Genomic DNA, 72,089 nt, shown 5'->3' with positions numbered 1-72,089 from the left:
ATGTCGCGAAACTATAAACCGCAATCGCCTTGGGCTACAATCTGACCTTTACCAAGTCAGAAACGTGATGGTACGCATTCCTCCTTCTTACATGAGGCATCAAAACGTTTCACCAGGCAACGCCGGCCAACTGCTGTTAGTGTATGAGAAATCGGTTGGTAACGTTCCTCATGTCAGCACGTTGTAGGTGTCGCCACCGGCGCCAATCTAGTGTGAATGCTCTGTAAAGCTAATCATTTGCATATCACAGCATCTTCATCCTCTCGGTTAAATTTCGAGTCTGTAGCACGTTATCTTCGTGGTGCAACAATTTTAATGGCCAGTAGTGTAAATTTGAAGCCATATTGACTGTTACTCGATTGTGACTGTCGCAAGTTATTGATTTCAAGTGAATGAATAACTTTATAGAATCACGTAAACAGCAAACTAACATACAAGGAGGCTTTTCTCCTGTTTGATTAACCTTCCCTTTCTCTACAGGGCAACCGCAGCATATGCCGAGGGTCTACAAAAAGCTTTACTATCTATACCTTTTTATTTAATTGTCTTGGTCGCAAAGTTTTTAGGAAGAGGCATATCGGTTTCGACTATGCAATATCCGTCTTCAGAATCTACAGTAAAAGTAAAAGGAGAAAGCATTGTGTCTACTACACTGAAAGATTAAGAAACAAAACAGAATTTATGATAAAAATACGACACGCCTCTCATTCTGCAACAAGTTATAAACAAGTAAAACTAACTTCAATCAAAGTTGCCGTGCATGCTTCAACCAGTATTCACGGTGGATCTTAACTAACGTTTAAAAGAACCCGAAGCAACGTGGATTGTCCTTTAATATAACAGACAAGGGGCTGCAAATATCGGGAAATGCACCAACAGTGGATGACGATAGTTGAACATGTGACGTCAACAGACGTAACCAAGCAACAGTTGTTCTCATTTTTAATTTCCTTCCTTTTGTCCCATCTTTCCTGTTTGCACTCTTTATGTAGTAAAAAAACGGTTATATACTAGTAACGAGGCATTTCGCAATCTTATGTTCATTTACTTCACAATAAACCAGCGGTGACCGCGAGTAGGGTGAATAAAACAATGAATATTACATCGTTGTAAATACCTATTTGCCTTTTTTTTTGTCACCAGTCTTCTGACCGTTTTGATGCGGCCCGCCATGAATTCCTGTCCTGTCCTAACGTGTTCATCTCAGAGTAGGACTTGCAACATACTTCCTCAATTATTTGCTGAATGTATTTCAATCTCTGTCTTCCTCTACAGTTTTTGTCCTCTGCAGCTCCCTCTAGTATCATGGAAATCATTCACTCATGTCTTAACAGATGTCCTATCATCCTGTCCCTTCTCCTTATCAGTGTTTTCCACATATTCCTTTCCACTCCGATTCTGCGCAGAACCTCATTTCTTAACTTACCAGTCCATCTAATTTTCAACATTCCTTTCCCACAGTCCATGTTTCACTACCATACAATGCTGTACTCCAGATGTACGTTCTCAAAAATTTCTTCCTCAAATTAGGTTGATATTTGATATTAGTAGACTTCTCTTGGCCAGGAATGCCCTTTTTGCCAGGGCTAGTCGGCTTTTGATGCCCTCCTTGCCTCCATCCGTCATTGGTTATTTTACTGCCCGTGTAGCAGAATTCCTTAACTTCATCTCCTTCGTGACCATCATTCCTGATGTTAAGTTTCTCACTGTTCTCATTTCTGCTACTGATTATTACTTTCGTCTTTCTTCGATTGACTCATTAGACTGTTCATTCCGTTCAGCAGATTATGAAATTCTCCTTCACTTTCACTCAGGATAGCAATGTCATCAGCGAATCGTATCATTGATATCCTTTCACCTTGAATTTTATTTCCACTCTTGAACCTTTCTTTTATTTCCATCACTGCTTCTTCGATGTACAGATTGAACAGTAGAGGCGAAAGGCTACATCCTTGTCTTACATCCTTTTTAAGACGAGCACTTCGATCTTGGTCGTCCACTCTTATTATTCCCTCCTGGCTATTGTACATATTGTATATGACCCGTCTCTCCCTACAGCTTATACCAATTTTTCTCAGAATTTCGAACATCTTGCACCATTTTACATTGTCGAAGGCTTTTTCCAGGTCGACAAATCCTATGAACGTGTCTTGATTTTTCTTTAGTCTTGCTTCCATTATTAACCGCAACCTCAGAACTGCTTCTCTCGTCCCTTTACCTTTCCTACGGCCAAACTGATTTGTCATCTACTGCATCCTCAATTTAATTTTCCATTCTTCTGTATATTAATCTTGTAAACAACTTGGTTGTATGAGCTGTTAAGCTGATTGTGCAATAATTCTCGCACTTGTCAGCTCTTGCCTTCTTCGGAGTTGTGTGAATAATGCTTTTACGAAAGTCAGGTGGTATGTCGCCTGAGTAATACATTCTATACACCAACGTGAATAGTCGTTTTGCTGCCGCTTCCTCAAACGGTTTTAGAAATTCTGATGGAATGTTATCTATTCCTGCTACCTTATTTGATCTTAAGTCCTACAAAGCTCTTTCAAATTCTGATTCTAATACCGGGTTCCCTATCTCTTCTAAATCGACTCCTGTTTCTTCTTCTATCACACCATACAAATCTTCCCCCTCATAGAGGCTTTCAATGTATTGTTTCCACCTATCCGCTCTCTCGTCTGCATTTAGCAGTGGAATTCCCGTTGCAGTTTTAATGTTATCACCCTTGCTTTTAACGTCACCGAAGTTTGCTTTGACTCTCCTGTATGCTGAGTCTGTCCTTCCGACAATCATTTCTTTTTCGATGTCTTCACATTTTGCATGCATCCATTTCGTCTTAGCTTCCCTGTACTTTATTTCATTCCTCAGAGATTTGTATTTCTTCAGTCCTGAGTTCCCCCGGAACTTTTTTGTAGTTCATTTTATCGATCAACAGAATTTGTTCATTTGTTACCCATAGTTTCTTCGTAGTTATGTTCTTTGTACCTATGTTATCCTTCCCAACTTCTGTGATGTCTATTCCTCTTCAACTGTACTGTACCTCCGCATCCTACTTCTTCGCGTACTGATTCTTCCTGACTAACGTCTTAAACTTCAGCCTACTCTTCATCACCACTATATTGTAATCTGAGTCTATATCTGCTCCTGGGTACGCCTTACAATCGAGTATCTAATTTCGGAATCTCTGTCTGACCATGATGTTATCTAACAGAAATCTTCCCATATCACCCGGCTTTTTCCATGTATACCTCCTGTTGTGGATCTTGAACAGAACATTCGCTATTACTAGCTGAAACTTGCTACGGAACTTAGTCTCTCTTCTCTCTCATTCCTTTTCCCAAGCCCATATTCTCCTGTAAACTTTTCTTCTACTCCTTCCCCTACAACTACATTCCAGTCTCCCATGACTACTAGATTTTCATATCCCTTTACATACAGTGTTATCCTTTCAGTATCCTCATACACTTTCTCTGTCTCTTCATTTTCAGCTTGCGACGTCGGCATGTATACCTGAATTACCTCGGTCGGTGTTGGTTTGCTGTCAATTCTGATAAGAACAACACTGTCACCGAACTGTTCACCGTAACACACTCTCTGCCCTACCTTCCTGTTCATAACGAATCCTACGCCCGTTATACCATTTTGTGGTGCTCTTGATGTTACCCTATACTCATCTGACCAGGAATACATGTCTTCTTTCCACTTCACTTCACTGACCCCTACTATATCTAGATGGAGCAATTCCATTTCCCTTTTCAGATTTTCTAGTTTCCCTACCACCTTCAAGCTTCTGACGTTCCTCGCCCAGACTCGTAGAACGCTATCCTTCCTTTGATTATTCAATCTTTTTCTCGCGGTAACCTTCCCCTTGGCAGTCCCCTCCCGGAGATCCGAATGGGGGACTATCCCGGATCTTTTGCCATCGGAGAGATCATCATGACACTTCTTCAATTGCAGGCCACATGCCATGTGGATACACGTTACGTGTCTTTAATGCAGTGGTTTCCATTGCCTTCTGCATCCTCATGCCGTTGATCATTGCTGATTCTTCCGCATTTCGGGGCAGTTTCCCTCTCCAAGGAGAAGAGAGTGCCCTGAACCCCTGTCCGCTCCTCCATCCCCTTTGACAAGTCCGTTGGCAGAATGAGGGGTGACATTTTAGTTGGAAATCTTCGGCCGCCAATGCTGATTATCAGTGAAAATTTAAGCAGTGGTGGTATCGGAACCCGGGACCGAAGACGTTTTGATTATGAATACCCCTAGCCAACAAGTGCCTATCGCAATGAAAAAAATACTGCCTGCCAGACACAAGATTCCTACCTCAGCCTCGCGCACAAAAGTCGAGCACGTAGGCCCGCAGCCATACCGATGTGAATAGTTGACGTAAGTCTGGGTGACAGATCGTTGGGCTTCAACTGTTGCACGTGCGGCGACGTGTATCATCTGCTGACGTTACATGTTCAGCATTTCTCATCCACTTTTGGCTTACTTACCGTCATTTGCGGACCCATGTGTCTTATATAAAATTACTTGTCTCAGCGTTATATACGTTGCTTCTGCGGTTTTTAACCGTTAACAAGAATGGGCCTGCATATAGGATGCAAATGCTAGCCTAGAGGGTGTTGATGCATTCATAAGGTACAGATAATTGTAAAAGATAATAAAATAAATTTCGTTCAGAAGCACAATTCTTAAAAAGTATTCTCAGTTCTACGTAAACAAGTAAAAAAAAAGACCATATATTAGTTGTCTGACAGTTTAAAGCTGTTCAGAATTTAGTAAATTGTTCAAAAAATAATTTTTTTGCATAAATCATGCTAAAATCGCATTCCTTTTAATGATTTTGAAATTAATACACTCCTGGAAATGGAAAAATGAACACATTGACACCGGTGTGTCAGACCCACCATACTTACTCCGGACACTGCGAGAGGGCTGTACAAGCAATGATCACACGCACGGCACAGCGGACACACCAGGAACCGCGGTGTTGGCCGTCGAATGGCGCTAGCTGCGCAGCATTTGTGCACCGCCGCCGTCAGTGTCAGCCAGTTTGCCGTGGCATACGGAGCTCCATCGCAGTCTTTAACACTGGTAACATGCCGCGACAGCGTGGACGTGAACCGTATGTGCAGTTGACGGACTTTGAGCGAGGGCGTATAGTGGGCATGCGGGAGGCCGGGTGGACGTACCGCCGAATTGCTCAACACGTGGGGCATGAGGTCTCCACAGTACATCGATGTTGTCGCCAGTGGTCGGCGGAAGGTGCACGTGCCCGTCGACCTGGGACCGGACCGCAGCGACGCACGGATGCACGCCAAGACCGTAGGATCCTACGCAGTGCCGTAGGGGACCGCACCGCCACTTCCCAGCAAATTAGGGACACTGTTGCTCCTGGGGTATCGGCGAGGACCATTCGCAACCGTCTCCATGAAGCTGGGCTACGGTCCCGCACACCGTTAGGCCGTCTTCCGCTCACGCCCCAACATCGTGCAGCCCGCCTCCAGTGGTGTCGCGACAGGCGTGAATGGAGGGACGAATGGAGACGTGTCGTCTTCAGCGATGAGAGTCGCTTCTGCCTTGGTGCCAATGATGGTCGTATGCGTGTTTGACGCCGTGCAGGTGAGCGCCACAATCAGGACTGCATACGACCGAGGCACACAGGGCCAACACCCGGCATCATGGTGTGGGGAGCGATCTCCTACACTGGCCGTACACCACTGGTGATCGTCGAGGGGACACTGAATAGTGCACGGTACATCCAAACCGTCATCGAACCCATCGTTCTACCATTCCTAGACCGGCAAGGGAACTTGCTGTTCCAACAGGACAATGCACGTCCGCATGTATCCCGTGCCACCCAACGTGCTCTAGAAGGTGTAAGTCAACTACCCTGGCCAGCAAGATCTCCGGATCTGTCCCCCATTGAGCATGTTTGGGACTGGATGAAGCGTCGTCTCACGCGGTCTGCACGTCCAGCACGAACGCTGGTCCAACTGAGGCGCCAGGTGGAAATGGCATGGCAAGCCGTTCCACAGGACTACATCCAGCATCTCTACGACCGTCTCCATGGGAGAATAGCAGCCTGCATTGCTGCGAAAGGTGGATATACACTGTACTAGTGCCGACATTGTGCATGCTCTGTTGCCTGTGTCTATGTGCCTGTGGTTCTGTCAGTGTGATCATGTGATGTATCTGACCCCAGGAATGTGTCAATAAAGTTTCCCCTTCCTGGGACAATGAATTCACGGTGTTCTTATTTCAATTTCCAGGAGTGTATTTATTTTTAGGAAACGCTACGAACTTTGAGATTACGTACATTTATGTGTTTCACATATTACAACTTGTACTGTGGATAGAAAAATAAGAAATAAAAATGAAAACTGAAAGCAAATCGGGATTGAAGTGACAGAAAAGTTTAGATTACACAACATTATTTTCTGTCACTTCATGCCCCATCTGCTTTCAATTTTCGTTTTTATGTTTATGGCTTGTAGCTGGCAGCAGGATGAGAGGTATATCGTGTTTACATTATAATTTTTAGATGCTGAAGATGGCTATTGCATAGCCGAAACCGGTGATCTTGTTCAGAAAACTTTGTGATCAAGACAAGTACATAAAAAATTGTGTAAATCACATGATCGCTCTCCAGATGTTCATTTTATATCAAATTTTGCTTTGTTAATATCTATGTGAGCTTACGTTAAATATTTAGCCCGATGATGAGGTCTAATATAGAAACATGTTAATCAAATAATTTAAGAAACCAAAAAATTTAGGTGTTGTTACCGGTATTTGTTCAAGTTTTCCGAAATACATCATTGCTCTCTCTCCCTGTGTGTGCGGGTGGCTGTTACAACCACAGACGTCTTTCACAGGGTAACATTTGGCTACACAGGGACAAAATTGCATTTAGTCTACATGCTCACAACATGTGCGTTGGCTTCCCTTTTGTTGATAACCTACGCTGGGAGCTTGGACTATGTTTTGTGTTTGGCTTGATTGTTCATAGCAGTACGACGGACTTGCTCTTTATTCCCGGGCTTGCAATATTTCACGGTGTTCGTTCTCAGCGTAACTGCAACCAGACTGAAGTTTATATTGCGTACCAAATCCGCAACCTGTACCGAACTTATAACCAGTGGTTTTGCTCAAATAAAGGAAACAGATTCACCGTTACAGCAGCCAGAAAGTTGAAATAAAATAATTTTACCAAATAATGAAAACAGTAGACGCTGTACTAAAACGCTTTTGTATGTGTTGTTTAGACCTTGCCACAGGAACGCGTTTCGGTTTGACGGACAGCTGCTTTTAGCTAAGATAAACAATATACAGAACTATTTCGTCTGATACGATTATCTTACTCAATGTTCTCCCAGTAGTCTAATCTGTGTCCCGTAACGAATGCATGCTGGTGGAAGTCACGGTGGCCAAGAGCGAAGGGCGTAATGGAGAGATCCGATGAGCTCATTACGTCGGCAGCCGCAGGGCGCATTGAGAGACGGGACTGCCGCGATGCGGCGGAAACCTCGATGCTGCGGGCTCTGCCGCGGCACAGTGGCCGCTGGAGATTGCTGCGGGACCGCCACTGGAGGATGAATGCGTGTCGCGGGCGCGCTTTGAGCCGTGGCAGGTGCTTCGTCGCTGGGCCGGGCGCCGCCTGCGTATAGAGACCCCACCCTCTCTCCCTCTTTCTCTCCCTCCTTCCCTCCCTCTTCCCTCCACTCCCCCCTCTCTCTCTCTGTCTGTCTGGCTGTCTCTCTCTCTCTCTCTCTCTCTCTCTCTCTCTCTCACACACACACACACACATACATACAAACCACAGTCACATGTATGCACGGGAGCGCTCCCATATGGCGGCAGGGAGCCATTTCAGCCATAGAATAGAGACAGATGATGGAGTGACAGACCTACATCTAAATCTACATGGCCACTCTGAAAACCACACTTAAGTGCCTTCATAATAATTATTATTGCACACTCGAAAAGCGCGCAGAAGAAATAGAACACCTATACCTGTGCGAGCTCCGATTTCCTCAATTTTAATAAGATGGTCGTCGTCAACAAAATGTTCTCGCACTTGGAGGAGAAAATTGGTTATTGAAATTTCTTGAGAAAATTCCGCCGCAACGAGAAACTCTTTGTTTTAATGATTTCCACCCCAAATCCTGTATCATGCTGTGACACTTTCTCCTCTGTTTCTCGATGATACAAAAAAATGCTGCCGTTCTTACAACTTTCTCGATGTACTCCGTTAATCCTATCTGGAAGGATCCCACACCGTGTAGCAGTACTCCAAAAGAGGACAGGCAATAATAGCGAAGGCAGTTTCTTTAGTAGATCTGTTCCATCTTCTTTCTGCCAATACAACGCAGTATTTGGTTCGCCCTACCCGCAACATTTTCTATGTGTTTTTTCCAATTTAACTTGTTCGTAATTGTAATTCCTAGATATTTTGTTGAATCTACGGCCTTTAGATTTGATTGATTTTTCCTGTAAGCGAAGTTTAATGGATTCTTTTAGCACTGATGAGGATGACCTCACACTTTTCACTATTTAGGGTCAATTTCCGATTTTCGCAGCATAGAATGGTTCAAATGGCTCTGAGCACTATGGGACTTAACATCTATGGTCATCAGTCCCCTAGAACTTAGAACTACTTAAACCTAACTAACCTGAGGACAGCACACAACACCCAGTCATCACGAGGCAGAAAAAATCCCTGACCCCGCCGGGAATCGAACCCGGGTACCCGGGCGTGGGAAGCGAGAACGCTACCGCACGACCACGAGCTGCGGACTTTCGCAGCATAGAAATATCTTTCCTTAACCATTTTCCAGTTGGTTTTGACTTTCTGATGACTTTACTAGACGATAGACGACAGCATAAACTGCAAACAACCTAAGACGGCTGTTTAGATTGTCTAACTGGGTATAAAGACAAGGCGCAATACGCGCCTATAATACCAGCTTCGGACAACGCCAGAAATCACTTCTGTTTTACTAGATGATTTTTCGTCACGAACTGTGACCTCTCTGTTAGCAAATCAAACTACACTCCTGGAAATGAAAAAGAGAACACATTGACACCGGTGTGTCAGACCCACCATACTTGCTCCGGACACTGCGAGAGGGCTGTACAAGCAATGATCACACGCACGGCACAGCGGACACACCAGGAACCGCGGTGTTGGCCGTCGAATGGCGCTAGCTGCGCAGCATTTGTGCACCGCCGCCGTTAGTGTCAGCCAGTTTGCCGTGGCATACGGAGCTCCATCGCAGTCTTTAACACTGGTAGCATGCCGCGGCAGCGTGGACATGAACCGTATGTGCAGTTGACGGACTTTGAGCGAGGGCGTATAGTGGGCATGCGGGAGGCCGGGTGGACGTACCGCCGAATTGCTCAACACGTGGGGCGTGAGGTCTCCACAGTACACCGATGTTGTCGCTAGTGGTCGGCGGAAGGTGCACGTGCCCGTCGACCTGGGACCGGACCGCAGCGACGCACGGATGCACGCCAAGACCGTAGGATCCTACGCAGTGCCGTAGGGGACCGTACCGCCACTTCCCAGGAAATTAGGGACACTGTTGCTCCTGGGGTATCGGCGAGGACCATTCGCAACCGTCTCCATGAAGCTGGGCTACGGTCCCGCACACCGTTAGGCCGTCTTCCGCTCACGCCCCAACATCGTGCAGCCCGCCTCCAGTGGCGTCGCGACAGGCGTGAATGGAGGGACGAATGGAGACGTGTCGTCTTCAGCGATGAGAGTCGCTTCTGCCTTGGTGCCAATGATGGTCGTATGCATGTTTGGCGCCGTGCAGATGAGCGCCACAATCAGGACTGCATACGACCGAGGCACACAGGGCCAACACCCGGCATCATGGTGTGGGGAGCGATTTCCTACACTGGCCGTACACCACTGGTGATCGTCGAGGGGACACTGAATAGTGCACGGTACATCCAAACCGTCATCGAACCCATCGTTCTACCATTCCTAGACCGGCAAGGGAACTTGCTGTTCCAACAGGACAATGCACGTCCGCATGTATCCCGTGCCACCCAACGTGCTCTAGAAGGTGTAAGTAAACTACCCTGGCCAGCAAGATCTCCGGATCTGTCCTCCATTGAGCGTGTTTGGGACTGGATGAAGCGTCGTCTCACGCGGTCTGCACGTCCAGCACGAACGCTGGTCCAACTGAGGCGCCAGGTGGAAATGGCATGGCAAGCCGTTCCACAGGACAACATCCAGCATCTCTACGATCGTCTCCATGGGAGAATAGCAGCCTGCATTGCTGCGAAAGGTGGATATACACTGTACTAGTGCCGACATTGTGCATGCTCTGTTGCCTGTGTCTATGTGCCTGTGGTTCTGTCAGTGTGATCATGTGATGTATCTGACCCCAGGAATGTGTCAATAAAGTTTCCCCTTCCTGGGACAATGAATTCACGGTGTTCTTATTTCAATTTCCAGGAGTGTATATTCACTACTCTCTGTCAACTCAGTTCGTTGTGTGAGTGTGTACATCTGCGCTTCGTAAGAAATATTGCAAGATGAAGATGTTTCTCGATTGTACTTTGGACAATAATTTTTTAAATTACTGTCTAAGATGTAGGCACTTACGTTATTACAGACTCAATTGACAATGAGCAATGCCTGAAATGGTAGTGTAAAAAATAAATTTTTTTATTCGTAGTCTGGTAGATAAACGTTTTTCTTCATATTTGAAGACTGTCATTTAACTTTAAGGTGTAGCCATAAGTGTAAAATGGGATTCAGCTTCCTTATTTTATCCTAATGGTAACAGAATCCAAACAAATTTATGAAAAAGGCAAGCAATCAGTAATTGAGTCGTGAATGGAACCTACTTTTCTATAATAATTAATGACACGTTGGTGCAGCGTATTAACATGAGAAACGCATTACTTTTCGTACCAGTTTGGGAACTGACCACTCAGTTCATTTCGTTTCAAACTTCTAATTAATAAGCATTCTACAACTATTACAGAAACGTTTTAGAGCACTGGCTTCTTTTTCAAGAACAACATCGTTCTACAGTATTATTTGATGCACTAAAGGGATTCGGTTATCAAGTCAGTTTTGTAGCTGGTTTTTATTGTTCACTATGTGTTCCTAAAATTATCTTCAGTTTAAAGTAACGTAATGTACTTAATTCATATGCATCGCTCTACATCAATACAATGGGAAATCAAAGCCTCAGGGATGAATACAGATAAACTGTCCTTATTTACAAACATTTTTAAAATCTTTACTGTCACACATCATAAATCTGCTTTACTGAACATGTAATTGAGCTTCTTTGTACCATTACACGTGAGACTTCAGTGTGATATTTATTTCTTTTGATTTTATTTTATTCATTTTTGAATTCTTCCACATTGAATCTGGATGACGGTCAATGGTAGCAACGCAATAGCAGTCAAATAGTATACAAAGATAAAACAGTGAGAAAAGTATATTGCTGACTGATATTAATCTACATCTACATCTACCCAACGGTGTGTGGCGGAGGGCACTTTACGTGCCACTGTCATTATCGCCCTTTCCTATTCCAGTCGCGTATGGTTCGCGGGAAGAATGACTGCCGGAAAGCCTACGCGCGCGCTCGAATCTCTCTAATTTCACATTCGTGATCTGCTCGGGAGGTATAAGTAGGGGGAAGCAATATATTCGACACCTCATCCAGAAACGCACCCTCTGGAAACCTGGACAGCAAGCTACACCGCGATGCAGAGCGCCTCTCTTGCAGAGTCTGCCACTTGAGTTTGCTAAATATCTCCGTAACGCTTCCACGCTCACCAAATAACCCTGCGACGAAACGCGCCGCTCTTCTTTGGATCTTCTCTATCTCCTCTGTCAACCCGACCTGGTACGGATCCCACACTGAGGAGCAATACTCAAGTACAGGTCGAACGAGTGTTTTGTATGCCACCTCCTTTGTTGATGGACTACTTTTTCTAAGGACTCTCCCAATGAATCTCAACCTGGCACCCGCATTACCAACAGTTAATTTTATATGATCATTCCACTTCAAATCTTTCCGCACGCATACTCCCACGTATTTTACAGAAATAACTGCTACCAGTGTTTGTTCCGCTATCATATAATCATACAATAAAGGATCCTTCTTTCTGTGTATTCGCAATACATTACATTTGTCTATGTTAAGGGTCAGTTGCCACTCCCTGCACCAAGTGCCTATCCGCTGCAGATCTTCCTGCATTTCACTGCAATTTTCTAATGCTGCAACTTCTCTGTATACTACAGCATCATCCGCGAAAAGCTGCACAGAAGTTATTTAATAATGTGAAAGTTTTTCTAGCTCAAAAACCTTATAATTCAATTCATATATTAACAGACCTTTAGAGAACTGGACTGCAAAATGAAGTACCGCCTAAACATCTACCGCCTAATCATCTGTATCTACATCTATATCTTCATGCATACTCCTCTAGTTACCGTATTGTGCGTGGCGGAGCTACCCTGTACCACTACAAGTCATTTCACTTCCCATTCCACTCGCAAATAGAGCGAGAGGAAAACCACTATCTATATGATTCCGTATGAGTCCTAATTTCCAGTATTTTATTTTTATGTTCCTTATGCGAAATGTATGTTGGCGGCGCTAGAATCGTTCCGCCGTCAGCTTCAAATGCCGCTTCTGTAAATTTTCTCAGTGGTATTCCTTGAAAATAATGTCACTTTCCCTCCAGGGATTCCTGTTTGAGTTCCCAAAGCATCACCGTATCGTGCGTGTTGTTCGAACCTATGGGTAAAAAATCAAGCATCGGGAACAGGTAGTTGATTTAGAATTTCAGTGTGAAAAAGTTTAGTGGTATCTCGTGGCTTTTGTGAACGTTCGTAACCCTCAATGTCACAATTCTTATATTAGGATCTCCATTACCGAAAGTTATTGACTTGACTTGGTGTAATAGGAGAAGGAATACTACATGTTTCCTTATCGACGTAAATTTATGTACAGAAGTGTGCTGTAATGTTTCGGTTTTTTTATCTTTTTAAAATTTCTATGCATGAAACCTGAAATGTATTCATGTCAAATGAATGCAAGCGGCGCGCATTACATTCTTGTGTAAACAGGAATGATAGGTGAATAAATTGTTATACATCAGCTTAAATGATAATATAAATGATGATGATGATTTTGATGGTGATGTAAACATGCCTTCGGAATTTCACTTACAAACTAAAAAATGGGTGAATATCTTGGTAGGCGGCATTTTTTCTCGCACAACTGAAACCTGATGTTTGATAATGTGCCAACCATTTGTGTGTATTCCCACCGTTCTTGAGATGTGCGACATTTACTGTTTATATGCATATGTGTAACACTGTATCAAGGCAATCGATCCACAGGCAGCAGTTTTACTAGAGAATTTATGTCTACATCGATTACTGGTGATAATAGACACATACTCGTAGGCCGACAGAAAATACTTCCTGGGATTAAAATGTGTTTGACTTCAATTCTCTTTGGCTACAGACTTATACGCTTGTGCTGAACATTTGTCATGTCGTCCTGTGGGGACCAGCGGTAGTCAGTCCATTGATCCTGACACTGAAATCCGATGCGTCCTGATCAGAACCTAAGTCCTCGAAGAGCGTCAAAGTCTGAGATGAATTTTTAGGGGCATATCACAACGCAGCACTAATACACAATATTCACATAGTCAGGAGATTTATAATTTTCAAGAACTCTGGGTATTATTGTTTTGAACGGCACCAATGGATGTATTTTATCAGTAACCAGTAAAATTTGAAAGTGGCTGTAGGCAATGATCTTCCTAATTAGTGTACTTAAGAGCACAAATTCTTTCCGTTTAACATTACTAAACTCCGGAAAAGTGTTGCACAGGCATCTGAGTACTGGCTTAGTGTCTTTATGAAATTCTTAATGAGCCTCTGCTTTGTATGAAGCAACGGCATAATAACTGTCACACTGAACCTACGGTGTGGAAAGCATTCTATCTCTGCTAGACCGCTTCTTCTTCATGTAGCAGTGTTTCGTATATCTGGTGTTCCACTCGCAGAGAAAACAGCGATGTTTGTTTTTCGCTTTGGTTGGCGCCACAGTCGTTTTGTGTATATGATAACATAACAGTCTTTCCGGGCGACTGGTATGATTCAAAACCATTTAAAAATGCTGCAGGCTGAAATCGATTGTGGAATAAATTATCATACTTCACGCAATCGTTTCATGAAAATATTGTCCCTGCGGCAGTGCTTGCTTACTCAGCCTGTATTCACATGAGAATATTACTTTACTTTCAAATCACCACAGATGTCCCAGTAGCATACGCGATAGTCTGTGTTTTCATGAAGTAGTCACATGCGTACCTACGTCTCTTTCAGATGGGCGCAGTATCCAACTGGTATTCACTCTTATCTCGTTCCGTTGGTTTCAGATTGTCTTAGACAGATCAGCAATAATCATGCTTCGAAGCTGTGTTCCCTAGTACACTTGGCGTAAGAAGGTAATGAAGCCACAAAATAATTCGGTGTTTTCAAAAATTATATCGAGGGACTGTTTCACTTTAAGGTGCAGCCGGGTAATTCACGACATTGCGTTAAAATGTAACAAAAACGATGACGTAATTTTTAACAAACAGTATACCATGAAACGTAAAATTTTCAAAACCAGAATCAACATGAAAAACAACGGTGTAGAAAGTATGCGTCATACCAGATATCTATGGCCTGTTAATCTGTATTTTATGTGTTGGCATACGTTATAGTCATCTGCTTTCCTCTCTACGAACTCGGAATTCGGAAGAACTTTGGCTGGAGACTCAAACAGGAAGAACTGATACTTAAAAAATTCTGTGCAGACGATTGTTAAAGTACTGAATGTAGTTCTATTATCTATGCCTGTTTAGGCTCCCTCCAGGTAAAACTCCTGTAATAAATTCATCAAAGTTGGCATTTTCTTAGCACTGCACCTGGTTCATGTTCTTGGATACTTAACTCAGCCATAGCCTTTACTGACGCTATTGGTGCCGTAGTGTATTTCCAGCCAAAAATCAGCTATTAACTCTTTTTTTCGTAACAATATGATACTAATTATTCATCGAATGAGTGAGCTAATACACCATACACTTAATATTACACTCCCTATAGTAGATATTGTGTCAACTGGCTATACACATCTTTTCGATTGCATTAACTACAGGTATAGACTGATATTAAGCCTTAGCTCACGATCACTATCATCACAAACACGTGTAGTAACAATACATGTATTTTCTACCTCAAATACCACGCCCTGCAATTTTCAGGATTTTTTATGTAAGTTGGACATGTCAATATGTTCCATAAATATTTGACATTTCTGTTTGTGATTACCAATGGATTGTCGTGGCTTTAATCATAAATTTAATCCATTTAGCACTATCCGTTCGGAAATACGAGATTAACGTCGGTCGTGTAGTTAAAAAGGCTTTATTAACAGTATAGTCCGCAGCTCGTCATCTTGCGGTACCGTTCTCGATTCCCGCGCACGGGGTCCCACGTTCGTTTCCCGGCGGGGTCAGGGATTTTTCTTGACTCGAGATGACTGTGTGTTGTTGTGTCGTCTTCATCATCATCCATACCCATTACTGTCGAAGGAAGACAATGGCAAACCACCTCCGCTAGGATCTTGCCTATTACGGCGGTGCGGCTCTCCCGCATCGTCCCCTACGCTCCTCGGAGTATGGGACCTCTTCATCATCATCTATTAACAGTATAAGCATTTTGAGCATAGGTTCTTTCTTTTTTATCGTCGACTTTTCTGACCCATGCACAGAAATGTTCCAGACCTTACCTTAGCCTGTTGGTGATGAAAAATTTGTTCAACAGCCGAATTAGTACGGAGATAAAGGTCACCAGATCACACGGAACAAGTGCTGACCTCAGCAGTGGAGGTTTGAGTTTCAACAAAAAGTTGTTTTCGTGGCAGGACCATCTCTTAAAATTAACGTTTTTGGCACCAAACTGACTTTTACACATATTATATAACACCAAGGTTGATTTACTGCGTAAGGTGACGCAGTTCAATTCCTAGTAGAAATTGGCTGAAAAAACCCGTACAGACCAGAATCGGTATGACAGTCATTTAAAATTGCCGTGAGAATTGAGGCAATCATCCCGCCGACGCAGGTTTGAAGATGCCCGTTTAATAAAAAACCGTGTCCTACAGCATGAAGAAATCTGTAACTGCCTGCTGCGCATTCTCGTCCGAGAGTATTTGTCTACCACTAAAGGTCTTCTTTAAAAGGAACAAAGGGGTGATAATCGCATGGGGAGAGATGAGCACTATATGGCGGGTGCACGAGTGTCTTCCGCTTGTCTGTAACGGACGCGGCTGGTCTCCGAGATCGACCGGCGTCTTGTGTTGGCCCGCGACCATCACGAAACTTGACGCAGCATTCCATAACGGTGGTTTTCGACAGTCATGCTGCCCCATACAGATTATTCATTATGCGATGAGCGTCTACCGATGTTTGTCCTTCGGCAGCCAAGAAAAGACTCACACCACGTCGGTTCTGTTTAGTCGCGTTTGCTAATAACATCACCATTGTTTGCGTTTCCGGATTTGCCGCACGCACGTCGTTAACAGAAGAATGCCATACTCATCCCTTGTTTCATGTCGGTGCTTCTATATCGGTATCTGATTCACGCTACGCTGCATGTGCGCTGCAGCAACGCACTCAAACTGAAACGTTCTGATCGCCTTTGATAATTACTTATTCGGCAAGATATTTCAGCAGCTTGTGTAGTGTTGAGTAAGTTAAAAAAAAGAAAAAGACAAAAAATACCGTCCGGCAGTGCAATGCAGAACATATATTCCCAGCTATGACAGCAATTGTTCAAAAGGAAATTTCGAACAACACAGCTTTCAGTTTTTCACTTTATATTCGGCTCGAAACGAACACACGGAGCAATTCAGGTATTGTAAGGAATCACAAGTATTTACCGCACATTCATGCTACGGAATGAGCATAAAACGTCGCTATGAATGTTTTCAGTGTTGAAATCAAATGAAATGGAGGCTCTCTGATAAGAGCAACAGCCAAATGGTGATATAAAACCAGAAGAAGAGCAAAGATTTCGGGTCCCATTGCAGAAAGGAGAATACGCAACATAGAGACATTTGGGCCAGCTGCAACGCAGATATTACACAGGGGACGGAGGCTCGTTATTTGAGGCCTATGCTTCCGAGGAGGCATCTACAGCCTTGTGATTATTGCTGGGGCCGTTCTGTAAGTACTAAAGCCACGGAGGGGAGCTTTTATTGCACCACACTCACACACACACACACACACACACACACACACACACACATAACTACTTTCATCTCAACAAAGAATGAGGGCAAGCCAATCTGATAACTCGTCTGTCTGAATACTACCCATTATATGTTTAAGGATCTGCGTCTTTATCACTCCTCTTTTGTGCCTCAATCTTTCTTATTGCGCATGTACGAATAGGAGCATTATTACCGAGGCTGACGTATATAAATAATCTCCTTTGTTCGTTTATTTGCACGATGTCTCATACACCGATTGTGAAGAACCTTTATGACATTTATTCAAAGAAAAGAAGCTTGCTACGTAAAATGCAATACATTTGCAGCCAATGGGTGCCTTAGCTTCATTGTTCTAGAGACCACCTCTGTAACTGAAAATCAATATCTAAGATATTTTACTCATTGGACGTAAGATATGTTGAAATAGTGTTCTTTCCTCTGCACAGTGTATCTGTTGTGTATTTGTTGTGTGGATAACTTGACAGGTCTTCCGCTGTATAGCGTTGCTGCGGATTATTGTGTTAAGGGCAGTTTAAGGAGAGAAAAATTGTACTTACTTCTCTCGAACCGATAGTAATTCCCCAATCAGATTGACCTCTAACATCTATCATCGTCAAGTCCTCATGTCATGGAAGATTTAGAATTCATCCCATACTTTGGTGATAACGAGCTGTATTCTATTACCACCCTTACAATTCCAGCTCCTCCTCCTAATGGCCATTTGTGGTTTTGATGTTAAAGGTGTAGGCTGAAGAGGTGGGTCTTTGTTACACTTAATATTCCTACGATTCTTATTTAACTTCGTTGTAATTTTAAGACCTGACTGACACAGGCAGCCAAAGAACTTCCGGACTTCACTGCTGCAGAACATGACAATGATATTGATATTGTTATACGCCACTCTTGGTCATACATTTTTTAACCGACTGACGTAATTTCGTATTTTGCGCCAGGACAGTTTGAATTATGAGACTGAATCTTAACTAGAATTGAATTGCTTAAAGGACAGTGAGGGAACTAATGATGCATTACTTGTATCTTGTGTTTTTCAGAATACATGCAAAAATTCGTTCACTCTTGTAACTGGCAGTTGTGTGTTATTGAAGTGAAAATATTTTGCAGTGGTTATTTATTGAAGTTTCGTATTGAACGGTTTCATTTAATTCACTATGGAGAAATAATTAGGAAAAATACCACATACTTACTATTTGGAAACGATAGAGATTAGGGAACTTTTACAGAGCGTGTGCAGCAACGAACTTTAGTTTAGTGCAGTCAGATAAAGAACATTTCAGTCGAAGCCATCATTTTAATTAACCATTGCATTCACTGCGGATCTATTTTAGGCCCATACTGCGTGCGATCTCAGTAGGATCCAACTTCATCGCGCGTCCGAAATCGCGGGTGTGTGAAGATAGATAATGTAAGAATGTTAAATACTCTACTCCAGATGAGCAGACCGCCACATGCGTAGACAGCAAGACAGTCACATAGGCTTAAAATGGTTGACCACCTCAGATTAATCGGAAGAATGATAACAGATTGGGGATCATCCAAACCTAAGTCCACATTGCTGTTGAAGTGTGGCGTATAGTAAAACAACTACTTATGTATTTTAAAATTCTGTCAAGTGACTGAACTTACGTTGATTAGCGTTGCAGTGAGTCCGATCAGAAATACAATACGTGGGGAAAGCTAGACCGCTATTTTTGGATACGAAATATGTTCTGACGACATAACAAGTGAAAGTACGTTATGGTTTAACATGTGACAACGTTTAGGCCATGTAACCGATAGCGTAACAAGTAAAAGTAAGTCGATATATGCCAAGTACCAGCAGTGAAAGCAACAGAGTTTAATGCAGTGTAATTTTTTTTTTAAATTAACAAAACGTAGGTTGACTCTTACGTCGAAGATAACAGCAACTAGACACTTTTCACAATGCTATTTATTTATTTAGATTCATCACATGAAACTTCTTAGTGTGTGAGTGGTGCTTTAGACTATGTGCGTAAATATACATAAAAAGTGCATCATACAATTTTCGCTGCTGCAAGATCATAAGCAGTCTGCTCTGAAACGCAAAGGCGCGAGTTTTTCATCGGCATCACCACCCCAAGGAAATTTCGTCGGTTGGGAAAACAAAAAGCGAAACCTAATGTAAAATGTATCTTAACGTGAACTAGCCATCTGAAGATGAATTAAATAAATAGCATTCTAATAAGTGGCTGGTTGCTGTTGTCTTCTATGTACGAGTCAACTATTTTATACACAGCCACGGGCGAAGAATGTCAGTTTTCGACAAAATAGCAACGACAAAAAGTCCTACTTACATAATTTGTCAGAAATTTAAAGTAGACCCTTCTCCACTTGCAGGTACGTATACTGTCAACAGCAGTGATCCTCATCGCCCAGTCCTCCGCGTTACACTTTCGAGAACGGGTATCACCAATTTCATTAACGAGTCCAGCTCCCCTACCCCTTCTATGTTTGAGCTTATGCAACCACAGTTAAAGAAATTCGCTGTATATCCTCCCGCTTTCGCAGTATATAAGTTGTTCAGAAATTCTCGTTACAAACTTCTAGGCCTTATAGAGGTGAGAGAGTAAATAATATTTGGAACCGTCATTCAACGACGCTACAGACCGTCAAAGTTATAGACGCCGGCGCTTCTACATGTGTGTATACACTGAAGAACCAAAGGAACTAGTACACCTGCCTAATATCGTGTAGGGCCCCAGCGAGCACGCAGAAGTGCCGCAACACGACGTGACATGGACTCATGTCTGAAGTAGTGCTGGAGGGAATAAACACCATGAATCCAGCAGGGCTGTCCATAAATCCGTAAGAGTACGAGGGGGTGGAGATCTCTTCTGAACAGCATGTGGCAAGGCATCTCAATTATGCTCAATAATGTCCATGTCTGGGGAGTTTGGTGGCTGGCGGAATGTTTAAACTCAGAACAGTGTTGCTGGAGCCGTTCTGTAGCAATTCTTATGTGGGGTGTAGCATTCTGCTGCTAGAATTTCCCACGTCCGTCGAAATACACAAGAGACATGAATGGATGCAGGTGATCAGACAGGATGCTTACGTACGTATCACTTGTCAGGAGTCGTATCTAGACGTATCAGGAGGTCACACATCACTCCAACTGCACACGCCCCACACCTTTACAGAATCTCCACCAGCTTGAAAAGTCCTCTGACATGCGGACTAGATGGATTCATGAGGTTGTCTTCATACCCGTACACGTTCATCCGCTCGATACAATTTGAATCGAGACTCGTCAACAGTCAAGTGTCGTTGTTGACGGGCCCAGGAGAGGCATAAAGCTTTGCGTCGTGCAGTTATCAAGGGTACACGAGTGGGCCTTCGGCTCCGAAAGCCCATATCGACGATGTTTCCTTGAATGTTTCGCACGATGACACTTGTTGATGGCCCAGCATTGAAATCTCCAGCAGTTTGTGGAAGGGTTGCACTTCTGTCACGCTGAAAGATTCTCTTCTGTCGTTGGTCCCGTTCTTCTAGGATCTTTTTCCGAGCGCAGCGATGTCGGAGATATGATGTTTTATCGGATTCCTGATATTCACGGTACTCCCCTGAAATGGTCGCACGGGAATATCCCCACTTCATCGCTACCTTGTAGACGCTGTGTCCCATCGCTCGTTCGCCGACTGTATCACCAAGTTGAAACTAGCTTAAATCTTGATAAACTGCCAATGCAGCAGCAGTAACCGATCTAACAACGGCGCCAGTCACTTGTTCTATATAGGCGTTGCCTACCACACCGCCGTATTCCCCCTGCTTACATGTCTGTATTTGAATACGCATGCCTATACCAGTTTCTTTGACGCTTCGGTGTATACAGGTATGGTGGTCCGAAAATGTCTGAAACTCTTATGGGGATGTTGCAGGGCAGATTATACTGAGACATAAATGTAAGAAAATTGCGATACGTTGCGTCGTTTCCAAGATATTTATCACTTAAATTAACCAATCGGGGCATCGCGCGGTCAAATTCAAGCGGCCTGCCAGGGTCGCTGTTGTCCAACGAGTGCCTTGTTTGGTTAGCTGAAACTGGAATTTGCACGCGCGGCTACCTGATTGGGTAATTTCAATGCTAAATAACTCGGAACGGCGCAACGTACCGATTTTTTTTCTTAAAATTGATGTCTCAGTACAACCTTCCCTGTAACATCCCTACAAGTGTTTCAACATTTTCGGACCACACTGTATACAGGGTGATTCCGTGTTATTGTTACAAACTTCCTAGGGTGATGGAGAAAGATAAATGCATCAATCTGCTATAAGTGTCCCTGTACGGAAAACGAACGAGTATAAGCGAAAACCATTCTGATAGCTTTGACAGTGCGCATCTACTGGTACTGTTGTTGCTAAGATTGAAGGTTGACAACTTTCAGAGCTGGTAGTACGGACCAAAACAAAGAAAACAATGTTCAGTAAAAATGGGCTCTAAAGCAAATACCTAAAGAGCTGTGAGCCCTTGCTCATCTTGGCTACTGTGGAACAAATCTCCACTATTGAGGAAGAGCTCATAGGTCTTAGGATATACATTTTACAGCCCATGTTTACTAGATACTTCTTTTTTATATTAAATTAGTTTATGGTAAGATCTTATGGGACCAAACTGCTGAGGTCATCGGTCCCTAAGCTTAACTACTTAATCTAACTTAAACTAACTTACGCTAAGGACAACACACACCCATGCCCGAGGGAGGACTCGTACCACCGACGGGGGCAGCCGCGCGAAACGTGACTAGACGCCTTAGACCCCACGGAGTTTCTTTGTTTTTTTTTTTTAATCTGAAAGTTGCCTCACCTACAATCTTAGCAACAGTAGTACCTGTCCATATATTCCACTGTCGAAGGTATCAGAAAGATTTTCGCTAATAACTTTTGACTAATTAGTTTCCGGTACGGGGACCCTTATCTCTGATTGATACTTTTATCCCTATTCATCATCCTAGGAAGTCTGTAACATCATTACGGGGTTACCCTGTATATACACTCCTGGAAATTGAAATAAGAACACCGTGAATTCATTGTCCCAGGAAGGGGAAACTTTATTGACACATTCCTGGGGTCAGATACATCACATGATCACACTGACAGAACCACAGGCTCATAGACACAGGCAACAGAGCATGCACAATGTCGGCACTAGTACAGTGTATATCCACCTTTCGCAGCAATGCAGACTGCTATTCTCCCATGGAGACGATCGTAGAGATGCTGGATGTAGTCCTGTGGAACGGCTTGCCATTCCATTTCCACCTGGCGCCTCAGTTGGACCAGCGTTCGTGCTGGACGTGCAGACCGCGTGAGACGACGCTTCATCCAGTCCCAAACATGCTCAATGGGGGACAGATCCTGAGATCTTGCTGGCCAGGGTAGTTTACTTACACCTTCTAGAGCACGTTGGGTGGCACGGGATACATGCGGACGTGCATTGTCCTGTTGGAACAGCAAGTTCCCTTGCCGGTCTAGGAATGGTAGAACGATGGGTTCGATGACGGTTTGGATGTACCGTGCACTATTCAGTGTCCCCTCGACGATCACCAGTGGTGTACGGCCAGTGTAGGAGATCGCTCCCCACACCATGATGCCGGGTGTTGGCCCTGTGTGCCTCGGTCGCATGCAGTCCTGATTGTGGCGCTCACCTGCACGGCGCCAAACACGCATACGACCATCATTGGCACCAAGGCAGAAGCGACTCTCATCGCTGAAGACGACACGTCTCCATTCGTCCCTCCATTCACGCCTGTCGCGACACCACTGGAGGCGGGCTGCACGATGTTGGGGCGTGAGCGGAAGACGGCCTAACGGTGTGCGGGACCGTAGCCCAGCTTCATGGAGACGGTTGCGAATGGTTCTCGCCGATACCCCAGGAGCAACAGTGTCTCTAATTTGCTGGGAAGTGGCGGTGCGGTCCCCTACGGCACTGCGTAGGATCCTACGGTCTTGGCGTGCATCCGTGCGTCGCTGCGGTCCGGTCCCAGGTCGACGGGTACGTGCACCTTCCGCCGACCACTGGCGACAACATCGATGTACTGTGGAGACCTCACGCCCCACGTGTTGAGCAATTCGGCGGTACGTCCACCCGGCCTCCCGCATGCCCACTATACGCCCTCGCTCAAAGTCCGTCAACTGCACATACGGTTCACGTCCACGCTGTCGCGGCATGCTACCAGTGTTAAAGACTGCGATGGAGCTCCGTATGCCACGGCAAACCGGCTGACACTGACGGCGGCGGTGCACAAATGCTGCGCAGCTAGCGCCATTCGACGGCCAACACCGCGGTTCCTGGTGTGTCCGCTGTGCCGTGCGTGTGATCATTGCTTGTACAGCCCTCTCGCAGTGTCCGGAGCAAGTATGGTGGGTCTGACACACCGGTGTCAATGTGTTCTTTTTTCCGTTTCCAGGAGTGTACATACATTTACAGGAGCCGGTGCTTATAACTTTGGCGTTCTGTAGCGTCGTTAGATGACGTTTCCGGAAGTGGGTTCGTGTTCGAAATATTATGTTGTCACTCCCCTCTACAAGTCCTAGAAGTCTATAACGGGAATTTCTGAACACCCTTAGCAATGGGGGGTAATTTAAAGAGTCCCCTCTCCCCCAGCCCAACACGGTTCCAGCCTCATCATATAATGTCCGTACATTCTCCAGTATACAGAGATGCCAACGCCTCTGCAGTGGTAACACCGCTTCCCGTCAGATAACCGAAGCTAAGCGCTATCGGGCTGGGCTAGCACTTGGATGGGTACAATCCAGTCTGCCGCGCGCAGTTGTGAGGAAAGCTGAGGAGCTACTTGACTGAGAAGTAGCGGCTCCGGTCTTGTAAACTGACACATGGCTGGGAGTGTGGTGTGCTGACCACATGCCCCTACATATCTACATTCGGTACCGTTGGGCCTTCATGGCTCGATCGGGCGGGGTTTAGTTGTTAATATTTAGAGACATAGTCTATGCCTGGGATCGAACATGCCGATATATTTGTTGATATCGACTGCTTTTTACTATTGTCCAAACAGCGTCTTGCATAAATTTATGATAAACATTGCACTAGCTACAACATAGAACAACAAATTACAATAAAATACATTTATTTTCTTTAATTATGTTTCAAAATTTGCACTACAAAGACTTTTATTCATAGAAACCGTTCGGAATACCTGAGAGTGTACAAATGAATATTGCCAGCCTTACTAATGAGAAGTTTGCGTAGCATTTTGTCAAACGAGTGGTAATACAGTGTACAACAGTAATAAGCGTAACTTACACAGTCGTATGAGATTGCAAAATGTGATGGCAACATGCAAAAAACATGACTGTCATGAAGAGCACTACTTGGTTCAAATGGCTCTGAGCACTATGGGACTTAACATCTATGGTCATCAGTCCCCTAGAACTGAGAACTACTTAAACCTAACTAACCTAAGGACATCACACAACACCCAGTCATCACGAGGCAGAGAGAGCACTACTTGCTTTGATATGCAAATAATTAGTATAGGAAAGATTAAGCAGCTCGTTTCTCCTTCAGTAACCGCATCTGAATGTTGGCTGTTTGCGAGAAGGTTGTCTTATTCCTCATGTAACAAGAACTGACATCTACAAGTGGGTTCATGAGGACCATACTCAACAAAATGCAGAATGTCAACGGCCCCATGCGACTAACGCCTGAGAGTACGGACATACAGTTCGCTTGGCCGCTGTGGGGATCATACCACTTGTCCCATTGCTATGGTTGTTACTGGATACACAACAAAATCATCTCTGGTTGGCATGGTTGACAGCTTGACAGCAGCCGTTACGTTAGTGACGTGTTCAAGTCGCTTGCCATTCCATCACTTCGAAGTCTCCATGACATCTTTCAACAAGATAATGCAACACGGCATGTTATACTTACTGCCCTGACCTGCATCGTTGAAGAGGATGGTCGACTGCTGCTCTGGTCAGAACGCTTTCCATTTTCACACCCATTTGAAACATTTAGTAACTGACTGCCGAAAGACTGTCATCTTGCCACTCGTCAGTCACTATGATTGATGAATTCTGGCACAGAGATGTAGCAGCGTAGAATGGCGTATACGTATCTGTCGTCTAAGGTCAGTTCGGCTCGCGATCCAGGTGGGTTAGGGGTACTACTGCAGCTAGAGGCAGTAGCTCTGTAGACTATATTTCGCAAATCATATACCTCCACATCACATATTGTTTCTGCCATTCGGTATATGCACTGATACGCGGTACTTACTGGAATTAAGGAAAACATGAAAGGGATGACCCACCAATATAACTTTCTTTTCACACAACCTGTTTATTTAACAATATATAAACTGTGTTTTACAGATTATCTAAGCATTCAGCCAAAAAATATACTTTAGCAAAATAAACAGATTTGCAAAATTCTTTTGACCTCAAAACTTAAGTTCAATAAGCTTTTAATTTTTGCAAAAGAAATTGAAGTAATGTAATGCAAAACAGCATGATCAGGTGAAACAGTCTTATTAAATGCCCTTCTGCAACACATGAAAACTATATAAGCACCATTGATGGCAAGAGTGAGTCAATTACTAAAAACAGATGAATTAACTTTTAATTTGAAAGTTTAAGTGTCGAAAGGTTCGGGGTTAAGATGCGCACCTGTGCTTAAAGTTTAAACAGATTAGCAAACAATATGACAATAATAGGGCTTACTTCAAAGCAGCCAGCCTCTTAATTTCAATCGGCAACCAAGGTGCAACTGGACCCCAACCCGTTCTTTCTGACAATTTTATTTTGACTAAAGCCCAGGTGACAGTTGGCTGTTAATATTTTCAAAGTTAAATTTATTGTCAGTTATTAAGACCGCTCTGAAGTAACGTAGAAAAACATTACTTGTGAACATGAGAACTCACTCGGCGGAACCACAAATCCAGCTAAAATACACCAATAATGACCCGGTGTTTCAAACACAGAAAGGAACAGCTTCGTACAACAGGTTGTTCAGATTATAACTAATGACTGAGAAATGCAATTACAATCAAAGAACTGAGCCAGTTGTCAGCTAAATCTAACAACAAGGTCCCTCTTTTGTTTAAAGGCAATCTGTGCCTGCCGTATTTACGACCAAGAGCTTATTAATTAGGACATTTATGATCGGGTACAAACCAGAAAGGAAAGGCAATATAAGAGCGGGACAAATTTTCAAACGGCAACTAGTGTCTTAGTAGAAGATTACTGCCTATGTTTACGACCAAAGAACCAACTGAGTAAAACTCTGAGTGTCGGGCACAAACCAGAAAATAATAAGGATGCCAGGTAGACAATGAAACAAATCACGTCCCCTTTCATTATCATTTCATTTGATTTCCAGTGCACTTTGCATCCTACAGAACAATTCGGGTGATTTCGTTGCTAAATTTCGTACCAGAGAAGACTGAGGCGTGATTCAATCTAGCCGTAGCCTATTTCTTTCTACGATTTGCAAGCATCGTATGGGTGTAATGTTGGTTCTTTTCAGACTTGCAAATGCGTCTATAAAGCCTTTATAAGTTTCCATGTGTTTATATGTAACCCAACTCACGACTATGATTCCATAAAATGTTTATACCTTGTTCTCCTACTCCAAAACTCTGTGGCATGCGTGAGTGAATAAATGTGGGTGTGTTTCCTTTTGTTGTACAGTGGAACAGTCTGCTGCAGAGAATCAGCCGTAGTCTTACAGAATGGCCAACTCTTGTAGTTTGCAGGTAGGGAAAGAGGTTTGTTCCGTTTGTGGGAAAGTTACCTGGTGTTAGGTTGGTGGTGGAAGCCTCATCTCTGGGTTTTCCTGGCCACGAGGATGTGTGGGAGAAGTTTCAGTGGAAGATGGGCACTCTGCTTCCAGCTCTGCAGCCGAGGTCTCTCTGAAGAAGGGTGAGCCGATTTAACCACGTGGCGCGTTGTCTCATAACCAGAGGGGAGCTCTTACCTTTTGGCCTCGCCTTTGTCTTATAGAGATTGATTTGCTAGCTCGCAGCAAGCAATGCAAGGCTTTTGCAGACTTTCAGTTTGATTCCTAATGCAGATTTTGGTCCGTAAGAGGAACGTAGCACAAAGGTATTGCATATGTTGAAGCGATCTCACGTAGGAAGTGCGCCCTCGGTTCGGTGTGAATGTTCTGTGCCTGCGACTGCGTTTGATTACATTACAATCTTTTCCGAATCTTGATAATTTTTGCCTCTTTGTGAATTTCCTTTGTTTCAAGTCCGTCCTTTGGAAAACTTGTACGTGGACTAATATTAGAGTTTTTTGCCCTAGCCATCACCCTTTGTCTATACAAATGGAACCTCCGTAAAATGTTAATTGTTCGCGGCTGTATGGTTTAATGTTGCTTAAATTGGGCCACGGTACGTAGTAATTGTGTCTCTGCGAACCATGTGGGCACACGAGTTAACTGTGAGCCTACTTTCCCGGTGGCCCCCTGCCTATGTCCTAGAGTTTATTAATTGCTCTGATTTTGGAATAGTAAATATATCCTGTCCGAAAAATGGTTCAGATGGTTCTGAGCAGTATGGGACTTAACTTTTGAGATCATCAGTCCCCTAGAACTTAGAACTACTTAAACCTAACTAAGCTAAGGACATCACACACATCCATGTCCGAGGCAGGATTCGAACCTGCGACCGTAGCGGTCACGCTAAATTAATCGATTCTGTTGTGAATCGTATAGCGTTTCACAAGCAATCGTACGTAGTTACCAGGCAACAGCAGTTATATAGATGTCTTATATCAATGTCTTAAGAAATAAATAATTTTGTTTCGTCTTATCTAGTGTACCGTTGTTACTTCTCCTTTACCTTCGCCATTTACCTTGTAGTTTCCTTGTTAGCCCATCCATGGCTTTTCCATGCGCACAGATCCTGTAATTAGTGTTCCCTTTTTATTTAAAACAAATTCTTTAGAATAGATCTTGTTTCCAGGAATGTTGATGCAAGCTGCTCTTACAGTGTTCACACACTTTTTACTTTATTTTAATATATGATTCGTGTGAACAATCCCTGGATCATATTAATAATTGCATCCCAATTTTTATGAGCGACATTACAAAGAATGTTCTTTTATGAGTTTTTTCTGATGACTAAATTAACTAATTTTCCAACTGATTCGAACCTCTTGTTTGTCGTGTGGCTAGAGTTGGTGGCGACCCAATCTTTTACTTTGATTTTAATGTCAGATAGCATTTCCAGTTGCGTGTGGCTCTTTTAGCCATCAGGATAGAGCTCAGGGCTCCACTCATTTCATAAACAACACTTAAGTGCACCTCACTTACACATAGCGACTCTTTACCTGCGCCACTTACAACTAAGTGGTGTCGATGAAAGCCAGGTAGAAGAGGGCAGCCAGGCCGGTAGCAGTAGTCCGACACGAATGTTACCAACCAACCGACGGATGTCGGCCTGCTACTTGTAGTCGACGCTTACCCCGGTGAAGTACGCCGGTATCTCCGCTGTGAGCAGGCCCTCCTTGGGCTGCTCGTGGCTTCGGCTGCCCGGATCTCGTGACCACCTCTTGTCACGACGCTACCGCCAAACCCCAAACTTCGTGTCTCCTCTTTCGGGCCAGCGAACCCCGTATAATATACCGGTAAGCAAAGACATTCTAAGGACACAACCCACGAATACCAACTCTTCCTCATAGACAGTGGCAATGGGGCCGCAAGTGGGACAGTCAATACTAGACCTCAGCCAGTGGCGCAAGACAGAACAGTGGCGCCACAGCTTACGCACAATAAGTCAATTTTCGTTATGTGCTATCATTCGTGGTGTTGCAGCTTTAATGGCTAGCGGTGTAATTTTCTCGTAGAAAAGCAGGAAACCACTGCCGACGTAACCGCATATCACACTAATTATTCTTTGTTAAACTGAGACGTTGGCGTCGATTTCGACAGTCTATGCGACTGAAATGACGTTTGGCCGTCGCAGTCACGTCCTGTAGACTTGTCGGCTGGTGGCTGTCACGTGTCTGCAGTCGTAGGAAGGCATTTCCAATCCTGGAGGCCCGGGTTCCTGGAAGAGCAATGCGCCTCCAGGAGCCTCCAAACTGCCGGCAGATTAGATTAAGGCTGGCTCGCACCGCCGAGTCGATAAGCGCTCTCTCGCCGCACACGCCTTGACTCACTCTGATTGGGCCAGGTCGCTCGCCAGGGGCGAGGCGCACTCGTGCCGCGCCGTCACGAAACGAATGCGGTTTCCTGCTCCGGTGACTCAGCTCGCCGGGCACCTGGCGGCCGATTCATTTGCCATTCCCGGTACATGATTTTTTATCTCTGTCCAGTGGCAATGTGTGTAGTTGAGTCACACGCAACTATCCTATTCATTCCTCAATCTTTTTACCACCTTCATAACCTTGGTTGCGGAAGGACCGGAGTTTGATTCGCGAAACACCTTCAGATTTATTTCCGCTAAGTCCCCTGATGCTAAATGAAGAGCTGCTTGAATAAAGAAACAGCAACACTACCACGTTTCATCTACTGGCAATAACGGCTGGAGGTACTGCCCGGTTTCTCCTCTTTCTTGACATGCAATGTATGAAACAATACCAGATCGTGGTAAAATTAAAACATAAATCTCTCGATGTCCACGGCAACCTGGTCATATGCTCGGGATTATAGATCGCTTCTTGTACTGTCTTCTAGTCAGCAATTCACGAGTCACCACGGGCCTAAGGTCTAATCTTTGAGTGATGTTTACACTTAAAGATAATGAGATATCCTCGTAAAGGTAGCACGTTAGTAAGTTTATTTGCAATAAGTACACCTAATTCACTGTCTAGTCACAGTAACGCGACCACCTGTCAGAAGCCTAAATAAGCATCTTCTGCAGTGCGCATTGCTGCAAGACGTGCTGCAGGAGACTCAGTGAGATTCTGGAATGTACCGACAGGGATGTGGAGCTGCGCCGAATCCAGTGCCGTGGCCATCTGGGCTACGTTTTTCGGTTGAAGATCCATGGAGCGAACAGTCCGATCGAGACGGTCCCACAGATTTAATCAAGGAGTCTTATGGTCCGGGGAGTACGGTGAACTCATTATGGTGCTCTTCGAACCACGCACGTACACTTTGAGCTGTCTGACACGCTGTATTGTCCTTCTGGTAGATCCAATCGTGTCGAGGAAAAGCGTACTGTATGTAATTGTGGACATAGTCCCAAAGAAAAAATACATGCATTGTACCTTCCAGGATGATGAGACCACCCAGGGAATGCCACGAAAACATTCCCCAGGCCATAACGCTCCCTCTTTGATTGCTTGCAGACGTTTCGAACCGATCGCGCCAACGACCATCGGTCCGATGGAGCATAAAACGTGAGGCATCTGCGTAGGGCACCTGTCACCACACAGTGGCGTGCAAATTCCAGCCTCCGTCGCGGATGAAGAGCAGTCAGTATGGGTGCATGAACCCGGCACCTTCTGCAGAAGCTCACATGCAACAACGTACATCGACACTGTTGGTAGCTCCTTGGTTCCTCTGGGCGACCAGCTGCTCAACAGTTGCACGTCTGTTCACCGTACACATCTCAGCAGCCGTCATTCTCTCCTACCAACAATGGCTCATGCTGCACTACAGCTGCCTCGGCGCCAGTTTTGGATAGCGCCATTTTGCCATGTTGGTATAGGACTAATTTAACTGCGGCCGTATTCGAACAGTTTACAAATTTAGCCATCAGGCAAATCACTCCATTTTTACATTGTGACAAGAACTGCGCTGTTTTCGCGTTCCCCCTGTAAGTAGGCTGTTTAGGTTTTTATGTTGGTAACGCCACGTATCGCTCCGTATGAAAATCACTGACTGTGTTGTGTGCAATCTGTGGCTGGTTGGCATTGTTGGAATATTCTCTATTGTAGTGTTGGGCAGTTGGATGTGAACAGTGCGTAGCGTTGTGAAGTTGGAGGTGAGCCGCCAGCAGTGGTGGATGTGGAGAGAGAGATGGCAGAGTTTTGAGAGCGGACGATCTGGACGTGTGCCCATCAGAAAAAGGAAATTCTTAAGACCGGATGTCGTATATATATATATATATATATATATATATATATATATATTTATTTATTTATTTATTTATTTATTTATGCGGTTAGTAGACCTGCAACCGAGCGCCTCCCCAGGTGGCGGATAGGGGAATGCCTCCTAGATATAGGTGGTACCGAGGAAATGAAATACTCGGAGCGGACCAAAACTACTAGTAGCGTCTGTTCCCACAGTGGGCGGCTACAAAAGGCGTCTGCTCCACATGTCAGTGGCGGCCTTAACCAACCTCCTGATCTGGAAAGTCAGGTTGTAGTCGGCAGCATGCCATACATCCAACTACTAAACATCATGATGGTACAACGAGAAAAATCTCATTACCCCGGGCCCCAGTCAATAGACTGGGATCGTCGTGAGCATCGGATTCCGGGGGCTCACGGACATCAAGAGAAGAATCGAAGCTTCTCAAACTCCCTCAAGACCAAACGCGAACACTACATCGGCGCACTCTACGTGAACACACTGATGAAGACAGGAAAGATGAAACAACTGACAGACACTCTCGAAAAATTTCAAATCAAAATATGTGCACTGCAAGAAACACGATTCACAGACGAAGACCATTTCAACACGGAGAATTTCAGATTATACAAAGGAAAACCATCGAGACAACTGAAAAACCTAAGGCTTTTTGGCACAGGATTTGCAGTACACAGGTCCATCACGGACAGCATAATCGACTTTTCGTCACCAAACGAAAGAATCAGCACCATCACAGTGAAATCAGCCAATAAATCCTACACAATAATCAACGCACATGCACCGACTAATGACTACAACAGGAAAAACCCGGACGAAATTGATGACTTCTGGACGACAATGGAAGAAACTATCAGAAAAATTCCTGCACATAGAGTCAAAATAATACTGGAAGACTTCAACGCTAAACTCGGAAAAGAAAAGATATACAGACATATCACAGGAAAACATACTCCACACAAGGATACCAACAAAAACGGAAAACATCTGATAGACTTTTGCAAAAGCCACGACCTTGCCATTATGTCAACAAAATTCAAGAAACCAACACGAAAACTTAGCACATGGAAATTCCCCAGCGGAAAGCAAGAACTACAAATCGACCACGTAATAGTCCAGAAAGACTCACAAAAAGAAATTTTGAACATAGACACCCGTAAAAGCTACTTCGACTCAGACCACCACCTACTACAGACCAGGATTCGTCTTTTGCCCAAGAAAAAGCTCCACAAGAACAAAATTGTTAGACCAGATCCAGAATACGTTACTTTAAACCAGACACAAATATTACACAAAATTAAAATGGAGAAAACGACAGACTGGACACAACTTTCACGAAGAATCCGAGAGGCCATGAAACTAGCACAAGCACTACGCACACGGAAACACCGTTGGTGGAACCACACATGTGACCAAGCTATTGACCAACGAATCAGTGCATGGAAAAAATTTAGTAGCCATAAATCCCAAGAGAATTGGATGAACTTCTTGAAAATACAGAAGCAATCAAGCAAAATCATTTGCGGTGAAAAACGATAGTATGACAAACGGCGACTGACAGAGATCGAATCGGACTTCATGAAGAACAATACAAGAAACTTCTACAGGACGTTCAGAGAAAATATGAGTGGATATCAACCACCCAACTTGTGCTTCAGAAGACCGGATGGAACCCTAGAAACCAATACCAAAACAATTGTGACATTCTGGCAAAGTACTTTGAAAAACTGCTCAACACGGACCCCCCCCCCCCCCCCCCCCCCATGGAAGAAATGATGACAGAAACGAGCACATACAATCCAGATAGTGAACCTCCAACTCTAGAAGAAGTTAAAGAAATAATCAAGTCACGCAAGAATCGTAGACCACCAGGAGAAGATGGCATCATCGCGGAAATCTGGAAGTTACAAGACCCAGAACTCACCAAAGACATCCACAGGATCTTGGAAGACATCTGGAAGACCATGAAAATTCCTGACGACTGGAAAACTGCCCTGATACACCCACTACACAAAAAAGGTGACAAGACTGACCCGAACAACTACAGAGGAATATCCCTACTACCGGTCACATACAAGATCCTCTCTAAAGCTTTACTAAACAGACTAGAATGCTAGACCGACCACTTGATTGGGGAATACCAAGCAGGCTTCCGAAAAGGGCGGTCTTGTGCGAAACAAATTTGGAACCTGAAAATGATTTTACAACACAAACAGAACCTGATCATTACCTTTGTTGACTTCAAAAAGGAGTACGACTCTATCGACCGGAAAACTCTCTTCAAAATTCTAGCAGAATACAAAGTAGACAACAGAACACGGGCTATCATAGAGCAAACTTTAACCAACACGACCTCCAAAGTAAAGTTCTGTGGGGAACTATCAGAGCCCTTTGAAATTCGCACAGGTGTCCGACAAGGCGATGGCCTCTCACCTCTCCTTTTCAATCTGGTGTTAGATAAGGTCATAAAAGAATGGGAAACATCACAACGGGGGATAACCTTAGGAAACCTACAGATTAAATGCCTGGCTTTTGCAGACGATTTGGCGATTGTCACGAAAGGTATAAAGGAAACAAAAGACTATTGAAAAACTGCACGAAATCGCTTCCAAAACTGGACTACAGATCTCTTACGAAAAGACACAGTTTATGAGCACAAAGAAACTCTCATCTCTGAACACAAAGTATGGCACGATTTACAAAACGGCAAACTTCAAATACCTCGGTGAAACACTACAAATGAGTGGACATAACAGAGACTCAAACGAAGAAAGAAAGACTAAACTGGACAAGGCATACAAAGTAGTGTGGAATCATTACAACAAGAAGTCTATCTCACAAAAAGCCAAATTACGCCATTACGACACTGTGGTGTTCCCCGAAGCACTATATGCAGCAGAGACCACACTAATCCTAGGGCATACACGTATCAGACAATTAGAAAAAGTAGAACGGAAAATACTTAGGAAAATATTTGGCGCAACTAACAACAATGGAATATGGATCAAGAAACCTACAGAGGAACTGTACAAACATACGGAGACAATCACGGAAAAGATTAGAAATCGCTGACTACAATTCTATGGACACCTATACAGAATGCCATCACACAGGCTGACCAAACAGATCTTTGGGTAACCACTAGAAACAACAAATGGGTGGCAGAGGTAGAAAACGACCTGAACCAACTCAACATAACAGCAGATACAATAAACGACAGAATAAAATTCAGAAACATCATTAAGAAAAGTAAACTACATGAGATACAATGTGACAAACGGACAGGCATAAAATGGACCGAAGAACGCAAGCAAGATCACAGCCAGAAGATGAAAGAAATATGGGCAACCATAAAGGCAATCAAGATGAAGCCGAAGACACAAAGCCGACAAAAAGCATGGACAGAGGACCGTAAACAGAAACACAGCGAGCGAATGAGGGAAGTTTGGGCAGCAAGGAGGGCAGCAAAAGGAACTGGCCATGTAGTTTAGTCCAAATGCGCTCTTTAAGGGCAAAACACCAATAATAATAATAATAATAATAATAATAATAATAATACCCCCGTGGAGGCCCGGGAAAAGAATAGGCCTCCGGTATGTTCTGCCAGTCGTAAAAGGCGACGAAAAGAACAAACCACTAATAGGGCTAACCCCCCTTTTAGTGTGATTACTTGGTTCAGGACAGAACTAAAGAAGCCTCGGACAAGCGCCGTCATGGTCGGGGACGACGCTTGAACCCTATGCCCGCCCACAATGGTAACGACACTGCTAGCCAACTGGAAAATGATTTAAATCCAAATAGAGGTGTTTTGCAGGATATGCTTCCTGCAACCACCCTAGAAGGAAAACAAAGACAGAGGATGAGATGGTCAGATGAAGTTAATCGACACCTCATGTTCTGTTATTACCAAGCAACAAACCTAGGAACCAACACAACTGGATACAGATCACAAGTACACACAACATTTATTACCAGATACCCAGAATTAAAATTTTTAACAGAACAACGACTAGCTGATCAGATCCGTGTAATAATCAAAAATAACAGGATACCCCAGTCAGAATTAGAAAACATCAAACAACAAGTACAACAAATACTAGAACAAAATAATGTGCAATCAGAAGAAGAAGAAGAAGAAAATACAGTAATGGACTCAAACATCCCAGAGCAAACAAACAAAGAACAACACACATCAATTAAACAATCAGAGGAAAACGACATCTTAAGACAGCCACCAGAACAAGCACAAATAGAACACGAAGTGACACACATGTTAGATATAGAAGAGAAATTTCAGCTGACATATATAGAATACAAAGACACAAATACAGACAGTAGACCATTCTTGCATAGACCACCAAATAACCCACAAGTCGACACAACAATAACAACTATCAACACAGTCATACACAACAAAATAAATGAAAATACAACAATGGAAGAGTTACAACTACTGGTTTATGTAGGAGCACTCACTACACTAAATATACACACTAGGCAGAGATCAGAACCAACCAACACACAGAACAAACCCACAAAACCAGTATGGCAACACAGGCTACAGATCAGAATAGAAAAACTGAGAAAAGACATCGGACAGCTAACACAATTTATAAGAAATGAAATATCAGACAAAAAACGAAAAAGGTTAGGTAAAATCTCACAACAAGAAGCAATGGAGCAATTACATGAAAAGAAGCAGAAGTTACAAGCATTGGCCAAACGACTTGGAAGATACAAAAAAAGTGAAAATAGAAGGAAACAAAACCAAACATTCAACACAAACCAAAAGAAATTTTACCAGACAATAGATAACACACACATTAAAATAGACAATCCACCAAACATAACAGACATGGAACACTTCTGGAGCAACATATGGTCAAACCCGGTACAACATAACAGGCATGCACGGTGGATACAAGCAGAAACAGACTCATACAAGATGATACCACAAATGCCTGAAGTGATAATTTTGCAACATGAAGTCACCCGAGCAATTAATTCTACGCACAATTGGAAAGCCCCTGGAAATGATAAAATAGCAAATTTCTGGCTAAAGAAGTTCACCTCAACACATTCACATCTAACTAAATTATTTAACAGTTTCATTGCAGACCCATACACATTCCCTGATACACTTACACATGGAATAACCTATCTGAAACCTAAAGATCAAGCAGACACAGCAAACCCAGCTAAATATCGCCCCATAACATGCCTACCAACAATCTACAAAATATTAACTTCAGTCATTACACAGAAATTAATGACACATACAACACAGAACAAAATTATAAATGAAGAACAAAAAGGCTGCTGCAAAGGAGCACGAGGATGTAAAGAGTAACTGATAATAGATGCAGAGGTGACATATCAAGCTAAAACTAAACAAAGGTCACTACACTACGCATACATTGATTACCAAAAAGCTTTTGATAGTGTACCCCACTCATGGTTACTACAGATATTGGAAATATACAAAGTAGATCCTAAATTGATGCAGTTCCTAAACATAGTTATGAAAAACTGGAAAACCACACTTAATATCCAAACAAACTCTAATAATATCACATCACAGCCAATACAGATTAAGCGTGGAATATACCAAGGAGACTCATTAAGTCCTTTCTGGTTCTGCCTTGCTCTGAACCCACTATCCAACATGCTAAACAATACAAATTATGGATACAATATTACTGGAACATACCCACACAAAATCACACATTTGCTATACATGGATGATCTAAAACTACTGGCAGCAACCAATCAACAACTCAACCAATTACTAAAGATAACAGAAGGATTCAGCAATGATATAAGTATGGCTTTTGGAACAGACAAATGTAAGAAAAATAGCATAGTCAAGGGAAAACACACTAAACAAGAAGATTACATATTGGATAACAGCGACTGCATAGAAGCAATGGAAAAAACGGATGCCTATAAATATCTAGGATACAGGCAAAAAATAGGAATAGATAATACAAATATTAAAGAAGAACTAAAAGAAAAATATAGACAAAGACTAACAAAAATACTGAAAACAGAACTGACAGCAAGAAACAAGACAAAAGCTATAAATACTTATGCCATACCAATATTGACCTACTCATTTGGAGTAGTGAAATGGAGTAACACAGACCTAGAAGCACTCAATACACTTACACGATCACAATGCCACAAATATAGAATACATCACATACATTCAGCAACAGAAAGATTCACATTAAGCAGAAAGGAAGGAGGAAGGGGATTTATCGACATAAAAAACCTACATTATGGACAGGTAGACAATTTAAGAAAATTCTTTCTAGAACGAGCAGAAACTAGCAAAATACACAAGGCAATCACTCATATAAATACATCGGCTACACCACTGCAATTTCATAACCACTTCTACAACCCTTTAGATCACATAACATCAACAGATACGAAGAAAGCAAATTGGAAAAAGAAAACACTTCATGGCAAGCACCCATATCATCTAACACAGCCACACATCGATCAAGACGCATCCAACACATGGCTAAGAAAAGGCAATATATACAGTGAGACAGAAGGATTCATGATTGCAATACAGGATCAAACAATAAACACCAGGTATTTCAGCAAGCATATTATTAAAGATCCCAATACCACAACAGATAAATGCAGACTTTGTAAACAACAAATAGAAACAGTAGATCACATCACAAGCGGATGTACAATACTAGCAAATACAGAATACCCCAGAAGACATGACAATGTCGCAAAAATAATACATCAACAGCTTGCCTTACAACATAAACTTATAAAACAACACGTTCCTACATACAAGTATGCACCACAAAATGTACTGGAGAATGATGAATACAAATTATACTGGAACAGAACCATTATAACAGATAAAACAACGCCACATAACAAACCTGACATCATACTCACCAATAAAAAGAAGAAATTAACACAACTAATCGAAATATCCATACCCAATACAACAAATATACAAAAGAAAACAGGAGAAAAAATTGAAAAATACATCCAACTGGCTGAGGAAGTCAAAGACATGTGGCACCAGGATAAAGTTGACATCATACCAATTATACTATCAACTACAGGAGTCATACCACACAATATCCACCAATACATCAATGCAATACAGCTACATCCAAACATATATATACAATTACAGAAATCCGTAATTATTGATACATGTTCAATTACCCGAAAGTTCCTAAATGCAATATAACATATACCGTACAGCAAAAAGGAAGTGACGCTTGATAAAGGTCCGCGTCACTCCATTCCTCACCAGACTTAACGTCTGAGAAAGTAAAGATAATAATATATATATAACTTTTGAACACTATTAAGGTAAATACATTGGTTTGTTCTCCATCAAAATCTTTCATTTGCTAAGTATGCCTATCAGTAGTTAGTTCCTTAAGTAGTTAGAATCTTTCATTTAACTGGCAGTATTGGCGCTCGCTGTATTGCAGTAGTTCGAGTAACGCAGATTTTTGAGAGGTAAATGATTCATGAAAGGTATGGATTATTGTTAGTCAGGGCCTTTCTTTTGTAGGGATTATTGAAAGTCTGATTGGGTTGCGCTAAAAATATTGTGTGTCAGTTAAGTGTTGATCAGAATAAGCAAAGAGAGAAATGTCTGAGTACGTACAGTTTTGCTCAGCTGTTTGAAAATCAAATAACGTAAGAGGTTTACCAGCACTGTCAAATGGCTCTGAGCACTATGGGACTCAACTGCTGAGGTCATTAGTCCCCTAGAACTTAGAACTAGTTAAACCTAACTAACCTAAGGACATCACAAACACCCATGCCCTAGGCAGGATTCGAACCTGCGACCGTAGCGGTCTTGCGGTTCCAGACTGCAGCGCCTTTAACCGCACGGCCACTTCGGCCGGCCCAGCATTGTCATTCTTAATTTTTCTAAGGGGATGTTTCACCCCTAAACACTTTATGTATCCTCTGCTACTAGTGCTGCCACCTGCCTTCTGTGAGTGGTTCTTGCATATTGACTTTCGAATATAGATGGTCGTTACATTAATGTGACTGGACATGACTTTGAATTGCTAAAGGCCCTCCAGAGGTGCTGAGTTACGTACAAAGAGGCTTATGGTCTTGATTGTAACATACAATCATGAATGGTGATACAATTCGGAAAGTCACCGACTCGTAGATGATTAGTAGCGTCGTACTGCTCCAATGAAGTTTCTCAGTACAGTCTTCCTTACTAAGATTGATACAAGTCTGGAGATACACTAAATCTTGGCGAAGCTCTGACTGTGGCTTCTTAAGACGGCGCACCGGCCAGTCAAAGTCGCAGGCAGTGATATAACGAGGATTCAGGGTCCTGTCTTGGCGTTTATGCATTGTGCTCTGTATCGGAGATGGCGAGCCACGGAAGAGCGAAAATCTCTGGCGGCAGGTGGAGTGGCATGCGCAGCGTTAAGCGCGCCGGGTGCGGTTGACGCAGACGCCGGCGATACGTCACGATTTACGTAACATGTTGCACTGCCGCTTCTCTACTGATTCGAAGGTCCGATTATTGTATTCGGAAAATGATACATACCAGACAAAAAATTAGTCACCCGCAGGAGACATCACACTAATACTGTGTAACACCGACTCTAGCCCTGATAATGGCTCCAATTCAGCTCAGAAGGAAGTCCACAAGTTGCTTCAGGTAATACAACACCCAGTAAAAGTCGTCCATTGATGATTGGATGGCGTAGAACTACTGTGCGAATGTGTACTGCTGAGTTTCACACGCTATTCCAAATAGTCGCAGAAAACCCGTTTTGGCTTAAGGTCGGGTGATTTGGCATCGGTTGGTTCAGCGACCTAATCGAGGAACGATTGGAGGCCTGAGGGTTGGCAAAATCCGAAACCTAAACGTCTTGTCCTGTCAACGCAGCTGTTATCGTGTTGGAAGACGGGAGTGTCCACGGTGCTGTCTCATCCGAGCAAGACACAGCCAGGGCAAAAGCACCACAGACACAAAGATGAGAGCTCGTGCGAGTGCCGTAGAGACTCGCCACTTGCGTAACTTGCACCAGCGCCACGGGAGGCACTGAGGATGAAGATATAGACTTCGCCTCTGCCAATCGCCGGCCGAGTACAATCCGCCAATGACCAAACGACAACGGACAGAAGCCTACTCGGAAGATAGAAGAGCCGCTCTCGCCCACTTGGTTATAGATCATCGTCCAGGGCTCACTTAGACAGAGAACATCGTTTAGTGGTTCTTAGAAGTGAACAGACAGTTGTTTGCTATAAGCCGGCCGTTGTGGCCGAGCGGTTCTAGGCACTACAGTCTGGAACCTCGCGACCGTTCTTTTTACCCTTACCAGAAGATGTCGAAGCACCAAAAGTGCCGTCCACATTGACAAGTGATTTGTAAACCAACATTCGCCGGCGACGACGAAAATAGCGTTTACGCATCATTGTAAGAAGCAGTGCCTCAGTGCCTATTCACTCAAACCAAGTGAATGCGCTAGACAGAACAGTGTGCTATTTATAGCATCAGTCCTGGCGCACGCAGCGGATGTGGACTGTTATCAGCTTACGCAATCGCACCGAAAATGAATTTTCAAGCAACACGCTCCTAGTAATACTAGGTAGCGTGTTGCTCCAACGCAAATTGAATCGCGCGCCAAAAACACAATAACCAATCAGAGACTGTGCTCGACATCTATTGAGCATCCCAGAGTTCCCCAGAGAGCATCCCAGAGTGCCCCAGAGAGCTAACAGTCCACATCCGCTGCGTGCGCCAGGACTGATGCTATAAATAGCACACTGTTCTGTCTAGCGCATTCACTTGGTTTGAGTGAATAGCCACTGAGGCACTGCTTCTTACAATGATGCGTAAACGCTATTTTCGTCGTCGCCGGCGAATGTTGGTTACAAATCACTTGTCAATTTGGACGGCACTCTTGGTGCTTCGACATCTTCTGGTAAGGGTAAAAAGAACGAAACGAGAGGAGTTTCTAAAACTACTCAATTTGTTCTCATTCATGGACCTACTTTATTTTGTGGTGCGAGGTTAAATTTTTCTTTAATGATTCTTCTTCCTCCAGTTTGGGTAACGTCCACATTGACAAGTGATTTGTAAACCAACATTCGCCGGGCATGGATGTGTGTGATATCCTTAGGTTAGTTAGGTTTAAGTGGTTCTAAGTTCTAGGGGCTGATGACCTCAGAAGTTAAATCCCATAGTGCTCAGAGCCATTTGAACCATTTGTTTGCTATCTATTGTGAAGCTATTATTTGCAATTAGCCATTGAGGGCACTTTTTGTTTAACAATACAAGCAGTGTTGCAGGCTTCATTATTCAACTAGTCACAGGGATAAGTAAACCTTTTAATTCATTTCTGTGACTTTGTTACTAATATCTTGGTAGAATCTTCGTTCTCCTGTCCTGTTACCTGACTCTGGGGCATAGCTGTATAATAATGGCTGGGAAAAATTGACTTAGTGGTGTACTGCGCCAGAAGCCGTTTACAAACTCACAAACTCGGCCTACCGTAACAACAGTGGCAACTCGATCTCCAAAATGGGGGCGAGGAGTTACAAAACACAGCATACTCATCATGAAGGTGTAGAAACAAAGGTAACACATGGTCACTGACAATGTTCGAAAATAGCTATGGTTCATGTTTATGGTAACCCGAATTAGTTGGCCCAGTCATGATACACACACAGATCGTCGCAACCACTGCTAACCTGGAGTATACTACACTGCCGGTTAAAAGCCCCAGTGAGCCTTCAGCACAATGGATGCCTCGTATTATTCGAAAAGATGCAAAAGCCTGTGATTCTCTTTGGAATGTTCTTTGGTACACTGGCAGAACTGGACTCGCATTCAGTGACACCAGCAGTCCCCATTGGATCTGAAACACTTTCATTGATACGGGGTAACACTCGCCTTCGGCCCCTGTTGGTTAGGATCTTTACAAGGCTTTCGTTAGGATCTTTACAAGGCTATGAGTGTTACACCATTCCTTATAGGCACATTAGACCGTGTGTGTTCGTAAACCAGCAAATCTAGCAACTTAATTCATGGTGCGGTCATGGGAACAATAATCGTTATATCTCCTTTCTGGCATTCGGTCGCGTCCTCACGTTTCCAACTTAACGGCTCTGATTCCATACGGCGACTGGTGCATAAGCACCACTTCTCTTCCAGGAATTATGTCAGCAATGGAGTGTCGCTTGACCGGCTGGTTCTACAGCATATAAAGCGTTCCAGAGTCATCTGTATTTACATACATACTCCGCAACCTACCGTACGGTGTGTGGCGGAAGGTACTCCGAACCACTATCAGCCATTTCCTTTCCTGTTCCATTCGCAAATAGAGCGAGGCAAAAACGACTGTCTATATGCCTCCGTATGAGCCCTAATTTCACTTATCTTATTTTAGTCGTCTTTAAGCGAAATGTACGTTGGCAGCAGTAGAATCGTTCTGTAGACAGCTTGAAATGCGGGTTCTCTAAATTTTCTCAACAATATTCCCAGAAAAAAACATCACTTTCCCCCTAGGAATTCCTATTTGAATTCTCAAAACATCTCCGTAATACTTACGTGTTGTTCGCAACTACCCGTAACAAATCTAGCAGCCCACCTCTGAAGTACTCCCCTAATCTGACCAGGTACGGAACCCAAACATTCGAGCAGTAATCCAGAACAGGTCGCTCTAGCGTCCTACATACCGTCATTTGCAGATAAACCACACTTTCCTAAAACTCTCACAATAAACCGGAGTCGACCATTCGTCTTCTCTTCTACAGTTTTTACTTGTTCGTTCCACTTAATATCGCATTGCGTGGATACAGAATTGACGTGACCCTATCAAGCTACGCACTACATATGCTTTATTCCAATATTAAGGGGTTTAATTTTCCCTGCTCATCCGCATTAACTTACATTTTTTGTACAGGCGGACCTACCTACCAATCATCATAGCAATTGGAAATTTTGTCCAAGTCATTTTATGTCCTACTGTCAGTAAACGGCGACATCTTCCCGTACATCATAGCATCACCAGCAAACAGCCAAATATTGTTGCTCATCCTGTCACATCATCTATGTATATTGAAAATAACAGCAATCTTATCACAGTTCCCCGAGGCACTCCTGACGATACCCTTGTCTCTGATGAACTCTCGCCGTCGAGGACAACGCACTGGACTCTGTTACTAAAGAAGTCTTCGAACCATTCACATAGTCGGATGCGTTTTCGTACATCGATGACCAAGATATAAGATTACAGTACGTAGTTTTATCATCCTGTGACTATGTCTTCCTTAAGGCGAGTGCTAAAATTGCGCCTGTCTACACTATGAAGAACTTAGCACATTTGCACATGTTATTTATACACAGCAGATGCAGTGAATTTTCATGAGGCCACAGTTCGATGAAACTCATGTACGGAAAAACGCTGTTTCCATACTACAAGTATTATACACTGGGTTCTGTGACAAAGGTCGTTTTAAAATCGATAGGCAGTGTCCTCTTTGAAATGCACATGTTTATAACATCGCCGTTGTCATGCTTGACAGCAGAAGCCCTATTTGCAAACGATACAATTGTAGGCCTACAGATCAGAGTTTTTATGTGGCGAACATATAACAGCAGTACAGGATGTGTTTTATACTTTATATAAATGTATCATATCTACTGTGTACAGATCAGGCTTCTTATATAAGTAATTCATTTGTATTTTATTACAATTATGGATTTACGGTGCTAGCCGAGTGATTTAATGTAGGCTCTATTTTCCGTTTATACGTCCTGCAGTGTGGACACATACGTATCTTTGAATGATGTTTACTTTCAGATGTCTATTACTACAATAAAATGTCGCGCATTTTTACAGTGTTGCTTGAAACTAGTATTTTTGTAACGTGCTCTTCAGCTCGAATAGTTTTGAAAAAAAAAATCTTATCATCACTATAAGCGGTTTTAGTGAATAATGCCCTACTGACAACTATTTTTGGTAGGAAATAGCATTTTCAAGTCAATCTACATAACAGAAGCAGTACCACAAGAGAAGAATCGTGTCTCTCTTAAGACTCGTCAGGCGCATTTTCTCTGGTGTTTCAGCAGATATCTGCAGTTTCGTTTTCGCAATGTGTGGTTGGAGTCAGCCAAAATAAATACCTCTCGTCACGTATTTCATGCGACGCGCATTGTCGACGGAAAGCGTCGGTTTGTTTTTCGTTACAAACAAAATTATTTTGAAACAGGAATTTTACTTGCCCATTCGACAGAGCGGTCCCAGATTAGTCTAGTCCGATATTCAGTTCCTCGGCATCTATTACCAGGGACGCTAATACACGAAGAATAACCAGTACACCGGCAGCGAAAGTACTGCCGCATCTAGTACTACAGAATCTCTGCTGGATTCCTGTTTATCCTACGTGTTTTTCTGTCACTATTAATACACCTCGATAAAACGGTTTTGGAAGTGGTCTTATATATATATATATATATATATATATATATATATATATAAAAATGAGAAACACTATTGTCTCGGCGTAGCGTAAAAGAAGTGAGCAGCAGTAATTGCAAAGGGCTGCCTCCAGCTCTCCAGCTGTTCAGTGCAGACACGGAACTGCCAATGTCTGCCGAAACACTAGATGAATTGCACCTGAGGACTCTTAGGATATATATAATGATAATAGAATAAATTTTTTCGCTGCAGCGGGGTGTGCGTTGATTCGAAACTATCTGGCAGATTAAAACTGTGTGCCAGGTAAAGGTTTCAGTCCTGATTAACAGTTAACGGTTGTCAAGATGCGAATATAGAGCCGCTGTCACACAGATGTCAACTTCACCTCTCAGTGGTACACCCATCCGAAGTGATGAAGCTCTGACGAAGGAGTATCGGAGATATAGCTGTGAGATCGAGTTCACCAATACTACACCAATACTCAACACTCTTTTAATGAGAATGGAGCTTTGACTGGCAAACTGTAAATGGCAGTACCATCACCAGTCTTAGCTGCCCTCGGTTGGTAGCTCATTCAAGGAGATTTCAAAACACACTATTTTCCAAAATTTGCTTCGGAAAACAAGACGAATTTTCTATGACGGCTCCAGCTGGAGAAATGTACAGGAGACAATGAATAACTGTAAAAGCAAGACTAGCTATATGGGATGAAAAAGGAATTACGTGCAACGAAGAAGACATTCTCATAGGAAGAGATAAGTTTTGCAGCTACCTCACAAACAAAGAAGAAGCTGAAAGGTAATAACACTGCTGTCAAATGCGGGGGCCTTCTGTAAAGTAATACCCCCGAATTTTTTGTGAAAAATCTCTTACAGTTTTTTAAATAAAACAAATATTATTAACATTCAAAATATTTGTTTTTAATGTCCACACATTTTCATCCTGACGAAGAACACATTTCTCCCAACGAGAAACCAGTTTGTTGATACCGTCACTGTAGAATGTTCGACTTTATTGTCGGAACCATAACCTCACCTCTTCTCGCACCGCTTCATCTCTATCAAAGTGAAGGCTCGTCGGCGTTCTTTAATTTTTGGAAACATAAGTAAAGTGGATGGGGCCAAGTCGGAACTGAACGGAGGATGATGATCGATGAAAGTGAATCCGAAGCGTCTAATTGTTGCAGAAGTCGCAGCGCTCGTGTGCATTGTCAAGCTGAAGCATAGGGTGCTCCGCGTGTGCACGAACTCTTAGAATTGGTGCTTTCAGTATTCTGAGGGTCTCCCACGCACCGACATAGTTATGTTACACACCACCACGCCACACGATACATCTCGGAGCTCTCTAGTGGCTGAGGGTTGCAACTTGCGTCAGCGAGGAGGAGAAGTCGATTGAGTATAATATGCATGACGTATATGTAATATTTCAGCCGATACTGATAACAGAATAAAATATCGAGGACATTTCTCCTTAGCATGGACTCGTATGTAACATTACATTACATAGTGGGGTACAGCACGAAGAAAAACCAAGAAGGATGTAGCAACACACGTAAACAGAAAGTGTGAAAAAATAAAAAAAATATGAATATGTAAACGAAAGAATTGCGACAGCAACAATAAAAACGGAAAGAGGAAACCCAACTCATATACCATTTTATGAACCAGAGGAAGGTAAGATTGAAAAACAGTTTCCTTTTATTACACACAAAAAAAAAACAAAAAAAACACCAGTGTAACCAAAGACATCAGGTTGTTCAGTTTGGTGACTTAAATGCAAGAGTAGGAAACAATTCAGCACCTGTTGTTGTTAGAATGTACGGAGAAACAACTTTTAATTTGAATGGGCAAGTCCTTAGAGATTTTTCCACTTTCAACTATCAAAAGCAGATATCTTTTGCCGGCCGGAGTGGCTGAGCGGTTCTAGACACTACAGTATGGAACCGCGCGACCGCAACGGTCGCAGGTTCAAATCCTGCCTCGGGCATGGATGTATGTGATGTCCTTACGTTAGTTAGGTTTAAGTAGTTCTAAGGTCTAGGTGACTGATGACCTCAGAAGTTAAGCCCCATAGTGCTCAGAGCCATTTGAACCAAGATACCTTTTAAAGCTTTCACAACATTAAATAAACAGAAAAGAATACAATTGGTTTGAATAATATTACGAAAGGAGAGTGAATTAAATACTATAAAAACTATGGAATAGAAGAAATAAAAAAATCCAGAAATAGTTGAAAGAGGCCTGGATGACATAATAATAAAAGAATTCACATTAGCTTTGAAGATCTCACAAAATCGGAAAGCAAAAGGTTTAGATGGAATTATTAAATGTGAGGGGTTCTCACTACATCTTAAATTGTTACGTATGTTCAACGTAAGACCTAAGCAAGAAGACATACCCAAGATATCGAAAGACAGGTAAAGCAATGTCAGTGTATAAGAAAGAAGAAAAAAATAAATGTGAATACAACAGAAGGATAAGCTTAATTGACACAGCATATGAGCTTTATGAAGAATTATAAACATAAGGCTAAAACAATAGCGGAATATTATCTAGTCAAAGAACAGATTGGATTTAGAAAGATACAATCAGCAACTGATGCATTTTTTTTATGACAGATTATTGATAAGCAGAGACAGTGCAACAAAGAGACACATATTGATTTCATTGGTTTTGAGAAAGCTTTTGGTGATGTGGTTAGAGGACAGTTATGGAGACTGAAGGAGCAAAGAGGTTACCTTTCAAAGCTTATATCAGCTACCAAAGTAAAGGACCATGAATAATCTCAGATATAGAACGCATATTTACATAACTGATACAAATAAATAAGAAGGTGAGACAAAGCTTAACTTTATCCCCTATGTTTTTCAATATTTTTGTTGAACATGCAGTTCACAGAATGAATTTTATGATAAATACTACAGTACAACTAAACAATATGATAAATCCAAAGCAGCTCCTGTATGCTGATGCTCTTACACTTATTTTTTAAAGAGAAGATGATTTACAAAAAGGAATTTTTGAACAGAATAAAATATGCACAGAATATACGAGTAATATGAAAACATCTTCGAGTAAATCCAAGTGGAAAACATCCAGTGAGAATTAAGATAGTAGTTTACGAAAAAACAATAGAAATATCATAGATGTAAAATATAGTCTGAATACGAAGAAGGTAAGAAAATTAAGTTGAATAGATTTGGAGATGTCTGAGGAACAATTCATAGAACTTTAATGAATAAAACACGGAAAGAAACATGACTGAATTCTTTTAAAAGAGTCTAATTGTCAACCATATTATATGGAAGTGAATCATGGGTACTGCATAAAAGAGAAGACAAACAAGTGAAAAGAGTATAAATGAGATTCCTTAAAGCTGTGAAGACATGTAAAAGAATAGATAAAATGTGAAAGGAGTAGAAAATGTGGAATGTGAAAGAAAAACTGTATGAAAACAAAGAGAAATGGAACAAACATCTCAAAGAATGGATCCAGAGAGGTTACCATATCAGATAAAGAACTTTAAACCAAAAGGAAAAATAGATCCTGCCAGACCGAGAAAGAGATGAGAGCTGCAATGGGCCATGTTGGCTTAATACGGTAAGTACAAAAATGGAAGAGAAATGTAATTAAATTGTCACTGTGTAAGGCATCCAGATTTTATGGACCTCACATGAGCTCAGTCCATAATGACAGTACAATACAGTATGAGATCCTCAGAAAACTATATTATCAACAAAAAGCAATTGCAGTAATCTCATGTACCAAAAAATAATAAAACGATATCTACCAATATAAGGACAGGGGCATGCATAAATAAGGTAAAGTGAAACGCATTTTGGAGATGAACCAAGCAGGTGGTTAATGGCATTGGAAACCCCACTTAACATGAGAACGCTGAGCTTCAGCGCAGAAAGTGAAAAGGCAAGAACAATAAATTATTCCTTTTAACGTAAAGACGGCTGAGACCGAGGGTGCCTCCACAGCTTTAACAGGGCTAGCGGCTACCCGGCAAAAAAATAAAAAATCACCTCTAAGAAGACTGCGTTTGGCTGAAGCCATACTGGGCGACGCAAACGCGACATTGGGGAGGGGGGGGGAGATATCCATTATATACAAGCATTTTTTAGAACTAAATATTTCTGCATCTCTCTCGTCTCGCTGCGGACCACACAAGTGAGTGGAAAATAGCGAGGGCGTTGAGAGCTTTGCATCTGCAAAGTGTGGACGATAAGCTTCATGTATCGTGGTGACAGATAGCAAAGAGGTAGTTAATTACTCCTCTGGGAATTTTTGCAGGCAATGAAATTTTGCACGTCACTCCAACCCTTAGCGAGTGTGCAATAGCAATTTTTCGACTAGGGAAACATTAAAGTTCTAAGGAACGCAAGAAAGTTGAGTCTGAGTGAATTCAGTCAAGGCCAGAGTAGGGAATTAGCATTTCAGATCCAGCATGGAGACAATGCTGTTGCAGATCCGGATTGGTGAAGTACCATCACACATAGGCCACAGGAAATTTTGAGTCGAGATTTTGCTCACTCCAACCTGCATATGCTTTGACTATTGAATATCAAAAGCTAGGATACTAACCTACCCTCACATTGAGCACATGAGAGTTTTTCATTGGTTTAATAGGCAAATTTATTCTCCACCAACTTAATGCATTGACGAGGTACGATATCATAGAAGTAAACTTAATAGATGAAGATATTTATCATTCTTGCCTTTGATAACATTTTCATTTGTAGAGATAATGATTTAATAATTCTCAATTCAATCTGTCCAAGAGCTAAACATTTTGTTATTGGGTGTTGACAGTAATTGAACGTGATTGCTGTGTATCACCTGACCCCTGAAAGCACAGTTGATAAATTATATGTAGAATGAGAAAGGGAAGAGTGTTTTGTTTTTCTGGAATAAATCACAAACTTTCACTTTTATTAATTCATGCATTGTAGTTATGTGACAGCAGCTTTTATAATTAATTTATTACAATATGCACCTAATATTAGCTACCTTACAGGGTCAGATTAATAACTATATAGAATGTCTGTTTAACACCATGGGCTTGAGAAGACAGTTCAGATGCATTATCCATTTGTGCGCATAGCTTACAACTGTTGACAATATATCAACTAAACATCAGCCTCAGATAATTCCCAAAAGGTGCATCGCTTACTCAGATGGTAAATAACTGATGGTTCCACTTCGAATTCCCTCTGACAATAACTTAATGGGCGTCCACTGTTTCTTGATTATCCAAAACGTGTAAATATTTGTAGTTCATTCATTAGAGGGACGACATTTCACCCTGTAATAGGGACTTTCCATAGCCATAAGCTTCCTGTTGATCAAAACAACGTTTAATATTCTCTTTGAGCCTCTGACTGCCAAGTCGCCTGAAGTCTCAGACATAATGACTGAATTTAGCTTTAGTTTTTACCACAAAAACGCGCTTCTGGAATCTAACTAACCGATCAGCGATTGAATTTTTTATTGAATATTTCCTATTAACTCTCTCTGACAGACTACATGATCGCAGAAGGAAGGATGGTGTGCTGGTATACAGGTTGGGGAACTAACCCCTGACTCCTGAACTACACTAAATATAACATCCTATCAGTATGGTTATGTAAGGATAAACCATATTAATCATCATTATTCAGCAACGATTTAGCTGGATCAGGGGAACAACATGGACGCACATATGTTCAAACGGAAAGACTCGTCACAGAGTTACCAGAGATACGAGTAATATTCATCGTTTCCTAGCCAAAGCTGAATCGTCAAAACTGGTTTGTGCCTCCCAGCGGAAAGAAAACACAAAACGTCATCAAAATCACAATACATGAAGTAAATTGCGACCGGGAAAGCACAAGTTCTGGCCTCATCTAAATATAGGTAAATGAGAGCAAAATTAACACTCACGAGCAACCCAGAACGCTTCCAATAAATGACTTTAAAGTTACAGAAAGTTTACAATCCGAAAGACCTGAATTAATACGCGCCCAAAATAGCTGCCAAAGTGTGCACAGGGGCGGCACATCACCACAGACCAAGTAAACGACTATCTGCGACTCGACTGTAATGCGTGTTACGTCTGAAAGAAAAGTAACATGCATCGCCTCAAAGCAGAGGGACCGGAAGAAGCCTGTAGCGGGCAAACTGAGCAATCATCAAGACGAAATCTTTAGCTGTACCAAGCATTTGTACAATCAGGAGACAGGAGAGACGTCGCCCATTTACTCATCCTCAAAGATTTTCTATCGGTTCACGTCTAAAATTTGAACAAAGGCGTCTCTCGCGTATGATTCTGGAAGAGCCAATCCCGAGGGCGTCCTGTACGAAAAGCCATGCACATAACGCTCCGACGCTTCTCCTATTTAACGCCTCAAGCCAAGTTGAACTGCCATGTCCTGGCCCTTCGCTGCAAACCCCAACCCAGGAAGTCCACCTGAATTCAGACAGTTGCCTGCATTTGTAATTATGCCTACATTCATTCAGTCCAGCAATCATCCATGTTAAGAACGGGTGGTTACAGGTACATGGTATACTGAATATGAAAATATAATAAAGATGGATTTAAAACACGTCCAGTTTCGATTCACAACGTGTTATTACTCCCTGGTATGGAAAACATATGAAAGACACGAACAGCTAAAAGGCGCTCTGCAGAACTTGATAAAACTACAGAATTATGGAATCTCAGAATTGTGTGAAAGGTAGATTGACTCCTTTCACAACGTTTATATGCAGACTAACGTGGCGCATGAAAATTTGTTCCAAAGTCGGGATTTTTTTCCCTTTAATTCTACTGTGAAACTTCGGTTCTTGCCGTATTTCATGATTCTGCGTCAACCTGGGTCTCCTGGTCACAATTCAGAGGCACTAACCACTACACCATCGTGGCACAATAGCTTTGCAGAATTGCACGGAGTACCACAGCACGCCGGCCGCTGTGGACGAGCGGTTCTAGGCGGCTCAGTCTGGAACCGCGTGACTGCTACGATTGCAGGTTCGAATCCTGCCTCGGACATGGGATGTGTGATATCCTTACTTTATTTAGGTTTAAGTAGTTCTAAGTTATAGGGGGCTGATGACATCAGATGTTAAGTCCCATAGTGCTCAGAGCCATTTGAACTGCCACAGCACACCTCCCTCCTCAATCCAAATTCCCATTTACTCCTCCTGAGTTCTATTGGTATTGCCTCCGAATTTCAATAACATTGCTGAGACTCTCTAGCTGTGTTGGAATAGCACTTCAGCATCGAACGAAGGGGGAATCCGGCCTGAAATCCAGGCATAGGTGCTGTTATCGAATGAAAGTACGTGGTTCCAGAGATCTTTTAAAATCTCAAAGAACTGGAATGTACATTTGCAGACTGAAGCGATGAGTGAAAATTTGTAGCGAGGTTGGGATTCGAACCCGGGTTTCCTGCTGACGAGAGAGATGCGCTGATCACTACACCATCCGCGCACAGTAGCTCAACTGCACGGACTACCCAAGCACGCCTCCCCCCCCCCCCCCTCAATCTAAATTACCATTTGCGTTTCAGCCCACTTGGTATTTCCACCCTCCCTCCTACCCACCAAGCTGAACAGCGTTACCGATGCTGTTTAACTGTACTGGAATAGCACTGGTGGGAGCTGAGGGGAGGGGGGGGGGAGAAGGAATACCAAGTCGGCTGATGCGTGAATGGGAATTTAGGTTGCGGGGGAAGGCGTGCTTGGGTAGTCCGTGCAATTGAGCTACTGTGCGAGGATGGTGTAGTGATCAGCGCATCTCCCTAGTCAGCAGGAAACCCGGGTTTGAAACCCCACCTTTGCACAAACTTACATTCGTCGCTTCAGTCTGCATATGTACATCATGTTTGAAACTTAAAATGATCTCTGGAACCACATAGCTTCATATGCCTTCCAAGTATTTAGCAGCATTGAAAACCGAATATCTATCCTATATCTGGTGGACCTTCAGCACTGCGATGGACTTTAGTGCTGCTCCTGACGGGCGCGCACCTGTCGGGAGTTGGCAGCCCGGTGGCAGGAGGCAACTGGCCGCTGGCGACTCGCGCGCCGACGCGATACCGGCCGCGGGTCCCGACCCAGTGACCCTGGAGGCGCCGTACATAGCTGGGCCCGCCTCTGCGGCCTGGCCAGCGCCAATCAGCGAGGTCGCCAGGTCACTGAGTCACTACGCGCGCCGCCCTGCCAGCGAGGCCCAAGGTGCTCGTCGCTGCCGGCGGCGAGGTCTCCGTAATGTCATCTCAGGCGCAACGATCAGCGCTCGAACCTTTCTCCGACAGAGAAGGCACAGTCCGTAGCAAACTTTTCACAGAAACAACAGCGCCCATCCGTGCTTTGAAAAAGAAAAAAAAAAAGGGGGAACAAAGAAAACCTAATTCTTTCTTTTCATATCCATATCCTATTGAGCAGTGGCGCATGACATCGGAAAAAAAACAACTTGGTCAGGTGCGAGTAGCACTCGCGCACTGAGGGTACCGTACAGACTTAATTGTGTAAATAGGCAGTTCATCCAGTCCGGGAATCGAGAATGTAGACGATTTTTCTTTGTTATCGGCACTGATACTCGCAAGATACCTGTCCTAGGGATTCCAAGACTTTACAGAATGTTTTAATTTCAAGTTTGAAGTCGAATACCAAATAATGTAATTACAAGGCAACAGCCGGCCGGGGTGGCCGAGCGGTTCTAGGCGCTACAGTCTGGAACCGCGCGAACGCTACGGTCGCAGGTTCGAATCCTGCCTCGGGCATGGATGTGTGTGCTGTCCTTAGGTTAGTTAGGTTTAAGTAGTTCTAAGTTCTAGGGGACTGATGACCTCAGAAGTTAAGTCCCATAGTGCTCAGAGCCATTTGAACCATTTTGAACAAGGCAACTTTTTCCTGATTTTTTCCCTTTAATTCTACTGTGAAACTTCGGTTCTTGCCGTATTTCATGATTCTGCGTCAACCTGAAGTAACAAATATGTTTTGAGTGAATTTGTGAGAGAGAAAATAGGCAACGTAAATGGCACACCTTTTGATTGGGTTGACTTAGAAGCTTGCAGTTGTTACACCGCCGAAGGACCATAGAACTTACTAGGTGACATAAATTTCTGCACGGTATATCTACCCGTTTCTGAGAAAACTGATTCTCAACAGACGGAGGGACAAACAGACAGTCTGATAACAAATGAAAAAAAAAATTTCGTGTGATATGATTACATTTTTCATGTAGCCATTTCGTCTTAACTTTCCTGCGCTTCCTATTTATTTCATTCCCCAGCGACTCGTATTTCTGAATTCCTGAATTTCCCTGAACATTTTTGTACGTCCTCTTTTCATCGATGAGCTGAAGTATTGCTTCTGTTACCCATGATTTCTTCGCAGTTACCTTCTTTGTACCTGTGTTTTTCTTTCCAACTTCTGTGATTTCCGTCTTTAGAGATGTCCATTCCTCTTCAAACGTACTGCATATTGAACTATTCCTTAATACTGTATCTATAGCCTTGGAAAACTTTAAGCTAATGCCGTCTTTCCTTAGTACTTCGGTAACCCACTTCTTTGCTTATCGATTCTTCATGACTCATCTCGTAAACTTCACCCTAATTTTCATCACTACTACATTGTGGTCTGTGTCTAAAGATGCTCTTGGGTATGCCTTACAGTCCAGTATTTGATTTGAGATTCTCTGTCTCACCATGATGTAATCCAACTGAAATCTCCCCGTATCACCCGGCCTTTCCCAAGTATTCGCTATTACTGTCTGAAATTTATTGCAGAACTCAATTAGTCTTTGTCCTCTCTAATTCCCATGTTCTCCCGTAACATTTCCTTCTACTCCTTCCCCTACAATTGCATTCCAGTCCCCCGTGACTATTAGATTTTTATCTACCTTTATGTACTGCGTCACCCTTTCAATATCCTCGTATACTTTCTCTAGGTATTCAGCTTCAGTTTGCGACATCGGCATGTATACCTGGACTATCTCTGCCCTACCTTTCTAATATTATTCTTGCTAATCAATGAGATGTTTAAGATTCGTGAGGATCACCGTAAACGGCATTCAGGAGCTCTAGCAAGCTCAGCGGGGCACTTTGAAGTGCATTTAGCTGGCGTATTACAATAAAATGGGTCTTTTTTGTGCATCATATTGAGTAACAGGTAGAGGACACACCGTTTAATGCGCGAATCAAAGTGTTTCGAGTTATTGTACTGCACTGCCTCTAAGAAGTACTAGAGCAGTAAACAAACAGCTTGGCTGCTGAAAATCACTGTAATAAAAAATTTGTATAACTGTTAGCCTAATGGGACTTGAGAAGTAGTACATGAGAATAATGAATGCACCGTTTTATGGTATATTGAGGCATTTTGTAATGCTGGTACTAATGACGTGTAAAGAGTTTCGTAGAAGACAAAGTATTGGACTCCAGTTTAAGTAATGGGCTCCAGTATTTATACTCATTTCCATAATCGTAGCGAGATGATGCATGTAACACTAGATATATTTCAACTGAGCATATAATAGCGCAACTTGTGGTTTAAACGGGCGAATTCCTTCAAAAGGGACCACTGAGTCGTACAACAAATGCATAATAGCATCAATAGGTTACCGCGATCAGTTCGCACAGAACGGGGGCGTAATTGATTTAACAGCAAGTGTACATTTTCACAAACAATTTTTGGCGTAGTCATCGAAATTTCCCGTATGACTAATTACCTTTGTCTATTTATTCAATTAACGTTTTTAGAGGTTAATATAGATCCACTTATCACGGTATGAAACACTGCTGTAGTGCACGTCGATGAGACAAAATGGTTCAAATGGCTGTGAGCACTCTGGGACTTAACCGCTGTGGTCATCAGTCCCCTAGAACTTACAACTACTTAAACCTAACTAACCTAAGGACATCACACACATCCAAACCCAAGGAAGGATTGAAACCTGCGACCGTAGCGGTCGCGCGGTTCCAGACTGTAGCGCCTAGAACCGCTCGGCCACTCCGGCCGGCTCGATGAGACAAACAAGATCGTTGTACCAGAGATGATGCATGTAACACTAGATATATTTCAACTGAGCATATAATAGCGCAACTTGTGGTTTAAACGGGCGAACAATTTTATTCATATAGGATATTTCTAGGAAAACAAAGAGCGTGGTTTGTGTTCCCAGATCTTAAGCATCAAAATTTAAAATTTGGAGAATTGATAACAAGTGGACAAATGCGTTTGCTGACTGAGGGTGAAAAGGAAGATTCTTGTCGACCTCTTGTATAATGAAAAATTTTGATCCTTCGCAGTAGCGTTAAAAATATGTTAAAAGAGCTGCATGTATTATTGAGAAGTAATCTGAAAAAAACTTTTTTAACATGTGTGCGAATTTTGAGAATATCTGATAGCTTTTTTCTCAATAAACGTGCGAATGTATCACATCAGTAGCGTGAATTTTAATACATCAGTCCCCTTCCTTTGCGGTGTTCTAACGACGATAACTATTCACCTACTCGTTGCGTAAATGTATCTTTTCAGACTATTTACAGCACTCTACTGAACTACTTGCCACCGAATCGACCGCATACGATCACGGGCATTTCCGTTATGAGCTGCAAACAACACGCAACGTGCGTGCTGCAGCCCTCCCTGTTAACCACTGACACGTAACGCAGGCCGCTATCGCCAAGCACGTCTCCCATCATCTGTCGCATGTAGCCAGGGAACTGTACAACATGACATTAAAAAAAGATACATTGTCTGATCAAAAGTATCCGGTTGCCCCTTTGAAATGCGGAATTGACTATTAGATGTAAGGCGTCATTATCAAAGGATGCGGAGAGTATTGTGCCGTCAGCACATAAGCAATAGCAGCACCGTGGATCGGTCAGGAAAGCTCAGTTTCTTCGAAAGTTGACTGGTCATTGGATGTCACCTGAGTAACGAAATCATGAGGCATATTTCATCACTTCTAAAGCTGCCCAGGTCAGCTGTTGATGTGATTGTGAATCACATGTGATCAACCGCCTCGGAAGCTGCGGAGTCAGCGTGTCAGATTACTAACCGAAGGGTTCTGGATTCGATTCCCGGCCAGGTGGAAGATTTTCTCCACTCGGGGACTTGGTGGTGCATTGCCATTATCCTATCCTCGTAACGTCATAACTGACACGAAAATCGCGTGCGTGGCGTCACGTGACCAAGTCCAAGCCTATGTAAGTTCGTAACAGAGTACGGCGTGGCCCTAACGAACATTCTGATTTGTCGAAGTACATTGGCCTATCGTTTTTTAACTGTAGAGGTTGCTGTAAGGGCACGTACCGATAACAAATAAATTAAAAAAAAAATAAAACCTCATCTAGCAACGTTGCTATCCGTGGCTGTGCAGACAGAGCGCCCTCGCCTGCCGAACCTTCAACAGCCGGCCGTGGTGGCCAAGCGGTTATAGGCGCTTCAGTCCGGAACCGCGCGACTGCTACGGTCGCAGGTTTGAATCCGGCCTCGGGCATGGGTGTGTTTGATGTCCTTAGGTTAGTTAGGTTTAAGTAGTTCTAAGTTCTAGGGGACTGATGACCTCAGATGTTAAGTCCCATAGTGCTCAGAGCCAACCTTCAATACATTTTACACCCCGTTAGAACTTGTCTGCCCATTCGGCACTTGTGTTCGTCTCAGTCAACTTTCGCCATATTTCACTGCCATCCGACGGTGAATTTTGACTGATTTCAACGCTTCAGGTAACAGGAATCTAATAACGCTCCGCTTCTTCATGTTGCTGCTGCCTTCTTCTTTCACTGATGAACAGCATCCCGTTCGTGAATATTTCTAGGGCACCAACAATAGGTAACAAAGAAGCACAAACTTTGTTTTATTTTTTATACAACTTCTCCTGTTATTTATTGAGTGGACCTTGTATGTACCCTCTTTTTGTGCACAGGTGTAAATGTGAGTGTTCTGAGAAAGTAGACGTGAAGATGTTCACCTAGAAGTCGGTAGAAGTTCGCAAATCCAATCCTAACGCTGAAGACATATCCGCAACTTAGGATGACGTGTAGTGTAGGAAATAAGTGGTGACAACCGCAAGACACTAGCACACCTCTACATAATTACGCTGCAGATATTCTTGTCTCTGAGGGAGGTTTTGTTTTGGGCAGTAGTGCTCAGCGGTATAGTCGCCTCGTCGGTAGCAGACGCTGCGCTGTTCTGTGCTAGACGTGCAGCGGGCCGCTCTGGCAGCGGAGCACTCGTCGGCTCGGAGCGAGAGCCCGTTCGCCTTTCGCGGCGCTGGTATTTGGCTCGATTCCTGCTGCCGCTGCCGCTGCCGCTGCCGCTGCACGACCGCTGTCGCGGCGTTGCCGCTTGCTCTTTCACCACAAGACGCGAAACGAAACGCGGAAAACTCGGCCAGAGCAATTCTCTTGCCGTGACTGTCGAGGAAAAATAGGTGAAGTAAACTGTCCAATATACGTTTGTGTACTATGCAGGTGACTGGGGCATGTCAAATCAGTCTGTGAAGATACCTCACATATGTTATTTTATGTGTTATTTATCCTCGTTTCTTGAGAATGCGGATATTAGGTCGTGGAACAAATCACTACATAATTCACGTAATACCGATAAAATATTTAAAGAGGATAGATAAAAACTGTTGAACAAAGGTTTGCGACTATGTTTACAAAGAAGAACACAATGTAACGGGAGCCCCTAAAATATTACGATGAATTGCTACATAGAGCAACCGAGTATGACACAAGGGAACATATAGCATTCATTTATCACATATTATGCATCTGCGAAATCCTGCTGAAAATGAAACCTACAGAATAGTGTACACCTTTCTCTACAATGGTTCTGTTAGCAGAGTGTAAATCATTCAGCTGTCTAGTGGTCACCAAATTAATTCTACATTTCCTTTCTAATGAGTAAATTTTAGCAATCACAAATCTCACGAAGGAGTTGACAGAATTCCGGACGCTTGAACAACTTCCTACACGATGTTTGCACACTCTTTAATTAGCTCCAACTGGCTTGGTCTGCACAAAAAATACGGAGAATGCACAACTCTAATTTTGCTACTGTTACTGACAGTGGAGATTATTCACATAGTAAATATCTTTCATTTTCTGCATATAATCCTGAATGTAATTCTTTCAAAACAACTTTTCATGTATCCCTATCGCTATGGATTGAGTTTGTCGCATTTCACTGATTATTTTCTCATCCCGCGATAGTGAAACTTCATCTGAACGTCCGTTCTATAATGAAAACGCACGATCTTCCTTTACGTTTAAGCGACAATCTTTTCTTTGTAGTTCATTAGCTAAGCTTAACCCTGTTTATCAAATAATTTACATAATATTCCACGTATTTCACATCACTCGCGCCATCAGTTCAAAAAATGGTTCAAATGGCTCTGAGCACTGTGGGACTTAACAGCTGAGGTCATCAGTCCCCTAGAACTTAGAACTACTTAAACCTAACTAACCTGAGGACATCACACACATCCATGCCCGAGGCAGGATTCGAACCTGCGACCGTAGCGGTCGCGCGGTTTCAGACTGAAGCGCCTAGAACCACTCGGCCACCACGGCCGGCGCGCCACAGTAGTACGTACCAGATGATTATAACTAAATTGCTCAAGGACGTCCACTGTCAGTTGTAGTTATCGTATGAGAGTGAACCTTGGTAGATATGCTAGTACCTTAATGCGGAACCGATTTACACTGTAAAAAGAAAAATCAAATTTTGGCCACCACATCAAAATCTGGCGCTGTACACTGTTTGTATGATGGTATAGCATCCACGCTGTCATTTGACAAGCCATAACGTGAGCGAACAACAAGGCTATCAAGAAGAGAGACAGTGCGCTGTTAGTGAAACTTTTTATATGAACGGCAGCAGTCATAATGCTGCATTGAGAGAGTGTCGCTAAGTGAAATGTCCGAGGAAGGGCCTGACGTCATTAAATGGTTTACGGTGCAGAAACTGAAACTTCATGATTCACTATAACGTTCTGAATCTGTTCTTCGGTTTCGGGCACAGAACGAAGTTGACGAAATGTGACCACGAAGTATTCTGTAGAGCGACGAGGCACATTTTACACTGCAGAGTGCAGTGAATACACAGAACTGCCGAATTTTGGGTACTGTTAAACGGAGTGTTGTACATGAACAGCCATTGCACTCGCCATAAGTGACTGTGTGGTGTGGATTCACAAGCACTTTACTCTCGGTCCATTCTTCTTTAAGAAGAATACACCCAGAGGCCCTATCAGATGTACCGTGACATCGGTACGTTATCGAGACCTCCCTATACAGCATATGATTCCTTCTAAGAAAGAGCGCGTATGTCTGAGAACTACTGGTTTCATGCAAGATGATTAATAACAAAATCAATATTACGCCTTTCTTACTTGTTTGACCTTTTCTGTCCACGTCCCGTTCCGAGTCCCTTACGTGTGGAAACATTTCGGTACGTCTTTCCTGCATACACAATACCAGATCTGCACCTGGTGGCCAAAACTGGAACTATTTTTTTCTGCCTAAATCGGCTCCGCGTTAACGCATTAGTATACCTACCAAGTTTCGGTGCCATACGATAATTAGAGTCCGTGCTCGACCTCCGTAAGTAGCTGCATTTTAATTATAACCACCTGTTATATATACAGGGTGCTAAAAAGTATTTAATATTGTGAACGGTAGTAGTATGGACCAAAACAAAGAAAAAGTCCAGTAAGTTTCGGCTCTAAAATGCATACCTTAAGAGCTATGAGCGCTTATTTATATTTGCTGCTGTGAAACTTATCTTTTCCACTGCAACCTCTTTGGTGTTACGAACGACCTACAGACTGCAGTCAACCAATGAGGACCCATACCTCTGTTGTTATGAATGGTAAAGCCAACGAATGTGAATGCGAAATGAAGGATGTGGTAACAGACTAAGGTGTTGTGCAGACTGATGTTTACGTTCACACGACATTTAGCATACTTTGGTACATCTGAAGCTCTTCTGCTTCACAGTAACAGAATAATACGACTATGTTCTCATTTATTTGTTCATCTGTTTAGTGCGTGCTCTACGTTCTTTGTAATAGCAAAACAGCTAAAGCAGAAGTGATTTATTTCGCAGTAGCAAAGATGAACAAGTGCTCGTAGCTCTTAAAGTATGTATTCTAGGGCGTATGTTTACCGCATGGTATTTCTTGTTTTGGTCCATAGTATCACCTTTCAAAATACTTGTTTGTAGTACATAACACATGTAAGGTTATAGGCACAATATGAAGAACAGCACTTTAAGACTTGTGTTTTGGGGATGAGAAAAGGGCCCATTTTGAGAGAATGAAAGTAATATGGGCACAATATTAATACATACCACATCGAAAGCCTAATGAATTCTCCCCTTTCGAATCCCACATTCAGCAGTCTGGTGGTTTTTCCACTCTTTTCCCGACCGCTCCCGACGGTCGGCGTTTTTTGTTTCGTTGTTTCCCGTTTTCGTTACTTTTAGTTACCGTCTTAATCTGCTCTAACAATTTCGTCTTTACGTTCTTCTGAGTACCAAACAAGAAGTTCGCAGCAAATATCGGGAGAGGCCGCCATCTCACAGGCACAACCACTCTCCTGGCGCCTCTGAGGTCGGTGAAGCAGCCTCCAGATGGTCCTCACAAGCGCGGACCCGTTTCTGCTTCTGAGCCACCTCCTCCAGTGCTTTGTACATCCGCCAGCAGAGTGAACAGCAGCCGATAGGGAACGCTGTCAGCTGCAGGATACTTCGCATCCGCATTGCACTGACTGACATGGGAATTCTTCCATCGACAGACACCAAAATACGACGCGCCGCAGACACTGAGACACGAACCAGCAGTCAGACAGTTTGTTTCAATGCCTCTAGTCAGCACAGTATAATATTCTGGAAACTACCTTCCAGCTCAGCAGTCATTGTTCACGGAGAACTAATATAAAAGACAACATAACACAAGCAATAATAACGCAATTGTTTATCCTTGGACGTAGACATCAGTAGCAGTAATGAAAACATCTCCTTTCTAGCAGTAAGTTGCAGTCGTGATGCAGATCAAATTCCAGTGTCAGCTGTCTGCAAACATTAGTATCAGTGATCTTATAACATTATAGACTGCCAAGAGATATCAAAGTTTTTCGGGTTTTGGACATCAAGCTCTGTGCATCAAATTGTACCAAAGTTTAGCACCATTTGCGACGTACTCCTAACAGATTTTACGCTGTTTAGCGCCCGTAAACCTCAAACACACACACACACACACACACACACACACACACACACACACACACACACACACCTAACAGATTTTATTTGTTGTTTATTATCGTGTCGCCTCTTTTCTGCTGCATCAAACAAACTTTTTTTTGCAAGCTTGCAGGTTAGCTGCCATGACCTCGCGCGCACACGTCCATTGCAGTGGATAACCATTAATGGTCGCTTCTTTGCCGTTTTCAATGAGTTCTGAGTCTGCAATTGCATGCGAGGTACAGTACCGGTAAGGAGTTTCCACTGGAGGGGACTGCGTGCACTTTCAGTCTCAAGACAGATTGAGAACGCCAAAGAAGCGACATTAACATCTGTCCACTGCAGTGGACATGTGCATCAAAGGGTTAAGGAACCGTGGATGTTTGGGCTGAATTAGTAGCAGCATTCAATTAATACATTCATAATGCGTTCCAGTGACGATTTACTTGCTGGAATCTTTTTCACTCCCATACAGGATGCGTTAACTTTCTTTAGAATACTGCTTACATTAATTCAAACTTAACATGTAACATAGCTTCCTAGAAAACAGAACTATTTTTCTTATTCAGCTCCATCTCTTCCAGTTTTGTTAGCATGCTTCTCAACATACAGTTGTAAAAAAAAAAATATGTATACAGATTTTTAGTGTTCAGAGAAGCTGAAATGAAAAGTTTTTCTTATGCAACAAAACTCTTAGTGGTACTCTATTGCCCCGTTTGGGGTCCATTAAGATTTTGACGCTAGTGAAGTTCAGAGACGGTGTTCAAAATGGTGTGTGAAGACCTGCCGAAGGCAGAACACAAAGTCTTTTAAGATATTCCATCTTCCATTAAAGCTTTACTCGAATTCAAAGTAATTTAATTTTTTCATTTTATTTGTTCAATACTTCAAGTTTTCTTACGTGAAAGAGGATGCCAGATCTGCTACCCGTATACTCTGACAGATTAAAACGGGACTCAAACTGGAAGCCATATTTGTTTCCGGTAAACGTTCATATCAGTCCGAGATTCGGGTCTACACATAATATTAATCTTTCAAGAGATTTTACAACGGAAACGCTGCTCTGCAGAGCGAAAGTTTCATTCTAGATATTATGCTCTGCTGTCAGCAGTAACTGCGAATTGAGGCAGTATACAGTATCACTGTTTTTAATTCTGACATGACTCGTTAAATGAGCAATATAGGTAGTAATATGAAGCATGTACACATATTAGTGATTGCTGTCAATGTTGCAAGTGGAACCTATACCAAGTACGCCATTCCAACAGAGGATGTTAACACTCACTATGGAGCGCGAGTTATGTCAAATGTAACCTCTTCGAATAATTGTGGTGAAAAACATTTTCATTACTGTACGTGACTCGATTCCACACTTTTCTCCAGTGGCTGGAATACATCTTGAACTTTCATGTAGAGTTGCGTGCCTTTCGGTCACTTATCCGGATAAATAAATAGGGAAGTAATAAATACAACGATGTGGGTACAGAAGTAAAAATTAAGTACTTTTTTATTTTCCGCCCTGAAAGTATTAGCAGCTGATGTCCCCTTCATCTTTCATCACAATCGGAGCTACGACATATGTATCTCCTTCATAGGGATTATACAGAACTCTGTAATTACATTTAGATTATCTGTGCAGTATTCTAGAATGTTCTTTGTGCTAAATCTGTTATTTACGGGCAGTTTTGTGCCTTTCAAGCCTTTCACGAGGAATCGACTTTGAGCAGGTGTCAGCTGTTTCGTTCTTTCCTTACATTGTATTTTAACATCTAATACATCCTGCGCTACGATCTGAAGATGGTTCAAATGGCTCTGAGCACTATGGGACTCAACTGCTGTGGTCATTAGTCCCCTAGAACTTAGAACTACTTAAACCTAACTAACCTAAGGACATCACAAACATCCATGCCCGAGGCAGGATTCGAACCTGCGACCGTAGCAGTCGCATGGTTCCGGACTGCGCGCCTAGAACCGCGAGACCACCGCGGCCGGCCGATCTGAAGAATGCAATACTACTTGCACGTTGCCAAGAGGGAGAAGTGGAGACTATATTGTTACCTTAGCCGCTGGGTACAAAAGCGAAACCCATGTTGAATCGGATTAGCGCTTGCAGACTCTGTCTATTTGTCGTATTGCACCGGTCACAGGGAACGGCCAAGTCAACACTGCAGTAACCGGTTCTTTGCAGTAGTAAAACCGTCTCCACTTTTGTATTCGTCCTGTGTCGTCTAAGCTATAGTGAAATGTTTTAGTCGCTGACAGTTTCATTCCTATTAATGACGCAGGCTATTTTTTTTTACGTTAACAACCTGGACTGATTGTCTTGCCTGCTTTTAATATCAACACGACGTCGAGCAGAGGACTGCAATAAGTATATGAAGTCCGCGGCGGAGAAATGAATTAAGCTAGAGTACTCTACTTTTGGGAAACTTTCTCGGGTGTACCCGACTTCAGAGACACATTTTCAAGTTGTCACGGTGTGCACGTGTCTTCGTATAGATCTTGAAGCGAATTCTGTGTCTACTGTTTATACTTCAAATGTTTCACAGTCAATTATGTATCTTCGATGCAGGTACGGTTCGACGTAGCCGTACTCTTGACAGAAACGTTCCTGCTGTGTCTTTCCTTAACACTGCTCCAGTGAAAAGTCATTGATATTAACGAAGGCGTTGCCTGGGGCGCAAACAATAATACGATACTGTCTTGTAGCTGGATATCACTTTTCGTTTCATATAATAGAGTAAGGTCCTCGTGCATTAAAACTTTCACAAAATTAGTAACCAGGTTCAGCTAAAGTTTACCTGTCGAATCGACTTTACTCGGTATACTCATGAACAGATTCACATACAAACGCACTAGGCTCTATATTTTTGTCTGTGACATCGTCCTAGAATTAAATTAAAGATAGATCCCCTACGCCGGTGCTTAACAAAATTTTCTGGATCGGAGCGATGCCACAATTCGACGAAGTTGTCAAGAATGGATGAACCATGGCCGAACAAAGAGCCAAGAATTACAGGGTCGACATAGAAAGATGACAGAAGAGAGGACACGCAGTCGTCAATAGAGGCACTCAGAGCTCCGGATTCATCATAATCATCGATCCGAAATGCAGCTGGTGTTGTGACCACAAGGACCACTTATAGGCGGCCCGCAGGAAGGAGACTGAGGTCAAGGTGCCACTTGCGCAAACTACTATTGATTTCTTTACACCAACAAGCACGTTTGCAGTGGTGTCTGGCACATTCGGCTTGGAATCTCATTGACTTGAGTAGAATCTTCAGTTACGAGCCACGCTTCGAAGTGAGTCCCGATGACCAGCGAAGACGTGTCTGGAGATGCCCGGGACAGCGTGGGATACCACCCTCTATGGCCTGCCATACGTCCCGACAACCAGGAATATCGGCCTCATCAGAGGATACACGTTTGGTAGTAAATAATGGACTATGGGAACACAGGAGAAGCAGAGAAACTATCCACTTGAGATGTGGTACTATAGAAGGATATTCAAAATTAGTTGAACTGACAAGATAGGGAGTGTGGAGTTTCACCGCGGACTCGGCGAAGAACGGAACATAAAGAAACCACTACCAAGAAGAAGGGAGACGACGTTAACGCATGTATTGAGACATCACAGAATTGCTTTCATGGTAGCAGAAAGAGCTGTAGAGGACCGCTGACGACAAAAATATACATTACTGGCCATTACAGTTGCTACACCACGAAGATGAAGTGCTACAGACGCGAAATTTAACCGACAGGAAGAAGATGCTGTGATATGCAAATGATTAGCTTTTCAGAGCATTCACACAAGGTTGGAGCCGGTGGCGACACCTACAACGTGCTGACAAGAGGAAAGTCTCCAACATTTCTCATACACAAACAGCAGCTGACCGTCGTTGCCTGGTGAAACGTTGTTGTGATGCCTCGTGTAAGGAGGAGAAATGAGTACCATCACGTTTCCGACTTTGATAGAGGTCGGATTGTAGCCTATCGCGGTTGCGTTTTATCGTATCGCGACATTGCTGCTCGCGTTGGTCAAGATCCAATGACTGTTAGCAGAGTATGGAATCAGTGGGTTCAGGAGGGTAATAGGGAACGCCGTGCTGGATCCCAACGACCTCTTATCACTAGCAGTCGAGATGACAGGCATCTTATCCGCATGGCAGTAACCGAACCCTGACTCAACAGATGGGGACGTTAGCAAGACAACAACCATCTGCACGAATAGTTCGACGACGTTTGCAGCAGCATGGACTATCAGCTCGGAGACCAAGGTTCCGGTTACCCATGAGACTGCATCACAGACAGGAGCGCCTGCGATGGTGAACTCAACGACGAACCTGGGTACAAGAATGGCAAAACGTCATTTTTTCTGATGAATCCAGGTTCTGTTTACAGCATCATGATCGTCGCATCCGTGTTTGGCGACATCGCGGTGATCGCACATTGGGAGCGTGTCATCGCCATACTAGCGTATCACCCGGCGTGATGGTATGGGGTGCCATTGGTTACACGTCTCGGTCACCTCTTTTTCGCACTGACGGCACTTTGAACAGTTGACGTTACATTTCAGATGTGTTACGACCCGTGGCTTTACCCTTCAATCGATCCCTGCGAAACCCTACATTTCAGCAGGATAATGCTCGACCGCATGTTGCAGGTCCTGTACGGGTCTTTCTGGATATAGAAAATGTTCGACTGCTGCCCTGTCCAGCACATTCTCCAGATCTCTCACCAATTGAAAACGTCTGGTTAATGGTGGCCGAGCAACTGGCTCGTCACAATACGCCAGTCACTACTCTTGATGAACTGTGGTATCGTGTTGAAGCTGCATGGGCAGCTGTACCTATACACACCATTCAAGCTCTGACTCAATGCCCAGGCGTATCAAGGTCGTTATTACGGCCAGAGGTGGTTGTTTTGGGTACTGATTTCTCAGGATCTATGCACCCAAATTGCATGAAAATGTAATCACATATCAGTTCTAGTATAATATATTTGTCAAATGAATACCCGTTAATCATTTGCATTTCTTCTTGGTGTAGCAATTTTAATGGCCAGTAGTGTATATAAAAAAGAGTACTTAGTTCAGTCCGGTTTTTACTAGTCGGAATCTTGTAAAATATTTCCTGAAATACGTTGATACCAAAGGAAACTAAAGACTTCATGTCTTTTCAGCACCACAATCGGTCTTTGTTTGTAAAATGTTTTCCACGTAATTTTTAAACGTTGTGCTCGAAATAATCACTTAGAAAAATGGAAGTCGTGAACGATGTTCTCGTCTGTAGCTATAGTCTTAATTTTTTAATGATTTCATGTAATAACTCCCAATATCAATCAAATGATTATAAAGCATAGTCCAAAGATACAGCAGGAAAAAAACTCTTCGTGATGAATTTGTTTGTTAGTAAAAAAAACTTATAGATGAGAAGGAGTTCGATGAAGGATGTATAAGACGGGTATCAGAGCTTACGTGATGTTAGATATCGTTTGTTTTGTGTCTCGAGCGTTACGATCTTCGGGTTAAGTTACAGCGAGCCGTTAGATTTAATGTGTTTTTAACGCGATACTTAGAGTAGCAGACGAATGAGAGGCGCTAAACTACGTTGCTACCGGGCTGGCAGCCGTTGTTATTGGTAACAGCTGCGAACACTCGAACTAACACGTAACGCATGAGCTGCGTAACAGAAGGGGAAGAGAAGCTATCAAAAAGCAAGAAGTGATGAAGCGACAAACACAGGTCGCTTTGGAGGCTCGATGGCTTTCGCAGCTGATTCGGTGACGCCTCCATCACCGGGAAATGTCCGCCCCTAGTAGCTGATTGCTCAGAGCGACGGAATGTCATACCTAACGGACCGGGTTCGATTCCCGGCTGGGTCGGAGATTTTCTCCGCTCAGGGACTGGGTGTTATGTTGTCCTTATGATCATTATTTCATCCCCACCGACACCCAAGTCGCCGAAATGACGTCAACTCGAAAGACTTGCACCAGGCGAACGCTCTACCCGACGACACTACCGGCAAGGAATTTCTATTTCCGTTACTGGGAAACGCATGTACAGTTTAAAATAAAGTTTAGTAATGTGACATTTTTCTCATCCAAACTTACCTGAACATTGTTTTCCTGTTCTAAGAGACCGCAAACAATTCGTTATTATTTCATCATGTCTATGGATTTACAGGAGCTGGAAACGAAGCAGATAAGTTCGCCTTGCAGGAAAACGAAAACCATATGGAAAACCTATCGAGATTTATGTATTTTAACACGAAGCCATCTAAATATGGGCATCTTAGCTGGATTTGTCTAGGAAACCGTGGACATATACTCTCTTCTGAAAATGCGCCACTCTTGTTACGCAGTACTCTTAGCATGGGACGACATGTGTAACACTTTCTGGCGTCTCTAAGTACCTTCAAACGTTCGTGCCTTAGTTTCTTACCTCGCTACTTTGATTCAGTACCTTTAGCTGACTAAACTATAAAATATGACTATTTAAGGTTTCTTTTGATCACCTGTTTCGTTGAGTAGTGGATGATAATTTATGGCTCACTTCAACCGCGTTAAAGGAGCTGTGACTTTTATGTACCATGTAGACATGAACGAAGAACTGTTATTATTTACTTACCCGAATTCCCTAACCACAAAATTTTTGTTGCTTGGTATTATCTCCTTCCTCAATAAGCTGGACATGCAGCATAAGGCCTGCTCATGTGTGGCTATACATACCGTCACGCATGGAACAATTACTTGGGCAGCAGATGTTATACAGGCAATCGTTTGGTTGTGTTTAGTTAAATGTAGAAAATGCTCCACTTAATTCAGATCTTGTTGTCTGTGTCATTCAGATCAATCACACGGAATCCGGGAGATAGGCCAGTCTCACGCAACATGAGAAAAAACCTCAGAACCCCAGAACATTATACATTCTGGTGTTCTTCGTTCAGGAATTATTGTTGGTATTTCATTGGTTCTTACACGTCGACATATTCTGGAAGGAAAACATACATGGACATTACAGCAATTACACTATCTGATGGACAGTATCTGACTTGAACAAAAGACATGGGGTGAATTTTGCTGTCAGTATAAAAGTACAAAGAACAGAATGGGTAGGTCAGGAGAGCTCAGTAACTTGGACTAGTCGCTGGATGTCATCCGAGCGTCATGGCCATCAAGAAATTTCTAAAGTCGAATGTTCGTAGTATGATTTTGGAGTGAACACGGGAAAGCACAAACATAGTTAAAGCAACACCCAGACAAACTTCGTATTGACTGAGAGGGACCGTCGAGCATTTCGGATGGTCACTGTAAAAATTGGATGAAATTAGTGGAAGCAATCACTCGTGAGCTTCGTATGCAAAGTCCATGTAGCCCAATGGCGGTGCGTAGAGAGCTACGAATTGTGTACAGTGGCCTACCGGTAACCTCATAAGACACACTTTTTTGTAGTCAGAGGTCAGCGACGCATGGCCTGGTGTAAAGAGCGGCGTCACTGGACAGTGGATGATTGGAAACGAGTGATTTGGCTGCGTGGATCACTCTGTACCCTTTGGCAGCTTAACGGATAGCTCTGGCGGATGACTGCAGAACTACCTGCCAGTACGTCTATTACGAACAGTTAAGTACCGAGTTGTTGGAAGTGAGGTACAAGATCCGTAAATACGTGGTTTGTATGATTAATTCATCCAATTAATATCATAAAATCTGGTGTTAGGGAGTAGTCCTCTTGTTCGGCTTAATAAAACACTAAAAGTAGAAGGACGTGAGCACAGGTTACAGCATTATATACTGCACATTCTGAAGAAATATTTCAGAGACATTCATTGTTCCTATGAGCACGATAATGGACCCTGTGATAAAGCAGTATCTGTGAGGCAATGATCTGTGGACAATAACGTTCCTGAAATGGACTGGCTGGCTCAGAGTTCCGCCCTGAACCTAGCTGTAACTCATTTGGGATGAGTTAGAACGTCGACTAAAGACCCCAGCATCCTACAGCACTTCTTTGTCTCGTTTCGGATCTTGAGGAAGTATGGGCAGCCAGTCTTCCACAGTCATTCAGACACCTAACTGAAAGTGTCATAAAGGCAAAGGGCGGACACATCCCATGCTAATGTACAGTAGTAAGTGTCCGTATACTTTGATCAGATGGTATATTACCGATTACACTTGAAAATTGCTCCGTCCTTTACAGCTAAGACATCACCCATCACCACAGCTTTCTGAACAATTTACTCAGCTCTGCGTAAGCGATATGCGCTTCGAGTGACCGACGGAACTTCAGAGATGGTTCAAATGGCTCTAACCACTACGGGTCTTAACTTCTAAGGTCATCAGTCCGCTAGACTTAGAATTACTTAAACCTAACTAACCTAAGGACATCACATACATCCATGCCCGAGGCAGGATTCGAACGTGCGACCGTAGCAGCAGCGCGGTTCCGGACTGAACCGACGAAACTAAGTTCGTATAATTCAAAGGGTTGAGAAACAGAAGCTATACATACCTGATGTTTTCTCTTCATAGTGGTTCATAATGAACCATGCTACTACCTCTTAAAGTGTGAGGGGGCATCAAAGTTTGAATTATTACCTTCGGCAAAAGAACGAACGTCCCGCAATTAATTGTTTTGTTTGTTTGCAGGTACATATCTTCAGACCCGAGCCACAGTACCCTAGCACTCCGCTAGGGGCGCCAAAACAAAATATCAATCTTATCTCTACATTATCATTGGGTTGCGCCATTATGTTTTGGTTCCTCTAGCAGCGTACGCCGGCACACTTGCACTGTAATTTCAGTCTGTATAGACATGTGCCTGCAAACAGGGAAACACTGTTATTTATTTTTTCTAGGTAATAATGAAAGCTTTGTGACTACCCTTCTTCAAGTATGTTCACCTTTGAAACATAGAGTACACGTGTATCTCGATTACAGATGCGCAGGTGTGCTAACCGCTACTCAACGAGACGTGAGCAACGACCTGGCTCCTGCGGTGGTCCCTGCGTACAGCTGCCGGGATGTCCCACCAGCCGGCTGCTGCTGCTGCTGCCTGCGCCGGCAGCGGTGCGTGGTTCCTGCAGGCGGGGCCACGCCGGCGCGTCTGCCCGCGCCGACTCATTCACTCTGCTCTGCACCATGGCCACACAGCCATCCTAACTCGTTAGTTTGTTGCACATCGGCGTTTTAGTGACAAGAGGTGTACCTACATACATAACACTATTATACTCCATAAGCAACTGTGTGCTAGCTGGAGTAATAAAACACGGTCCACATTAATGTGATCACCGCCTATGTTCGACGTCAAATAGCAATAACCAGTCACAGGATGCTGGTGGCAGCACTAGCAGTGAAGGGGATATAAAGTGTGTCTGGTGAAACAGAGGAATGGTTGTCGTATTGCGGAAACGGAGCATTTTATCTGATGTCCAGAAGGACAAGACCTTTGGCTTTTGGGCCATGGGTGGAAGCATTTCCGAAACCGCTAAGTTTCTGAACCGTTTGCGTGCCGCCGTGGTTAAAGTATACCGTGCACGGTAAATTAAATGACGATATCCAAAACCTGCGTCGAGGCAAGTATGGTGCACCACGGCCCATAGAGGACAAGGGTGAACGACGGCTGCAGAGATTTGCACTGGCGAATAGGCGTGCAGCTGTTGAGTAACTAATCCCCCCCGCAAACACACACATAAACGAAGGGATTGCCCACAGTGTCTCCTCAACGACCGGGTGGTCAGAAACAGTCTGAAAAGCTTGTAAGTGTGTTACAGGGTAGATTGTGCTGAGAAATGATTGTTTAGAAAAAGATTCGATACTTGGCATTGAAGTTACCCAACTAAGCCACTACCCGTACAACTTCAAGCGGCCCACCAGAGACGGAGTCGCCAAAGGTGTTCTCCGTTTGGTTTTCTAAAATCGAACACGAGAGCTATTAAAAAATTCGACATCGGAAGGTAGTAAGGGTGGAACCCGAGCCAAGGGCTGAACAGGTTTTTCGCTACCATCTACGCAATGAGAA

Source organism: Schistocerca nitens, chromosome 4 (genome assembly GCF_023898315.1).
Source record: "Schistocerca nitens isolate TAMUIC-IGC-003100 chromosome 4, iqSchNite1.1, whole genome shotgun sequence".
Taxonomy (NCBI): domain Eukaryota; kingdom Metazoa; phylum Arthropoda; class Insecta; order Orthoptera; family Acrididae; genus Schistocerca; species Schistocerca nitens.
This window is presented reverse-complemented; position numbering follows the sequence as displayed.